The sequence below is a fragment of the Leucoraja erinacea genome, chromosome 29 (genome assembly GCF_028641065.1).
Source record: "Leucoraja erinacea ecotype New England chromosome 29, Leri_hhj_1, whole genome shotgun sequence".
NCBI lineage: Eukaryota > Metazoa > Chordata > Chondrichthyes > Rajiformes > Rajidae > Leucoraja > Leucoraja erinaceus.
The window spans coordinates 9793839-9865927 of NC_073405.1; the positions used below are offsets into that span (position 1 = coordinate 9793839).

General features: G+C 41.5%; 3 protein-coding genes and 1 long non-coding RNA gene across 8 annotated transcripts in view; 3 read left to right on the forward strand and 1 right to left on the reverse strand.

Moving 5' to 3' along the window:
* sf3a2 (splicing factor 3a, subunit 2) overlaps positions 1-8825 on the forward strand; it is an 11991-nt gene extending 3166 nt beyond the window's left edge. The window contains 6 exon segments of the mRNA XM_055658561.1: positions 1139-1248; positions 1709-1758; positions 4342-4482; positions 5245-5313; positions 7937-8299; positions 8301-8825. Coding sequence (XP_055514536.1) covers positions 1139-1248; positions 1709-1758; positions 4342-4482; positions 5245-5313; positions 7937-8299; positions 8301-8702 — 1135 coding nt within the window. The 3' untranslated portion in view covers positions 8703-8825.
* Positions 8826-13301: 4476 nt separating this feature from the next.
* Positions 13302-41421, forward strand: amh (anti-Mullerian hormone). Its single transcript, XM_055658563.1, has 5 exons — positions 13302-15316; positions 22282-22463; positions 26269-26389; positions 37699-37870; positions 38469-41421. The coding sequence occupies exons 1-5, from the start codon at positions 14704-14706 to the stop codon at positions 39424-39426; spliced, it is 2046 nt and encodes a 681-aa protein (XP_055514538.1). The 5' UTR covers positions 13302-14703; the 3' UTR covers positions 39427-41421.
* A 5097-nt stretch (positions 41422-46518) lies between these two features.
* The window catches only part of LOC129711138 (uncharacterized), a 30650-nt gene continuing 5079 nt past the window's right edge, over positions 46519-72089 (reverse strand). For 4 of the 5 annotated variants that reach the window (XM_055658568.1, XM_055658564.1, XM_055658566.1 and 1 more), the window contains exons 2-8: positions 69778-69997; positions 55986-56084; positions 54613-54659; positions 53740-53887; positions 50866-51009; positions 49772-49845; positions 46519-47625 (exon numbers count right to left, since the gene is read on the reverse strand). In XM_055658568.1, coding sequence (XP_055514543.1) covers positions 46936-47625; positions 49772-49845; positions 50866-51009; positions 53740-53887; positions 54613-54642 — 1086 coding nt within the window. In that variant the 5' untranslated portion in view covers positions 54643-54659; positions 55986-56084; positions 69778-69997 and the 3' untranslated portion in view covers positions 46519-46935. Of the gene's footprint in view, positions 47626-49771; positions 49846-50865; positions 51010-53739; positions 53888-54612; positions 54660-55985; positions 56085-63022; positions 63139-69777; positions 69998-72089 lie in introns of all 5 variants that reach the window. The other variant, XM_055658569.1, reaches the window with a different exon arrangement.
* LOC129711140 (uncharacterized) overlaps positions 57465-72089 on the forward strand; it is an 18433-nt gene continuing 3808 nt past the window's right edge. The window contains exons 1-2 of the long non-coding RNA XR_008725785.1: positions 57465-57673; positions 65658-65784. This is a non-coding gene — a long non-coding RNA (uncharacterized LOC129711140). The remainder of the gene's footprint in view (positions 57674-65657; positions 65785-72089) is intronic.

Below are 72089 nucleotides of genomic sequence, written 5' to 3' on the forward strand. Positions count from 1 at the left end.
TTAGCAAGGTACCAAAGCTCTGACTGTGGTAAGGAGAAAACAATAGCAAGATTAGAGTTTTAGGCTTGCGGATGTTCATTCGAGAGAGTGCAGGCATCTTTCATTCTGTTGCTCACAGTTCAGTAGTCGAATGGGCTCACTGCATGGTATCCCCTTTTATCTCTTCCCCAGTAAATAAGCAATTCCTGTGATAATGTGACTAATGTCAGAGTTTTCCACACAAGGAATTGTGAGCACAAGCTGTACCCCATGATGCTAATGCACAGTGCTGTGTTACAGCACATCTCTACTTTTGCTTTATGAGACCATAAAAGACCGCAGTGGCACAGTGCATAGCGGTAGAGTTGCTGCCTTAGAGTGCCAGAGGCCCTGGTTTGATACTGACTAGTGCTGTCTGTATGGAGTTTGTATGTTCTCCCTGTGACCAGTCATGGATTTTCTCCGGGCGCTCAGGTTTCCTCCCGTACTCCAAAGACGTACAGGTTTGTAGGTTAATTGGCTTCGGTAAAATTGTAAATGGTCCCTAGTGTGTAGGATAGTGTTAGTGTACGGGGTGATTACTGGTCGGTGCAGACATGGTGAGCCGAAGGGCCTGTTTCTGTACTGTACCTCTGAAGTATAAAGAACCACATCTTTATGCATTTGAGGTGAAATAGAGACTTTAATGGTACATCTGCTGGGTCTTCTTGATTTATACCAAGAACCAACAGCTCTAAAATGTATCAGCCTGGGTTTAAGCTTGCTTTGTGAAAAGTGTTTATTTCTGCACACTTTAATTTTCTTGATAGACTAACGCAGGAAAGATAACTTTAGCCATACCCGTGACTCTGATTTAAGAGTTAAATAATTTCTGAATATAGAAAAATGGCAATTTTAGAAAACAATTGATATAGGCTACTGCATGTGCTTCCTTCTAGAAATGGGGCACCGATGGTCACTTACTTTCTAATGTGGTTAATGGAAGTGTTGCAGATATGGGGATGAGACATTTAACATAATATACTGCATGCTTATGCAACATTTGGATGAATGGGTATTGTCCCAGGAACTAATTTTTGACAGTTAATATAGAGGTAGAATTTGTATGACAAGTGTGGCTGTTCCATACCAAGGGATCTAATCAATGCTTTGAATACAGGGCACGACGCGCAGCGAAAGAGGCAAAGGAATCACCAGCACAGCCAGCACCTGAGAAGGTTAAAGTGGAGGTGAAGAAATTTGTCAAAATTGGTCGGCCAGGCTACAAAGGTATTTGTGACATTTTGGCAATCGATTGCTATTTTGTTAAAAAAATATGACAACAATTTTAGCCACGCAGTGGCACAGCTGGTTGAGATGCTGCCTCACAGTGCCAGAGTCCCGTTTTCAATCCCGAGCTCAGGACCTGTCTATGTAGGATCTGAGCATTTTCCCTGTGGCCGTATGGATTAATGTTTGATGAAATGTTGGAACCTGTACCGAGCTGTACCGATAACAAATTCCACCAGCCTGGCTGTGTGGTCATTAAAATACAATACAATACAATTACCTCCGGGTGCTCTGGTTTTCTCCCACATCCCAAAGACGTGCAGGTTTGTCGGTTAATTGGCCTCTGTGAATTGCCCTTCGTGCGTAAGGAGTGGATGAGAAAGTGGGATAATATAGAAGTGGTGAGAAAGGGTTTGCCCAATTTATCAAATATATTAAGGGTTAACATTTCTTTTTACAGTGACCAAACAAAGAGATTCAGAAGTGGGACAGCAAAGTCTCCTTTTTCAGGTAAAATCCTTTTGTGCTCCGTGTGCTTTGATTGCGATAGAAACCATTCTTCTTACATTCAGTAAATCCTCTGTTCATTTCTAAAAGAAGTGGATCGTGAATCTAAGAGATTACTATTACCTTGAGTAAATGATCAATTCTCATGTATTGGCTCGGTGTTTGATCAGGCTATCGTATCCATTCCAAATGTTGGTCGTCGGATACTGACATGTACAGTAAAATCCTCTCCCTCGGGCTCTAAACTTAATTGTACAACTGTGCAACAAATATCAGCTAACATAGTGAGATGAACCTGACTTCCATGTCTGTATGACTCATGGGCTGAATAATAAACTTGTTCCTTTTACACCTCTATTATAAAGTGTAGGTGAATTGTTCAACTATTACATTAGGATGGAAATGTCAAAGACTAGAGGGCTTAGTTTTAAGGAGAGAGAGGCAAAGTGTAAAGGAGATGTGCGGGACCTTTTTCTTTTACACATTGGGTGGAGAGTGCCTAGAATGAGCTGCCAGGGTTGGTGGTGGAGGCAAATACGATACAGGTGCACAACCTTTTATCCGAAAGCCTTGGGACCAGACACCTTTCGTAATTCAGAATTTGTCGGTCTTCGGAATGGAAATTTTTTTGCGTAGATTTTAATGGCTGGCTCAGTGGTAGAGTGCTCGGCTCATATCCGCAAGGTCGCGAGTTTGCGCCTTGATCCCGGCAGAAGAAGTTGGAGCTGGGCTGGGCTGCTGCTGGCTGTGGGTCTCTGGGATCTCTGTGCTTGCGGTGGGCCTGGTGGTCGACGTCCAATTGGTCCTGACGTCTCCGGTGACTGCACTGACCTGCAGCCATCGCCGTCGTGAAGACAGTACAAAGCCCCCACGCCGGTGCAATGAGCGGGGAGCTGGAGAGGGGAGGGAAGGGGTCACACACATGGCCGGGAAGCAGAGGGGTGTAGGTGGGGTGAATCTGAAGGGAGCGACAATCTGCTGCTGCCTGCACGCTGAGTTAAAAAGTTCCCACGCAAGACTCACGATACACTGTGTATCGTGTCTACCGTGGGAACTTTTTAACTCAGCGGGCAGGTAGCAGCATATTGTCAATTATTAACCCTCCCGCGCAATATACCCTCACCTTCTCTTTTATGAATGGGGATTTAGTTCCCCTTTCTTCGAGGACCGACCGGAGGTTCCGCTGTCACCTCTGTGGGCCGCCCTCGGTGAACGTCCTGTCTCCCTGTCCCTGGGATAGTAGGGGGCGATCAAACAGCACAATACCCCCCCTCCCCCTCCAACTCCAGAGGAATCCACTCCCCGATGGGCCGCTATGGCGACAAGTGGCAGTTCGCCTACAGCCCGAGCTGCGCGACCCCAAGAACAAGAAGTACCTTCCACACTATCAGCTTCTGCCCAAACACTGCGTGTTCCTCTGAAGTTGGAACGGGGCTGGGCTGGAGTTGCTGATCTGGGATCTCCGTGCTTGCAGTGGGCCTGGGGGTCAGTGTCCCGATGAGGGGGCGCAGCTCGGGCTGTGGGCGAACTGCCACTTGTCGCCGTAGCGGCCCATTGGGGAGCGGCTTCTGGTGGTCCTGACGTCTCCGGCCAGTTTGCAGTTTTCCTCTGGAGTTGGAACGGGGCTGGGCTGCTGCTGGCTGTGGGTCTCTGGGATCTCCGTGCTTGCGGTGGGCCATGGGGTTGGTGTCCCGTTGGTCCTGACGTCTCCGGTGACTGCACTGTGCTGCTAGCATCGCTGACGTGAAGACAGTGCAAAGCCCCCGCGCCGGTGCAATGGGCGGGGAGCTGGAGAGGGAAGGGGTCACACACATGGCCGGGAAGCAGAGGGGTGTAGGTGGGGTGAAACTGAAGGGAGCGACAATTTGCTGCTGCCTGCCCACTGAGTTAAAAAGTTCCCCACGCAAGACTCACGATACACTGTGTATCGTGAGTCTACCGTGGGAACTTTTTAACTCAGCGGGCAGGTAGCAGCATATTGTCAATTATTAACCCTCCCGCGCAATATACCCTCACCTTCTCTTTTATGAATGGGGATTTAGTTCCCCTTTCTTCGAGGACCGACCGGAGGTTCCGCTGTCACCTCTGCGGGCCGCCCTCGGTGAACGTTTTCAAGGACCTTTCTTCAAGGACCGAAAAAATGTCGCTATTCGGAGGTTTTCGTTATTTGGATCGTCGGATAAAAGGTTGTGCACCTGTAGTGGCATTTAAGAGACTTTAAGATAGGCACATGGATATGCTGGGAATGGAGGTATATTGTTCGTGTTTAAGCAGATGAGGTTAGTTTACCATGACATAATGGTTGGCACTGACATGGGCCAAAAGGCCTATTCCTTTTCTGCACCTTTCATGTGGAATAAAACCCCAAATGATACAATGTGGAATTATGCAGTCTGCATCATGCAATGTTGGCCGTATAGTGGATGGAATTGGTGGAGAAAAGTTATCACATTTTGCTTGTGAGGAAACAAATCAACTTTCAAAGCTTTTTCTTTATGTTCTGCTTTTGATTAGTGGTCACATTCTACATGCATATATCTAGGACATGCTGCTTTAATTAAAATACATTTCAATTTTATTGCTTAGATTGATTATCCAGAAATCGCAGAAACTGTAATACCACGCCATCGGTTTATGTCTGCGTACGAACAACGAATTGAACCACCTGACAGACGCTGGCAATACTTGTTGTTTGCAGCTGAGCCATACGAGACCATTTCCTTTAAGGTATTTCACTTTGGGAAATTGATGGGTGATTTCGGGAATGCCACGAGAGACAAAATAAATATTGTTTTCCCACGCACAAGAGTTATACATTACTCCAGATATTTAGTTTGTTTTCCAAGTTTAAAAAAATGAATTGGCCAATAATTTATTTATCTATTTTAAAAAATCTGTGGAAATTTAGACCAAAGGGAATTTAAATAATTTGAATTGTGGGTGAAATTAAGAGGAATAGGTTATAGTCTTATGAACCTATTTGTCATGCGAAACAAAGTTCTGAAACCGGTTTTAAGGTCTTATTCGTTTTCTGTAACGTTTAAGTACCGACGTACTACTTGTGCAATGGGAGTCATTGATTGTGGCAACATTTGAGAAAATTCCTTGGCTAGAAATTACACTTGTTAAATGGGGATGAGACGAGATTTGTTAAATGTGGATCATTTTGCAAAATGGAGCACAGATGAAGCTGTGAAACCAGCAAATAAACAAGTCTGAACAAATGGAGTTGATTTTGGAAAAGTGCTTGGCCATATTTTTCCATTTTATTTTGCGCTCAAATAATAAATTGCCTTAGGTGAATGTTACATTAACAGGTCTGCTTATTTCATCACCTTTTTATTTCAGAGTAAAGCTTAAATTCTATCTTTCCTACCGCAGACATTTTGTTTAGACTATTGAAAGAACTAGTTATAGCACTGAAATATCTATCATTGATAATGATAAGTAACAACCCAATCTTCTCCACACATCTTTTAATGCCCTCAGGTACCGAGTAGAGAAATTGATAAAGTTGAGGGGAAGTTTTGGACACACTGGAACAGAGAAACAAAACAGGTATCTTTGTGTTTGCATTATCATTCCAGATCATTTCTGCATAAACTAAGTTGTCTATATTCTTTGATTATGACTAGCTTCTTTTCAGCCATGCAGCACAGCTTTATTAAGATCTCTAGATAATAGCATTTCTGCAAAAGGTCACACAACAGAATAGCTTTTAAACAGCACTAGAAAAAAGCTAAGATCGGGAAGCCTTTTGCTCGCAGAATGTTCATTTGTAGTATATTGGAACAAACAAACAAATTAGGAGCAAGAATAGGCCACACATAATAATAATAATAATAATTTATTTGTATAGCGCTTTTTAAGGACTCAAAGTCGCTTTAACATCCCCATGAGCTTGCTCTGACGTCCAACACGTTCAAGGCTGATCTGAGCAAAACCTCAGCTCTGCATCGCTGTCTATCCCGTTGCTTATCAAGAATCTGGCCACCCCCGCCTTTAAAGTGGTCAAAGACTTACTCCACCACCCTTTGAGAAAGAAAGTTCCAATGAATCACAATCTCCTGAAGTGAGAATTTCACATCGTCTGTCTTAAACCGACTCCTTATTTTTGAATAACGATTCTTTGTTATAAATCCTTCCACTGGAGGAAAGATCCTTTGCACATTTAACTTGTCCAAATTCCTCAGTGTATTATGTGTTTCACTTTTCTGAAGTCCAATTGATCCAAAGCCAGACTATCCAACCATTGCTCTTAATATGCTCCAACCTGGGCAAAAGACTGTGCACTTAGCATCTGGTAGAATTAACTTGCAAATTAGCTTGCAAATATCTGGTAGAATTAGCGTTGTTGAATTCCTACTCCATTAACTCCATAAGCTGGCATGCTTGAAACTTAACGCAGAGGAAAATGTTTCTTTTGTCTTCCGCAGATATCTTCCGTCAGCGGCAGAATTTTTGCATTTACTCACAATTCACTTACTCTTTCTTATGTCTCTTGGCATACTCTCTCTCCTCTCAATTGCTTTCCTATCTTTGTTTGTGCCATCAACAAATTTGGCTGCAAAACACTCAATTTTATCTTCATGATCATTGATGTAAATAGTTGACACTGCAGCACTGCTCTAACTGTAATTTTGGTTCACTTCTGCTGTTGTCTACTTGGAAAAAGGTAGTGCCCTGAATAAGGAACAATATTTCAACTGAAATGGAACCATTGCTTTTGTTTATTAGTTTGGTTTAATTTCATGTATTTGGCTTGTATACTTTTTAATTGCTTGGGCTGAATTTCCCAATCATCTTCAAAAATATGTAATTTAGTATCCCGGTCTTTCTGTAACTGAACTGCCTTTAAAATTAGGCTCCTTTAGTTAAGTTGTCGCTACTCATTCTTCCACTGAAATACATCATTTTTTTACTTCTATATTAAACTTCATTCACCATGTGCCTGCTCACACGATCAGTTTGTCTTTGTTCATTTAAAGCTTGTTGCTCCCCAACTAATTGCTATTCTGTTTCTGTGTTTTGTAAACATTTTGAAATAATCTTCTGCCATTAATAATTCCACGGACACAATCATTAATATACATCAAAAATAACAGCAGTGCTCTTCAAAGGGTTCAAAGATATTTTATTGTCAAAGGTACAGCTCTTAATACCTGTTCCAAATCTTCAGAGACCTCCTCTATAAATTGGAAAAGCAAACATTAATTATTGGTGCCTTCATGTTTTGTCCTTTAGCTAATCCACACTGCCAGTACCTATTTACTGGGTTTCAATTTTGCTATCATGTTGATCATGTATGTACTTTGTCAGATATAGTTTGTGTATTAAATATATATTTTTAAAGATTACAGCTTCCCATCCACGTCATCTATTTTTAATTCACCATGAGACTTTACAAATTTAAATACAATAGGTTCAGGATTAAAGTTGAGAATCTGGATAAGAGTCAAGAGTGTGTAATTATCATATGTATAGACACGGAATAATGAAATCATTACTTGCAGCATAACAGGCCTGAATATAGAATTAATATGGTTAATGGGAGTGTTTCATCGTTTGACTGCCCATTTCAGAACAGTTCTTTGCAGATTTACATTTTTTTAGAATCCTCTTTCTCTCTGTTATATGCTCAGTTGTTTACTGCTTGATCGAAGGATACGGCGTGGAAACAGGACCTTCAGCGCACCAGGACCATGCTGATCATCGATCACCCTTTCACATTAGTTCTATGTTATTCCACTTTCTCATCCACTTCCTAAACACTAGGGGCAATTTACTGAGGCAAATTAACCTACACACCCGCGCGTCTGGAATATGGGAGGAAAACGGAGCACCCAGAAGAAATCCACGTGGTCATAGGGAGAACGTGCAAACTCCACACAGACAGCACCCGAGGTCAGGATCAAAACCCAGGTCTCTGGCACTGTGAGGCAGTAGCTGTACTGTTTACCATGCGATATCTTCCCATTCTCTATATCTCATCCCACAAAGCTGGTTTAGTTTATATCATTACGTCGTTATCAATACACTACGGAAAGTTAGAGACGTTGCATGGCCATGCTGATGATAATGTGACCAATACCTTGCTCCCTTTCTAACTCTCAGTATTTTTCTATTCATTTAATGTTGTGCTGGAATCAGTTTGACCTCGTGCTTTTTTTTCTCTCCCCAGTTTTTCCTTCAGTTCCACTTCAAGATGGAAAAGCCTTTACAGCCACAATCCTTGCCCATTGGACCCCCTGGACTGAAGACCAGACCACCGCCGCCACCGATCATCAATGGCATGCCACCAAGGGGCCCCATGCCGCCAGGCGCAATGCCAACTCCGCGACCGGCAGGCATGCCCATGCCGCCAATGCCACCTGGTGGCCCGGTGCCACCACAAATGCCACCAGCTCCACAGGGACCACCACCCACTCCCCAGGGACCTCCCCCGACCCCGCAGGGTCCACCCCCGACCCCACAGGGACCACCCCCGACCCCGCAGGGACCGCCCCCGACCCCACACGGAATGCCCCCGACCCCACAAGGACTGCCCCCCACAAGGCATGCCCCCACAAGGCCCACCCCCACAAGGCATGCCCCCACAAGGCCCTCCTCCACAAGGCCCGCCCCCACAAGGTCCTCCTCCACAAGGCCCGCCCCCACAAGGGCCCTCCCCCTCAAGGCCCACCCCACAAGGCCCGCCCCCTGTTCAGATCCTGCCCCCAGCTCCGCAAGGCCCGCCCCCGGCTCCGCAGGGCATGCCTCCAGCTCCAATTTCTGCTCCGATTCCCACTCCGGTCTCTGCTCCAATGCCCATGATCCACGTTCCGGGTCCGTCCCCTGTTCCAGCTCTACCGCCAATGTTAAGGCCTCCGCTCCCCAGTGAGTCTGTACAAATTGTGGCACCTCCTATTCCTCTCCCACCCCCTGGTATGCCCCCTCCTCCTAACTGAACTTTACATCAATATAACTTTTGTAGATTGGCCTTTAATTGTTAATTTGGTAGTATCTATGTGTCTTGCAAATGTACAATACTTTGCGATACTTCACCGACCATTAAATACATTTTACAGCAATTTTTAGTGCCTGCCTTATTGTTCATTTACAAACATTTTTAATAATGTAATTATTCCAATTAGTAAGTATTCACTATTTCAGATCTTTATGGCTCAGTAGGTTTAAAAAGTAATTCATGATTTACAGCATAGAAACAGGTTCTTCAGCCCACAATATCCGTGCCGAACATGATAAGATTTCTAAGGGGTATTTTTATTGAAGCTCTTAAGTCTGATTAATCTAAGTAGGTATGGTTGAATTAGATTGATGTCTTATTATTGTTAATGCTTAGTGTTTTCTGGGTCATTCGTAACTCACTGTATGTCATGTTACTTGTGGGTGGAGCACCAAGGCAAATTCCTTGTATTAGGTATGTTACAATACTTACCTTCAGCGGCGCTGCAATTCTGCCACTGGCCCTGTGCGCGATTTTGGCGCCTTTGAGGGGGGGGGCGGGGTTAAAACACGGGTTTCTCCTACCTTGTCCTGGAACATATTTCGTTGGAGTGCAAGCTTTTGCTGAAGAATCGTTCCGACGGGCGTTCTGTGTATTTTTTTTTTTAATCGCCCGACAAGTTCAGCGCTGGAGTAATTTTAAAATCAGCTTCTAAAGCCGTCAATGCCGACAACAGGGATGGATTTCAGGTACGGAACAGGTAAAAGAAAGCCGTTTATTTTATGTATAAAAGTGCTCCTTAAGATGCCTTTAATTCACATTTTACGTTGTGAAATGGTGATTTATTTCCCCATACGAACCGGCAGTATTTTTCATGCCGATATGGGGATTAAATTCACCGTAACCGCAACGTTCCAAATGATCACGTTCCAGAAAAACCCACTCGCAAGATAATTTAAATGGCCATTAATTTACAGGTATTGAACATTAAATTCCTTCAATTTGGCCTATAAAAATTATGTTATATTGTGAATTCTTGTGTGAATGTTATTTGGACACAGGCTATTTAAAAATGTTAATCTATTCTTAAGAAATTGATAGATGTTTAGATCTAGTAATCTAATTTTGTAATTAGCTACAATTGGGTAACTAACTAATTATATGCTTTAATTTAATCTAAGTAAGATTGTTTCATATTTGTTTCAGAATGCTTCAATCTACAATAACTGAACATTTCTTTCAGTTCTCTTAATTTTTAAGAAAGTTACGGGCTTTTGACTGTCCTCGATCACAGCTTTTGTGTTAAGTCAATGGAAAAGCAATAGGGAACAAGATGCTAATTTCTGAGTATGAAAATGGCCATAACTTTTTTAATACTGAAGATATGAAAGTGAATTAGGTGTCAAATTAAACTTCTTTTTATGCTTTATCTGATGGGATAAATTACACTTGATTTTTTTAATCTCAAAATGTTGTAACATTGCTACTTGTATGTGAATACTTGGCCAATAAACTTACTTACTTATATAACTTTTATGTACAGTTAATAGTTCAATATTTAACTTTTCATTTACAGCTGAGCTGGGAAACATCACTTAGGAAACACCATTGCAGATGTTTACTTGAGTATTTATTAATTATGGACTGGAGTACAGGAACAAGCAACATAACAGCTTATTTTAGTAGGAATGTTGACGGGTGTGTTTTCAACTTCAATTTAAAATTCAAACATTTAATAATTACTGGTTTGCAACCTCAATTGCATATTGCTAGAACTTAAGCTGCAGGTTTGAATGTAATTAATTTTTTTAACAATTGTTTGTAGAAGCAATTGTCGAAGCATGCACTACAAAGACGTCCAGGTTTGTAGGTTAACTAGGTTGGTAAATGTAAAAATTGTCCCGTGTGTAGGATAGTGTTAATATGCAGTAATCGCTGGTAGGCGCAGTCCAGGTGGGCCGAAGGGCCTGTTCCCGCGCTCTATCTCTAAACTAAAATAAACTAAGATGTTAATGTAATCTCTCATCAGCATTGTGTTCTGAACTTGCCCATTAAGCTCGGGGATTTGATAAAGCAACAGCTGCTTCAAACAATCTCCAACAACAACCTGTGGTGCTTGTAACATAATGTCAGATGTCAGAAAAGGCTTTACTTTGAGATGGTAAACAATTGGATCGCAGTAATGGCACTGTGAGATACCCCAGTTTGATTATTTTCTCTTCAGTAGTTTCTGCAGAAAATGATCCAATAATTTTGGATGAAATATTGCAAATGTCTTATTAACAGACTGAAGAAGGGTCTCGACCCAAAACGTCACTCATTCCTTCTCTCCAGAGATGCTGCCTGTCCTGCTGCGTTACTCCAGCATTTTGTGCCTACCTTCTATGAAATCTTTCCTCTCTCACCTTAAACCAGCATTCCTGGTTCTTGATTCCCCTACCCTGGGTTACAGACTCTGTGCGTTCATCCTATCAATTCCCCTATTTTTTTTTATACACCTCTATTTCGAGAGGACTAGAAAATAAAAGCAAGAATGTAAAGCTGAGGATCTATAAGGCGCTGGTCACATTTGCAATATTGTGAGTGGTTTGAGGGCCATATCTGAGGAAGGATGTGCTGGCGTTGGTGAGGATCCAGAGGAGGTTTACAAGAATGATCCTGGAGGTAATTGGGTTGACATATGAGGAGCATTGGACCTCTGGGCCTGTACTCGCTGGACTTTACAAGGCTAGGACCAGAGGGCACAGCCTCAGAATACCTTCAAGATTGGCAGAGGAGCGGGGATTGGCTGAGGAATTTAATTAGCAAATCCATAAATTAGCAAATTAGTCAATTTATCAGCTCTTATCAGAAAGCAGGGAATTATAGACCAGTTAGCCTGACATCGGTGGTGGGGAAGATGCTGGCGTCGATTATCAAAGATGTAATAGCGACACGTTTGGATAGCAGTAACAGGACTGGTCCAAGTCGGCATGGATTTAATAAGGGGAAATCCTGCTTGACTAATCTTCTGGATTTTTTTGAGGATGTGACAAGTAAAATGGATGGAGAGCCAGTAGATATATTGTATCTGGACTATCAGAAAGCCTTTGATAAGGTCCCACACAGGAGATTAGTGGGCAAAATTAGGGCACATGGTATTGGGGATAGGGTATTGACATGGATAGAGAATTGGTTGGAAGACAGGAAACAAAGAGTAGGAATAAACTGTCCCTGTCAGAATGGCAGGCAGTGGCAAGTGGAGTGCCACAAGGCTCGGTGTTGGGGCCATGACTATTTACAATACTAGACTAAGTGGGACCCGTTGGGTCCCAGCATCACACGGGAGGGCTGGTCACCAACGCAATATTCCATCTCCACCAATTCCAATATTGCTCGCCAGTGGGGGGGGGGGGCTTTCTGTTGTGCTAGTGTGGGTGTTGTGGGCCGAAGTTTCCAGAGGGCTAGTATAGACATTGTGGGCCGAATGGATTCTTGGGCTGGCAGCCAACTGTTGCAACAATTTTAAAAGCCAAGCCAAGGCAAACAATTTGGCTGCAGCCACCCGACAACCAAAATTCATTTTGTGAATACAAACTTTTTAAAAAGGCGAGGCAAACAATTAGGCAGCAGCCACTTTACAGCCGCACCGAGGGAACTCACCGTACAGTAGACGTCCGTTCAGTGTTATTCGCAGCTCAGAGGGTCGTGACCCTCTCGCTTCCTGGGTCTGGCAGAGACTGAGTGAGGGACTACACTTCCGGGTTTTATAGTCCCTCCCCCCTGCCGTCAGCGGGGGCAGCAGAGAGAATGGCGAATTTAAAAAAATCATTAACATCTCTCTGATTTTTCATCGGTGGGAAATATCCTCTGGTCCCTGAAGGCGGAGGAGGGTTCCGAGCGAGGTGGCCAAAAATGACGGCCGTAGGTGGCGGCATTCTCTCGGAAATCTCAGCACAGCGGGCCAAAAGCGGTCAAGATCAGACTTTTAGTAATATATAGATATATTAATGATTTGGATGGTACACAAAAATGCTGGAGAAACTCAGCGGGTGCAGCAGCATCTATGGAGCGAAGGAAATAGGTGACGTTTGATTAATGATTTGGATGATGGGATTAAAAGTAACACTAGCAAATTTGCAGATGACACAAAGCTGGGTGGCAGTGTGAACTGCGAAGAGGATGCTAGGAGGTTGCAGGGTGACTTGGACAGGTTGGGTGAGTGGAGAGATGCATGGCAGATGCAGCATAATGTACATAAGTGTGAGGTTATCCACTTTGGCAGCAAGAACAAGGAGGCAGATTATGATCACAATGGTGTCAGATTAGGAAAAAGGGAAGTGCAATGAGACCTGGGTGTCCTTGTACACCAGTCACTGAAAGTAAACATGCAGGTACAGCAGGCAGTGAAGAAAGCTAATGGCATGTTGGTCTTCATAACGAGAGGATTTGAGTATAGGAGTAAAGAGGTCCTTCTGCAGTTGTACAGGGCCCTGGTGAAGCCACAACTGGATTATTGTGTGCAGTTTTGGTCTCCTAATTTGAGGAAGGACATCCTTGCTATTGAGGCAGTGCAGCAAAGGTTCACGGGGTTACCCTCCGGGATGGCGGGACTGTCATATGAGGAAAGATTGGACTGGGCTTGTATTCACTGGAATTTAGAAGGATGAGAGGGGATCTTATAGAAACATATAATGTTATAAAAAGAATGGACAAGCTAGATGCAGGAAAAATGCTCCCAATGTTGGGAGAGTCCAGAACCAGGGGCCACAGTCTAAGAATTAAAGGGAAGCCATTTAAAACTGAGCTGAGAATAAACTTTTTTCACCCAGAGAGTTGTGAATTTGTGGAATTCTCTGCCACAGAAGGCAGTAGAGGCCAATTCACTGGATGAATTTAAAAGAGATTTAGATAGAGCTCTAGGGGCTAGCGGAATCAAGGCAGGCACAGGTTACTGATCGTGGATGATCAGCCATGATCACAATGAATGGCCAAATGGCCTCCTCCTGCACCTATTTTCTATGTAATAAAATGATGTACCTGTGGAAAGGAGATGAGGAATTTCTTTACCCAGAGGGTGGTGAATCCGTGGAATTCATTGACACAGACGGCTGTCAAGGTTGTTTTTTGGGTAAATTCGGGTATTTTCAAAGCAGAGATTGATAGGTTCTTGATTAGTAAGGGCATCAAATGTTATGGGGAGAAGGCAGGAGAATGGGATTGAGAGGAAAAATATAGTTTTCATGATTGTAGACTCGATGGAGCGAATGGCCTAATTCTGGTCTTATATCTTTAGGAAATTATGAAAATGACCACAAACTATATAATTATAAATTATATAGAATTATATCTATAAATTGGTGATATTTATATTCATGTCTTCAGATCAATAGTCAAGGACTCTTCTCATTGGTTCTGTAATTTATTCTGCTACAGTGTCCCCTATTTGTGTATTAAAATAACATTATGATAAGTCTGAATAAGGGTCCCAACCTGAAATGGGGCCTATCCAAGTCCTGCAGAGATACTGCCTGACCTGCTGAGTTACTCCAGCATTTTTGTGTCTCATTCTGATAACATGGTTCTGATCATTATGTGTGGGGAAAAAATAAATCAAAAACTTGTTTGACTTGTTCAATACATGTGTATTTTTTATTAGGATGTTTATAGTAAAGTCTTGGCATAATGTTATTGAGTCTTAAGTTTGCTCCTTAGATAACAATTAAAATAAATACAAATCTCATCACCAGTTTCCTTCTTCATCCCACCATTTCAAGGTAACAGGATTTTGATGCAGCTAAACTTGTAGCACAAAAAAGAATGTTGATCCAGAGCTTTTTGGCACATTTGCCATTGTATGATATCCATGAAAGAAAATACAAGGTCTGCTTTTGTTCTATAAATATCTACGAAACACTCCTTCACCAGCTTTAATGTAACACAATCAACAAGGCTTATCTTTACAAAGACAAAGCCAACACTTGCATTGCATTCCTTCAGTCCTCGACAAAGCCAGATCAATCATGGAAGCTGTCTCAACTTTTTTTGTCTCTCCTTTTCTCTTTTTGTTAATTTGCGCGCTTCCAGTGGAGCAGAACATCGGGGAAGTGGATGAAAATGTGGTAGAATCGGCCACCATCCAGTCAAATGGTTTTTCTAACTTGCATTTGGCTGAAGCACAAGAAAACTGCTCTGCTGATAGCATGTCAACGTGTGACACGGACTCTCTCTCTGCACCAGGAGCAGGAGCAAGATTGTTACAACCATCAAGCGAGGACAGTAAAATTACCCAGAGCAAGCTCTCTTCTGACGGAGAACCAGCAAACGCAAACCTACGTGAAGAGTGGGATACGAGGTCTCCGCCAAGAAGTCCGAGTGCTTTTAAAGAGCCAGTGTGCAGGCTGCAAAGTGATGAGCAAAGCATGAATTACCTGGAAGTGATCGGTGCCACGACTGGATATGAACGCCGTTTCATTGAAGATGTGGCTTTGTACAATGACAGCCATGCGGCCACGTTTGGGATCTGTTCTGGTGCAAAGCAAAGGCACAGTGCTCTCCTCCTTCTGAGAAATTTGGCATTTCATTTAAAATCTGCTGCAGAAATGGTGAGGCTGATGGTTCTGCATCTTTCTGAAGGTAAGAAAAAAAAAAACTTATTCCACTGAAAATAAAAATTGTCTTCCAATATTTTTTTTTTAACAATTAATAATGATACTAATTAACGGACAATAAGTTCTGAGTTTACTCTAGGATATATAGTCCAAACTCATAATAATGCTTTTCATTAACACAAAAAGTAAAATAAAATTAGAAGGGAACAAAATAATGAGTTTTATGCTGTATTGAATTTGAACTAGATCAAATGCGGTTGTAAGCACCTTCAATCTATATTACAGTGCTGCAAGATTCAGTTGGAACGCATATTAGGCGTTGTTAAAGATAGGTGGCACAGTGGCATCTCACGGTTCCAGCAGCTTGGGATCAATCCTGACCATCAACATTCTTTGGGTGGAGTTTGCATATTCTTCCTGTAACTGTGTGGGTTTTCTCGGGGAGCTCTAGCCTCCTCCAACATCCGGAAGAAATGTTGGTTGGTAGGTTAACTGGCCTCCGCAAATTACACCCTAATGTAGACAGCAGGTGGGGAGAATCAGGTTAGAGTCCATGAGCCTGTGAGAGAAAATGTTCTGGTTCCTTCCCACATCCCAAAGGGGTATAGTTTGTAAGGCCACTGCACGATGTCCCTAGTATGTAGATGAATGATAGAATCTGGGGGAAATAATATGGGATTGAGTGTAAATGGGTGCTTGATGGTCAGTGAAGAACCGTGGGCCAAATACCATGTTACCATGTATGACTTTATGACTGGTGTGATCCTATGAAGAGAAAATCGCCTCATGTTACCAAATGCAATGTGATTTAATTATTGTATTACTTCCTATCTGATTCCCACTCAGTGTTTAAATTAAATCTTTCCCAGTCCAGTGGGTAGTGCAAGGGATTTCTACATTAAAAAAAATGTAAGCTTTGAGTACTTGAATATTTCTACTCTGCTCTATCGTGTTTTAGTTTGATTACTTTAACTGAAGGATGACATGAATGGACTCAGGACTATATGATGAGTGAATGACATGGGAAGAGAATGGGTTATAGAAATAAACTGGGTGAATCACTTGAGATCTTTCAGAGTTTTATTTATTGGAACAAAAACTCTTAACTTTTATCCAGTTTCATTTTACACTTTCCTATCTCATTTGTTGAAAAAATGTGAACTTTGCTGAAAGGTCTAATTTACTTCAAGACCCTAGCTAAAGGTTGCTACACTTCGGGACAAATGACAATGAACTAAACTCAAACTAAACCAATTTGATGTTGTGTAAAGCACAAATTGCTGGTGGAATTCAGCGGCTCAGGCAGCATCAGTGGAGGGAATGGACAGGCGATGTTTCGGGTTGGGACCATTCTTCATGCGGTCCATCTTCGTTGCATTGTAAAGCTCAGAGGTGAATACTTCACTCATCCAGATCTTAACAAAGGGTGGATTTAGAAGCGTAACCAGTTATTACATCCATGTTCAGCAGACAGTTGTTGTGGCCTTTATGGGTCCGTCAGACAGGAGGTGAAAGGGCAATTCAGTAATGAAGCAACAACAAGACTTGCACCAGCAGCTAGCTCTGGTTCACTCTCAGAGCTCCAGCTGAGTTATTACACAGAACTATTAGCCGTCCACCAGTCTTATAGAGGGTCACCATTTCTCTGCCTAAAGACTGGACAACCATTCACGAGATCCAATTCTTTGCGTGCATTTTGTGACTGTCGAGGAACTTTTTTTCAGATAATGTTTTAGTTGTGCAGCTGTAGTAGTATTGGCTACGTTCAAGGCATGTCTAACAGCTATATTTGTCCTCGGCTTATTTTGAATTTCATATCTATTGTTTATCCACATAATGCTAAAACTCTCTTGTATTTAGGAAGAGATGTGATTCTAGGAAGATATGTGAATTGACATCATTTTAGTTTAGAGATTTTTAGTTTCGTTTAATTTGGAGATACGGCATCAAAATAGGCCCTTCGGCCCACCAGGTCCATGCTGACCATCAATCACACATTCACACTAGTTCACACACTTTCTCATACATTCCTTACACACTAGGGGCAATTTATAGAGGCCATTTAACCTATAAACCCGCATGTCTTTGGGATGTGGGTGGAAACCAGAGTACCCAGAGGAAACCCACACGGTCACAGGGAGAACGTGCAAATTCCACACAGACAGCAAGGCATTTGATAAGGTTCCGTAAGGTAGGCTGCTCTGCAATGTTAGATCATGTGGGGTTCAGAGAGAGATGGCCGGTTAGATAGAAAATTGGCTTCATGGCAGGATAGGAGGGTGAGGGTGGAAGGTCGTTTTTTCGGTCTGGAGGCCTGTGACTAATGGTGTGCCTCAGGGATCAGTGCTGGGCCCATTGCAGCTTGTCATCTATATCAATGTTTTGGATGAGAAAGTGTAAGGCATGATTAGTAAGTTTGCAGGCGACATTAAAGTAGGTGGTATACAATCAGATGGAATGAAGATAGGAATGAAGATAGTTATCACAAATTATAACCGGGTCTTGATCAGTTAGGCAAGTGGGTTGAGGAATGGTTAATGGAATTTAATGCAGATAAGTGCGAGATGTTGCATCTTGAGGAGTCAAACCAGGACAGGACCTTCACAGTGAATGGCAGGGCTCTGGGGTGTGATGTAGAGCAGAGGGATCTAGGTTTGCGGGTGCATGGTTCCTTGAAATTGTCATCACAGGTAGATAGGGTGGTCAAGAAGGCTTTTAGTACATTGGCCTTCATCAGTCAGGGTATTGAGTGTAGAAGTTGGGATGTTATGTTACATTGTACAAGGCATTGGTGAAACCACATTTGGAGTATTTTGTTCAGTTTTGGTCACCCTGTTATGGGAAAGATGTCATTAAGCTGGAAAGAGTCCAGAGAAGATTTATGAGGATGTTGCCAGGACTTGAGGACCTGAGCTATCGGGAGAGGATAGGCAGACAGACAAGGCGTGTATTACTTGGAGCACGGGAGGATGAGGGGTGATAAGTGTATGAGGTCATTAGGTAGGTGCACAGAGTCTTTTACCCAGACTTGGGGAATCAAGAACCAGAGGCCATAGCCTTAAGGTGTGAGGGGAAAGATTTTATAGAACCTGAGGGGCAACTTTTTCCACACAGAAAGTGATTGGTATATCGAAACAGAGGCAATTGAGGCAGGTACTATAACAACATTTAAAAGACATTTGGACAGGTACACGGATAGGAAAGGTTTATAGGGATACAAGACAAATGCGGGCAGGTGAGAGTAGTGTAGATGGTCTTCCTTGTCGAAATGGCCAAGTTGGACAGAACGGCCAGTTTCCATGCTGTGTGACTCTGACAGCACCTGATGTTAGGATCGAACCACGGTCTTTAGCACTGTGAGGCAGCAGCTCTACCACCTATGCCACTGTGCCACCCTTTCTATACTCGGTTTTGTCAACTATGCGTTACAGAAATGTTAACGCATCCTTCGTTAAGTTTTGCTCTAAGACTGGTAGACTTGATCAGTTGGAGAAACTCAGCGGCTGAGGCCGCATCTATGGAGAGAAGGAATAGGCGACGTTTCAGGTCGAGACCCTTCCTTCTCTATTCCTATTCCTTCTCTCCAAAGACGCTGCCTCACCCGCTGAGTTTCTCCAGCATTTTTTGTCTACCTTCGATTGTTCCAGCATCTGCAGTTCTTTCTTAAACAGACTTGATCAGTTGTTGACTAGTTATTTGCCTTCAACATGTTTACCTAGTGGCACCGACAAGTACTAACTACCGACAAGAGTACTAACTAGTGTACTGCTCTCAAGTACACACTACACTTGGGATGTTTGATTGTGCTTTCTATAGGTACCACAAACTGCAAGTGACAAAGCTTAAATCTTGAAATGAGATGTTACTTCTGTAAGGAACAGTTTCTCAACAGGTCTGATTAATGTGCATAACAAAAGACTTTGTGCATATTTGTTATTGGCCAGCAAATAATAATGCAAGTGACCATTGAAGCAGTGGGGAATCACAATCTTGAAATAGAGATCCTATCACTGCTCCTGGAGGTACCGAGGTCTAAGCGGACAGAGGGGATAGAGCCTTCTCTGTTGCTGCTCAACAGGTCTGCTGTTGCACATCAACAGGCAGCACTGTCAAAGTAAAACCAAAAAACACTTTGTGCAAATGGCTTTTGACCCTGCTTGAGATTTGTAACTTTTAGTGCTTTTATAATAATTGTTTAATATTATGAAAACTGACATTTTAAGCGGTGGGTCGTGTAATATACCATGAAAAACAGCACTCAACAGTGGTGCAAAGTGCTCTACCAATAAAGTGTTATTATTATTATTATTAGCCATCCGATAAGACTAAACACCCTGAAGAAGGGTTTCGGCAGAGCAGATTAGTTTAACGGCATCATGTTCTGCATGGATACTGTGGGCCGAAGGGCCTTTTCTTGTGCTGTACTGTTCCATGTGCTATTGCTGCTGTGGCCTCAGGAGCAGATCAAAGGCTGGATATGTGTTGATTGGTGAATTGCCCCTTGAATGCCCAAAGTCCGTCAACCAACTATAAGGTATAGGGGTGTGATGGAACACTCTCTACTTGCCCGGATGACAACGGTCAAGAGTCTCAACAACCCAGGATAAAACAATCTGCTTGCCTGCTGTTCCATCCACCAGCATAAACATTCGCTTCCTCTACCGCAAGCACTGTGATGACAGTATCTACTGTTCATAAGATACAAAGCAGCACCTCCATACCTATCAACCTTGAAAAAGGACAAGTATAGCTAGTGCATTGAAATTCCATCACCAGAATTTTATTTTTCAAAAGTACCCTCTTTAAAATATGTCCTTCATCTTCACTGGGCTGTAACCCTCGGATGCAAAACGATTCCAAGAAGCTGCTCACCAGCGCCTTCTTCAGGGCAGTTGGGAAATGACAATTACTGCCGACCTTATTAGCAATCGTGTGCAGCAATAATATGACATCTGACCTGACGTCTTTGAAGTGTAATTGCGGCCCACACAAATCTTCTCTTAGTACTGCTGCTATATCTTTGACAAATAAATATATTTTGGGATGAGAACTGAATGGTCTTCATCTTAATTCACAGCTCAAACATTTTGCATTTACTCAGAGCAGAAGTGGGATGTTATTTTATTTGTCTGTTTATTTTATTTATTATCTATTATTTTATTTATTTGTATAGTTTATTTAAAAAAATATAAAGTATCATTCTGATAAATCATTTGTATTAAATCATATATTAACAAGTTGCTAATTGGCTGTTAATTATACCAAAAGATAGACATTTATTACATTTCTCATTTAAATATAGAATCTGAGGCTTCTTAAGTGCTGTGGCTTCCAAAGGCAAATTAAAGGGAAGGAGGGAGAGAGAGAGAGAGAGGGGGGGGGGGGGGGGGGGGAGGAGAAGACGGAGAGGGAGAGGGGAAGGGGGAGAGCGCCTTCATTGTAGGCAGAAAAGATTCAATACCAGTACGTATTAATATGTATCAAAAGGTATATCGCGTAGTATACTCAATTCTCTAAGGTATGCCTATATACACGACAAACAAAGGTGCCAAATTCATGGCAATATACCTACTGTACACTGAAAGGTGTAGTGCAATGTAAGATGTAATGTCAAATACTAGAGGGCATAGCTTTAAGGTGAGAGGGGCAAAGATTAAAGGAGATGTTTGAGACAAGCCATTATATAGAGAGAGTGTTGGGTGCCTGGAACGTGCTGCCAAGGATATTGGTGGAGGCAGATGCAATAGATATATTTAAGAGGCTTTTAGGTAGGGACATGAATATGCAGGGAGTCACTTGCAAGCAGAGGAGATTAGTTTATCTTGGCATCATGTTTGACATAGACACAGTGGGTTGACGGGCCTGTTCCTATATTGCACAGTTCTATGTTGCTAAAGGTGATTAATTTTTTTAACCACAATTTTAGGTTAAGGTTTTGTCTGTTATTATTATCACGTTTACTTAGGTACAGTGTTTTTCATGCTTTCCAAACAGATCAGATAATACTATACATAGAAATAACCGAGTCACATTTAAATAAATTGGATAGAACAAAGGGGAAGAGACAGAGTGCGGAATATCCTTTTCATCATTTTAACTCTGTGTTCACACTAGCTCTATGTTGTCACCCTTTCTCGCATGTTAGGGACAATTTTGCAGAGGTCAATTAACCTTTAAACCTGCACGTTTTTGGGAAGTGGGAGGAATGGGGAACGCTTGGGCAGCCACGGTGGCGCTGCGGTATAGTTGCTGCGTAACAGTGCTTGCAGCGCCGGAGACCCGGGTTCGATCCCGACTACAGGTGCTGCCTGTACGGAGTTTGTTTGTTCTCCCCGTGACTGCGTGGGTTTTCTCCGAGATCTTCGGTTTCTTCCCACACTCCAAAGACGTGCGAGTATGTAGGTTAATTGGCTTGATCTGGTATTTTGTTGGTTGACATGCTTGAGCAATGGTGTTTTATCATTAATGTTTTATTATTATTAATGTTTAGTGTTTTCTGAATCATTCATAACTGTCAATGTATGCCATGTTGTTACGTGGGCGGAGCACCAAGGCAAATTCCTTGTATGTGAATACTTGGCCAATAAACTTACTTACTTACTTACTTACTTGGTGTATGTGTAAATTGTCACTAGTGTATGTAGGGTATTGTTAATGTACAGGGATCGCTGGTTGGTGCGGACTCGGTGGGCCGAAGGGCCTGTTTCCGGGTTGTATCTATAAAACTAAAAAACAAAACATTTGGAGGAAACCCACGCGGTTATGGAGAGGAGGTGCGAACCTTATACACGCAGACAGCACCCGGGGTCAGGATCAAAGCCAGTTCTCTGGTGCTGTGAGGCAGTAGTTGTACCAGCTGTACCACTGTGCCAACATGAACCTTTGCCGTATCTCTGATAAATACCGCACTTGCGGGCTGAAGGGCCTGTTTCCACGCTGCATCTCTAGGCTAAACTAAAACTCTTAACCCCTCTTTCCTTTTCCAAACAGTAAACTGGAAAGGATACAACCTGCAGCTCCAATTTAAGATGGCATCAGAAAGGAACCTTCTTCGGCTGATAGAGGAATCAGAGATGTCTCTGCTGGTGTTTTATATTGGACCAAGCCAAGGAGATATCTTTGAAAATGAAAATGTATTCCGATTCCATGAAGTCCATTTGGAGAAACATCAGGTGATTGTCTTTTTATTATTGTACCTAAATTAAATAATTGAAAATACAAAATACATAAAATAGTACTAAAAGCTTGCAATCAAAAAATGATGCCAAAAAAGATAACTCGGCTGGAGTAACTCAGTGAATCAGACTGTATCTCTGGAGAACATGGACAGGCGACGTTTCAGGTCGGGACCCTTCTTCAGACTGATTGGATAGGGAGGCAGAATGCTGGAGGAGAGTTCGGGGTGGGACAAAATCTGACAAGTGATAGGTGGATAGACAATAGACAATAGGTGCAGGAGTAGGCCATTCGGCCCTTCGAGCCAGCACCGCCATTCAATGTGATCATGGCTAATCATTCCCAATCAGTACCCCGCTCCTGCCTTCTCCCCATATCCCCTGACTCTGCTATTTTTAAGAGACAGGCGAGATGGATGGACAAGGGTCAGAGATGAAAAGATATAAGGATGTGAGATGAGGAGAGAAGAGGTTTGAAAGGATGTAGGTGGAAGGGGATGGGGAGGGGCAAAGCATTGTTGGTTGGCTAACTAAAATTGGAGCATTCAATGCTCATACCATTGGGTTGAAAGCTACCCAAGTGGAATATGAATTGCTGTTCCTCCAGTTTGCATGTTGCCTCACTCTGACAATGGAGGAGGCACAGTTGGTATTGAGAAGAAGAGTTAAAATGGTTGCTAATTCTTAATGGTTGCTTAATGGTTGATAATTAAAATGGTGGCTAAACCAGGATGCTAATTCTTTTCATGGTGTAGCTTCCGAATTGCAATATGTTTGTTTTTCCATCAAAATTAGTTTTAGCGCAGTTTATTCCGGGGCCTCTTCCCTAAATAAAGGTAAAAATGAACAGATTATTACTGACCTTCTTTGAATTTTGAAGACGCAAGATGCTGGTATATTGCATAGAATAGATCGCTGGTGCAACACAGTTGTTCAGGCAGTATCTTCATAGTCTGAAGAAAGGCGGCACAGTGGCGCAGCTGATAGAGCTGCTGCCTGACAGCGCCAAAGACCCAGGTTCGATCCTTCACCTGTCTGCGTGGAGTTTGCACGTTCTCCCTGTGATGGTGTGGGTTTCTTCCAAGTGCTCTGACTTCCTCCCAAGGCGTGCGGGCCTGTCGGTTTAATTGGCCTCTGTAATTTGCCCCATGGGTAGGGATTGATGTGAAAGTAGGATAACATAGAACCAGTGTGAATGGATGGTCAGCATGGACTTGGTGGGCTGAAGGGCCCACTTCCATGCTGTATCTTTAGGAGAGCTCCCCCTCCCCCCACTCACCATCAACAACACCACAATCACATCTGTGGAGTCATTTAAGTTTCATAGAACCATCATCTCCAGGGACCTTAAATGGGAGGCCACCATCAACAGTGAAAAAGGCACAACAGAGGATGTACTTCCTGCGGCAGCTGAAGAAACTCAATCTGCCACAGGCAATTATACTGCCATCATAGAGTCTGTCCTCACCTTCTCCATCATGGTCTGGTTTGGCTCAGCCACCAAGCACGACATCCGGAGGCTGCAGCGCATCATTCGATCAGCCAAGAAGGTTGTTGGCTGCAACCTTCCCCCCCCCCCATTGACGAACTGTACACTGCAAGGGCCAGGAAGCGAGTGTGTAAGATCATCTCTGACCCCTCTCACCCTGGCCACAAACTCTTCGAATCACTTCCCTCTGAAAGGCAACTCCGGACTGTCAAAGCTGCCACAGCCCGACATAAAAACAGCTTTTTTTCCCCCACGAGCAGTAGCTCTACTCAACAGCCAAAAGTCTGTAGCCTCGTGCCCTGGTATTTCATTTCATTCTTCACATGTTTGAATTATAATGTTTTATTTTTAATTGTCTACTGTATATCATGTTGTTACTTGCGAGCAAAGCATCAAGGCAAATTCCTTGTATGTACTGTATACATATTTGGCTAATAAAATGTATTCAACTCAAATCAATTCAATCTCTAAACTAAAACGAAAGGGTCCCGAACCAAAACGCTACCTATCCATGTCCTCTAGAAATGCTGCCTGACCCACTGAGTTACCCCTGCACTTTGTGTGTGTTTTTTTAATCTTTATTTTCTCAGGCACTCAATCTTCTTTTGAGATATTTATATCTATTGCTCCCGGTATCTTTTCCCAAGCCGCTTACGTTAGGGAGCAGCTGCTGTAGATTTATTTATAGCTCCCATCCAGGCTACCATGCAGCCTGCATTCGGAATGTAGTCCACACTCGAGATATTATTTTTAAATCTCATTTAATTCACTTGCATTCAATCCAGATTTGAATTGCCTTTCACTATAGGGGGAATAAGGTCACAAATCCCATCAGGTTTCTAATACTAAGCCACAAAGCTGTAACTTCAAACAGAAATAAACCTTGCGTCTCAAATGTCTTTTAGTTACCAACGGGGAGAGAAAGTCGCACATTTTGATATTACTGTCATCTCACTGCCGTCTTTATTTTCTTATTAACGCCTTGTGGACAACGATATAATTTGTCCCCTGTACAGATGTTAGAATGGCCTGGCGAGTGATGGGTGGATACAGGTGAGGAGGGTTTGACTATCAGTTTGGTGGAGTAAGTGACAAAGGCTTGAAATGAAAAGAAGACAAAAGGGTATCGGGTAAGGAGAGCAGAGGAGTGAGATGCAAAGCCAGAGGGATGAGGAGGGAGATGGGGTTAGGAGGGAGAGATAGATCAGCCATGATTGAATGGTGGAGTCAACTTGATGGGCCGAATGGCCTAATTCTGCTCCTATCACATGACCTTATGACCGAAAATGGAGGTGGAAGGGGGCACGGGTCAGTGAACTGAAAATATAATGTACGAGTGGGTGGCACAGCTGGGCAGTAGTAGAGTTGCTCCCTCTCACTGCCAGAGACCTGTCTATGCTTGCCCTACCTGCCTGCTTTTGGCCCATATCCATCTAAACTTTTCCTCTCCATGTACCTGTCCAAATATCTTTTAAATGCTGTTGTAGTACCCGCCTCAACTATCCCATCTGGCACCTTGTTCCATATACCCACAAAATGTGAACAAAATTGCCTCTTGGGTTCCTATTGAATCTATGCCCTCTGGGGAAAAGACTCTGTGCATTCACCCTATATATTCCCCTTATGATTTTATGTACCTCGATAAGATTACTCCTCAACCTCCTACGCTCTAAGGGATAAAGTCTGACCCTGTAGCTCAGGCCCTCAAGTCCTTTCAACCCTGTAATAAATCCTGTAATTAACTTCATTCCAAATAACTTCATTCCAAAAAATAGGCATCATTTGCTTTGTACATGAACAATTACAGAGCAGTGATGAAGATTAGAAGATAGCTTTTAGTTTAGTTTGAATATGCAGGCCCTTTGGCCCACCGAGTCCATCCATTCCCCCATTCTGTGTTATCCCACTTTTGTTGGAACTCCCTACACACTGGGGTCATTTTACAGAGGCCAATTAATCTGAAAACGCGCATGTCTTTTGGAAGTGGGAGGTAAACAGAGCAAACGTAAGCTGTCAGAGAGAGAACGTGAAAACTCCACATAGACAACGCCTGAGGTCGGGATCGAACCCGGGTTTCTGGCGCTATGAGGCAGCAGCACTACCAGCTGCGCAACTGTGCCGCTCTTAATTCTTGTCTCTTGATTTTTCGGACTTTTTTTCCTGCTTTATATTAATTCTTTGCTGTCAATATTGCCTATGTCTTAACAATGGCTTTACAGAACCAATTAAATTATATGATGTTATGACATTTGGGGTGAATATTGGGAAGAATGTACTCTAGCTGAGCCATAACATTGAATTTGCCTGTTTCAGTCTGTTTGCTTTAATGAAGAGACAAAATACGTCATTCTGAGCATTCGAGGAGTGGCTGGCAAATGTGAAGAAGGGCTGCTGTGTATTGATGTATCTCTAAACATCAGACGTCACTCAAATGGTGAGTTATTTGTTTCTGCCAACCCATTGTTATGCTCCAATAATTTGAACGTTTTTTCACGGCTGTTATCAGGCAACATAACCATCCTCTCACCAACTAGATAGCGGTCCTGACCTACCAGCTACCTCACTGGAGACCTTCAAACTATCTGTAATCAGTTACTGGACTCCATCTTGCACGAAACGTTATTCCCTTTATCCTGTAATCTGTACATCTGTGGATGGCTTGATTGTAATCATGTATAGTCTTCCTGCCAACTGGATAGCACGCATCGAAATAGCTTTTCACTGTACCTCCATACACGTGATAATAAGCTAAATTAACATTAGTTGAATAAAACTAATGCCCAAAAATTCTTGCATGACATAATGTAACAAAAAAAACTATAAAATTAAATAAAGCAATAAAAGAGAATATTTAAAAAAAACTCATTCAGAGGGTGGTGGAGTATATGGTGGTGGAGTAGTTGAGGCAGGTACTATAAAGGACACTTGGACAGGTACGTAGGTAGGAAAGGTTATGGGCCAAATGCAGGGAGTTGGTCATTGTGGGTAAGTTGGGCTGAAGGACCTGTTTTTTGAGTGTGTGACTATGACTAGACCCTCTGTCTAGACCCTCTGTCTACATCTTGATCAGATCTGCGTTGATTTCTTTATTAACTACAGCTTCAATTTCAGATCTGGCATAATGTTATAATTGCTTTCCTAAGAAACTTTGTGTTATAGAAAATCATTTTAGAAAAACACCTGTGGTCATTAAGGAAAAGGGGGTTAGTGGTAAGACACACACCACCAGATTCATGGACAGTTTCTTCCCAGCTGTTATCAGGCAACTGTATCCATCCTACCACAACCAGAGAGCAGTGCCGAACTACTAATTACCTCTGATGTCCCTTGGACTATCCTTGCTGGCTTAACCTTGCACTAAACGTTATTCCCTTATCATGTATCTATACCCTGTAAACGGATCGATGGTGATCATGTATTGTCTTTCTGCTGACTGGTTAGCACGCAACAACAAGCTTTTCACTGTACCTCGGTACACGTGACAATAAAATAAACTGAACTGAGTATTTCGGACTTGCAATAACGGTTTTCCTTGCAAGACTTTCAGAAATTAAGGTCTTTTTAATAACTGTAATGTTAGGTTTGTTACGGCAAGCTAAAAGGACAGAGGTTATATGTTACATTATTTAGTAGAGTGGCATAATAGGCGATCAGCCTTGAGGTGAGATTGATAAAGTTTAAAGGAGATCAGTGGGGCAAGTTCTTTGCACAGAGGGTGATGGGTGCCTGGAATGGGCTGTCAGGGGTAGTGGTGGAGGCAGATACGATGGTGGTGTTTAAGAGGTTTAGATAGGAGCATGGAAATGCAGAGAATGGAGGGATATGGATTATGTGCCGGCTGAGGAGATCAGTGTAACTTAGCATCACATTTGATATTGGATGTTGTGGGCCAAATGTCCCTATGCTGCACTGTTCTATGTTCTGTTAAGTGTCAATAGAAGCAATTGCAAGGGGCACCCATGCAGAAAGTGGCAGCTGCGTTCTTCAGAGGCTGAATACTGCAGGGATGCAACATGGAAGCAGTTTTTTCTTGAACAGCTATTTTTCTGCCTGTCAATTTCCAAAGTTCTCTAGTTTCAGATTGAAAATGCGTTATAACCAATTAGTAATGTAACTAGTGTTCCCCAATTCATCGAGTGCATCATATCTAATTGTGCATCAGTTCCCTCTGCCCTCCATTTTATCCAATAATCTCTTCTCTATACCCTCTATATAGTGGTGCAGAGGTAGAATTGCTGCCTTACAGCGCCAGAGACCCAGGTTCGATCCTGACTAAGAGTGCTGTCTGTATGGAGTTTGTACGTTCTCCCTGTGACTGCATGGATTTACTCCCGGTGTTCCGGTTTCCTGCCACATTCCAAAGACGTACAGATCTGTAGGTTAATTGGCCTCTGCAAATTGCCCTGAGTGTGTAGAATAGACTAGTGTACAGGTGATCATGATCTATGCAGACTTGGTTAGCCGAAGGGTCTGTTTTCACAGTAACTCTAATCTAAACTCTCTCCCAATCTAACGGCCATTCGCATCCACCTGTCCAACCAAAATGGTTCCTCATCGCCTCTGCACTTAATTAAAATACTCGTCTTGCTGTTTAACGTCCATTGCACCATTCCCTTCTCGAATGTGTGAGATCCCTCGCTTTGTTCTGGCCAGAACGCCTACAGACGTTTCAGATTTAGTTCCACAGCGGTGTCTGGTGTTATCAGCAGCTGTGGAAAGTGCCTGAACAGTTTATTCTGGGTATTAATAGAAAACAAACCCAAAGTAACATTGTTCTTTGATATATTTTGAACGCAATCCATTTGGCATACAGTTATCTTTGAAAAATGATGTGACACTTATCGCTGTTTGTGCTCAGTTGTGTGAAAGCCCCGTGTACCAAACTTTGAAATGACTTTTCCCAGACAAAACAACAGATGTGCAATGAGATCTCTTATAGTGGTTTGCCAGGGCCACGTATGACATGGGACTGCAAGTCAAAGGTATCTATAGGAGGTGCTACCTCAAAAAGGCAGCCAGAATCATCAAAGACCCAGACCACCTTGGCTACAGTCCTTATTTCACTCCTACCATCGGGAAGAAGGGACAGGAGTCTGCAAACTCTGACCACCAGCTTCAAGGATAGCTTCATTAATTTAGTTTATTATCACGTGTGCCGAGGTACAGTGAAAATATTTTTTTGTTGAATGCTATCCAGTCAGCAGAAAGATTATACATGATTAGGATTAAGCCGTCCACAGTGTACAGATACTGGATAAAGGGAATAGAGGTTTAAATGAGTGGAGCGAGTGTAATGAATGATTGCAAATCTACTTCTGGGACTAGCATGCAGAGAGTCGCCTGACTGGGGTGACTTCTTCCCAACCACCATCAGGTTCTTGAACACCACACAACACTAACCTCAACAATACACTTCTATGGGCTATCTTTGGTTGCACAAAGGACTGGGGGCATTTTATTTTGTTGCAAGTTTCATGGTTATTATTTTATTACAAGTTTGTTTATTATATATTACCACTTACAGTACCAAGGTCTTGTCTTTCTGGTTGCGTTTAGCACTCATGTCTTTCCTTGAACATTTTTTTTCTTTTAACTGTGCGCAGAATATTTACAGAATTTAGGGGAATCAAGAACCAGAGGACATACTGTAGGTTTAAGGTGAGGGGGGAAAGATTTAATTGGAACTTGAGGGGCAACTTTTGTGGTGGGTGTATGGAACGAGCAGCCGGTGAAAAAGCTACTTATCTTAACTACTAAACCAGGTTCGCTTCTTAATAAACAGACACCACACAAACTGTTTGGTAGACCAGTTCAAAACTTTACTTAACATCGGCCGATGGAAGGGAGCGAGAATTCCAGCTAAGTGACCAATGTAGACACTCAACTGTCCTCGGTCCTCTTCTCTTAACAACAGAATTACATTGCATTAAATAGGGTTTTTTTGTCCCCTTAGCACATTCCACATACATTAGTCATGGTCAGAGGTACAGGAAAAGGTTTCCACAGAATGCATCACATCAAACCTTTTGTTTACATGGTACAAGATATACTAAAAACATTGTATATCTTCTTTGTCACTTGGTCCCTCATAAACATAGGCCATCTGCTTTATTGCCTCTTGCTTCAAAGATGTGACCAACTATGTCTCTCTTCCTCTATCGCCTCCTCCCCCATAAACATTGGTCATTTGCTTTATGGCATCTCACTTCAAAGATTTGACTAGCTCCTTCTCTTTTCCTGTCACTTGGGAGACAATGTTATAGGATTTATTATCTCACACACCCGCAACCTAAGGCAAGCCTAATTTGAGACTAAATATAAGCTGTAAGCTAGCCCAGAAGCCAATTTAATATCTTCTTATATTTTTAACTAAAATTCGGCTTCATCACCGGTGGAGGTAGTTGAGGCAGGTACTATCGCAACATTTAAAAAAACATTTAGACAGGTACATGGATAAGATAGGTTTGGAGTGATATGGGCCAATTGCAGGCAGGTGGGACTAGTGTCAATGAGGCATGTTAGTCGTCATGAACAAGTTGGTCTGCAGGGCCTGTTTTCACGCTGCATGACTCGATGATTCTTCTGACATGGTCAAGTTGGGCTGTGGGGCCTGTTTCCACAATGTATAACTCTATGCCTCTATGGTTTTGTGTGTTGACTGAGTCTATGTGCTGTTGAATAATATTTTCATCGTATCTGTACCTCACTGCATTTGAGCGCTTGCACTTGCCACAGAAGGTAGTTGAGGCCAGTTCATTGGCTATATTTAAGAGGGAGTTAGATGTGGCCCTTGTGGCTAAAGGGATCAGGGGGTATGGAGAGAAGGCAGGTACGGGATACTGAGTTGGATGATCAGCCATGATCATATTGAATGGCAGTGCAGGCTCGAAGTGCCTACTCCTGCACCTATTTTCTATGTGCACTTGCGCTTAAATCTCACCCACCCCCCCTCACCTTTAACCTATGACCTCTGGTTCTTGATTCCCCCAAATTCCCAGTACTTGTGCATATGACCATAACCTTGACTTGAACAGGAGTCACGAAAACTGGCAGAAAACTGTCAGGAAAGTGTCCAGGTCTCTTCCCGGACTGGGTACAAATCTGCAAATGCATCCGATCAATGTTGTTTTACCTTTAGCGATTCCTGTAATAAATTGCATGGGTCATGACATGGTGAAAATGGTGTGATGTGATGCATCCTACATAGTCCATATTAATGAATTTTCCAATTTAAGTAACAGCCCCCCTGTTTCCCCACCCCCCCCCCCCCCCCCCCCCCCCCCCCCACCCCCTCCCCTCCTTCTGTGCCCCTCCCCCAACCCACCCCAGGCAATCCAAATTGTTCCATACAAATTAGAGACTAAAGCCAAAATAATCCCAGTCCTTGGATACAGAAGGTGGATTTATCCATCCAAACATTTGGAGCTCATTCTTCATTTCCTCTTGAAATATTCAATATTTACAGCGCTTGGTGGCAGTCTCACGCAAAAGCTGACAAACAGCATGCGTCTGTTTTAAGCGAACCTTGTCATTAGTGCTTTGCTGGAAGTGCATTCACACGATATGATCATATACCATTGATTTTAATCATTTATCATGCAAAAAAAAAATGCTTGTTGTTCCCTCGATATTAACATCTCGCACAGAAAAAGGGGTCAAGCTGTGGCTAAGAAGGAAAGTTCAGAATATTATCAGATGAAAGCTGAGGCTTGCGATGTTGAAACTAGGAACTGCAGATGCTGGCTTACAAAAAAAGGAGCTGGAGTAAATCAGGTCGGGCAACTTCTCTGGAGAAGATGAAGAGTTGACATTGTCAGCATTGAGGATTGGAATATAGCCAAGGATTGCAAGAAATTGATGGGAATGGAGAAAGATAGATGTGAGAGTAATATATTAGTTACAAAACAGCTTATAAATGTTGCAGGTAGACACAAAATGCTGGAGGAACTCAGAGCAACAGGCAGCATCTCTGGAGAGAAGGAATGGGTGATGAAGATTGAAGAAGGTTCCCGCATTCCTTCTCCCCAGAGCTGCTGCCTGTCCTGCTGAGTTACTCCAGCATTTTGTGTCTCCCTTAGATTTAAACCAGCATCTGCAGTTCTTTCCTACACATCATAAATGTTGTAGCCTGGATAGATTGTGGACACGTTGATTTTGATCTACCAGGATTTAAGGCTATTCGCTATGAGGAGAGGCTGGACAAAGTTGGATTGCTTTTTCTGCAACATTGGAGGCTGAAGGGAGGACTGATAGAAGTATATAAAATTAGTAGACCCATAGATAGGATAGACAATCAGAACCTTGTTTCCCAGGGTGGAAGAGTCAAAAGCAAGAGGGTTTAGCTTGAAGGTGGGAGGTTTTTAGGTGAGAAATCTAAAGTTTAGAGGCAATGTGCAGGGCAAGTGTTTTACACAGAGGGTGGAGGGTGCCTGGAACATGCTGCCAGGGATAATGAATAGTGACATCTCAGATGCTTTTAGATGGGTGTGTGGATTCTACAGGGAATGGAGTGATGTGCATCAGAGGAGAGGAGATTTAATTAACTTGGCATCGTGTTTAGTACGGACATTGTGGGCCGATGGATCTGTCCCTGTGCTGTACGGTTCTATGTCCTATGTAATATTAACAGTGAAACAGCACGGAAACAGGCCATCTCGACCCTTCTAGTCCGTGCCGAACACATAATCTCCCCTAGATATACCTGCGCTTAGACCATAACCCTCCATTCCCTTCCCATCCATATAACTATCCAATTTATTTTTAAATGATAAAAACGAACCTGCCTCCACCCTTCACTGGAAGCTCTTCTTACCACTCTCTGAGTAAAGAAGTTCCCCCCTCATGTTACCCCTAAACTTCAGTCCCTTAATTCTCAAGTACAGGCACCTCCCGTTCTATTCAAGGGTTCTGTCCTTGAAAAGCAGTGCTTAATTCAAATACGTGTAAATTAAACATATACTCGACTTCTTCTCTTCTTGTGTATGGCATGCACAGCCTAAAGTTGTAAGGCAGCTTGTTCTGTTTGATCTTCTGTTTGTGCACGCCAGGTTAATTCCATTTGTCGAAACAGGGTGGACCATGTGAAGGTTGCAATCTTCCACCCCATATACTCGACTAAGCTGCCAGGTGTAAATCTGAGCACATTATTTAAAAAATAAGAGCGCGTGAATCAGTCTTTAGTATTAAATGAACAGGTGCGTTATTTCAAAAACACAAACTTCATAAATCAAACTGTAGAGGGCATAAAATATATTTTACCCGAAGGGCCTGTTAACAGGCTGTACTCTTCTACGTAATGATTCTACTCCTAATTACTTAAGCCCCTGTCCCACTGTCCGAGGTAATTCAAGAGTTTTCCCGAGTTTTCCCCTGATCTGAACTCGGAGAATGTCCGTAGCGGGTCCATAGGAGTTCGTGGATGTCTCGTAGCGGCTCGTAATGCCAACGGTAGGTACTCGGGATATCCGGTAAACTCGTGACATTTTTTCATCCCTGCAAAAATTGTCCACGAGTAAAAAAATACTTGTGATGAAGAAAAGTGGTGCTTTTTACTTGTACGAGCCGCTACGAGACATCCACAAATCTTTTGTTGCGTGCTATCCAGTCAGCGGACAGACGACACGTGATTTCATTCGAGCCATAATTTACAGTGTATAGATACACGATAAGGGAATAACGTTTAGTGCAAAGTAAACCCAGCAAATCACCGACTCTTTCCTTTCCTCCACATTTGCTGCCTAAATTGCTGAATGTTTTCTTTATTTTTTTGATGGTTACCATAAAATGTTCTGTTAGCAGATGCTAACCAGTGGAGTGCAGCAAAGATCAGTGCTTGGGGCCTCAGCTGTTTACAATAGCTTATGGGGAGGACACCAAGGATAATGTTTCCTTTGCTAAAGAATGTCAAATGAGTTGGGAAGAAAATGCAAAGAGGCTGCGCAGGCCGTGAGTTGGCAAGGATGTGAGAAGCGGAAAATAGCACAAATTATAATCTGGAGACACAACGAACTGCAAATCGAAGGGCCGAATGGCCTCCTCCTGCACCTATTTTCTATGTTGTAATCGTGAGCGAAACACAAAGTGCTGGAGGAACTCAACAGGACGGGCAACATCTGTGGAGGGAACAGACAGGTGACGTTATGGGACATGGTGATTGCCAGATGGGCGGAGTAAGTGGAAAGTAGACAAAAGAGTCAAGAGTGTTTTATTGTCATATGTCCCAGATAGAACATTGGAATTCTTACTTGCTGCAGCACAACACAATATGTAAACATAGTACACTGTGAACAATATGATAAATGAGAGGGGGGGAAAAGTTCAGTGTGTATATATACACACGTATACTCATAAGCACACACACATATATATTTATCCTGTATTGTATTATATATATATATATATATATATATATATATATATATATATATATATATATATATATATATATATATATATATATACATACTCAAAAAACAAACAATAATAATAGTCCATTGTAGTTCAGAGCTTATATGAGGTTGTAGTGTTTAATAGCCATACGGCTGCAGGGAAGAAGTCAGATAAGGAGAGGAGAGGTGTCAAAGCCCTGCCAGTCTACTCTATCTATGCCTCTCTCGGGTCACTCCACAACGTCCATCCAGAGAAAACAATCCAATGTTGTCCAGCCTCTCCTTGTAGCTAATACCTTCTAATCCAGGCAGCAGTCTGGTAAATCTCTTCCGAACCCTCTCCAAAGCCTCTGCAACTCTTCCAATCTAGGGTCCTGCATTCAACGCTCACAATGCGGCTTTCTCTATGTTGGAGAAAACAAATGCAGATTGATGTCCGCTTTGTGGGGCATAGCCACTCCGTCAACAACAACGACTCTGAGCTTCTGATTGCCTTCTCCATTCTATTCCCATTCCCACTATCTGTCCACAACCTCCAATCCAGTTACAATAAAGGGCAACATAAACTTGAGAACAACACCTCAATAGTGAAAGGCCTGGATAGAGTGGATGTGGGGAAGATGTTTCCACTACTGGGAGAGTCCAGGACCACAGGTCAGAGCCTGCGAAGAAAAGTAACGTACCTTTGTAAAGCAATTGAGGAGGAATTTCTTTAGTCAGAGGGTGGTGAATCTGTGGAATTCATTGCAGGCTGTGGAGGCCAAGTCAATGGATATTATAAAGGCAGAGGTAGATAGATTCTTGATTAGTATGGGTGTCGGGGGTTATGGGGAGAAGGCAGGAGAATGGAGATGAGAGGAAAATATAGACCAGCCATGATTGAATGGCGCAGTATGTGACAGGAACAGAATAAGGCCATTCAGCCCATCAAGTCGGCTGCGGCAGCCGACTTGATGGGCCGAATGGCCTTATTCTGTTCCTATCACATATTAACTTACGATCCTTGTCTTCTGGGTACATTGTGGCCATTGGAACTTAATACTGAACCAAACAACTGTTGGCAATTGAAGTTTCTCTGCCGAGTTTTCCCAAAGTGGGAATGTCAAAGAATAGAGTGCATAGCTCTAAGGTGAGGGGAAGAAAATTTTAAAGAGATGTGCGGAGCATGTATTTTCACACAGTGTGGTGGGTGCCAAGGGTGGTAGAGAAGGCAGATACGATAGTGGCGTTTAAGACTGTTTAGATTGGCACATGGATATGCCAGGAATGGAGCGATATGGATCACGTGCAGGCAGAGAGATGAGTTTAACTTGATACTATGGTTCTGCACAGACATTGTGGACCTAAGGACCAGTTCCTGTGTTGTACAACAGTACAACACAGGAACTGGTCCTTAGGTCCACAATGTTCTGTGAATTCCTCCAGCACTTTTGTTCAGGCAACATGCTTCCTCTCTCTGACTCAGAACTGGCCATTTCTGCTGTAACTAATCCATCTGTGATACTTTTCTCTCTCCTTTAGCACAGTCTGACGTGCTGGCCATTTCCCACATCTCCACCCTTACCACGGGTTCCTCCGCCTGTGCTTTCCCACAGCCCTTTGTTAATTTATTTTAAGCAGATGGCTTCACCAAAGGCCCGTTACCACGGCAACCATGGGCCACACCTCAAAGACATAAATTTTTAAAAATATTCCCTTTGTCTCATCCAACCCTCCCCACCCCCTCTGCAACTTAAAACGTACTTGTTTGTCTCACTTATCCGGTTCCAATAGAAGTTGTTGCAAGATCACGTCAAGGTGATCTGTTTGCCAATGCATGCAGCCACAGAGTGGAAACTTGCCGAATATGTTCTTACATGGAGATCTGAGTTCTTTGTGAATATGTGAGATGTCCTAGCCAGCCTTTAACTTAAGGTTTAGGTTTTTTGTTATCACTTGGACCGAGAAGCAGTGAAAATCTTTTGTTTGCATGTTATCCCATCAAAGACAAGGGCCCTGATCTTAAAGAAAGGCCAAGTTAAGTCACTTTTATTTCTATAGCACATTTAAAAAACAACTCTCGTTGACCAAAGTGCTTTACATTGGTGGAGGTACAAACGTTATACAACAGTGGTTCGTAGATTAAGTACATACATAAATACATACATATAGCCCTCCCTCAGAGGACGTCAAGAAAGGCTTGAGAGTAAAGATTAAAGATGAGTTTTAAGTCACGACTTAAAAGAGTCGATGCAGAGGCCAGTTCTGATGGGAAGAGGGATGCTGTTCCACTGTCTCGGAGCTACAACAACAAAGGCGACTTTGATGGTATGAGACGGGAATTGGCTAGGATAGACTGGCATATTGTACTTAAAGGGTTGACGGTGGATATGCAATGGCAGAGATTTAAAGATCCCTTGGATGAATTACAACAATTGTTCATCACTATCTGGCGTAAAAATAAAACGGGGAAGGAGGCTCAACCGGCTAACGAGGGAAATTAGGGATAGTGTTAAATCCAAGGAAGATGCAGATAAATTGGCCAGAGGAAGCAGCAAACTGGAGGACTGGGAGAAATTTAGAATTCAACAGAGGAGGACAAAGGGGTTATTTACGAGAGGGAAAATAGAGCATGAAAGATAGCTTGCGGGGAATTTACAAAACTGACTGTAAAAGCTTCTTTAGATATGTGAAGAGGAAAAGATTAGTGAAGGCAAATGTAGGTCCCTTACAGTCAGAAACAGGTGACCAATTAAACAACTTCTTTGGTTCTGTCTTCACTGAGGAAGACACAAACAATCTCCCAGAAATACTAGGGGACTGAGGATCTAGCGTGAGGGAGGAACTGAAGGAAATTCACATAAGTCAGGAATGGTGCAAGGTAAACTGTAGGGACTGAAGACAGATAAATCCCCAGGGCCTGATGGTTTGCATCCCAAAGTACTCAAGGAGGTGGTCCAATAAATCGTGGATGCATTGGTGATCATTTTCCAATCTTCTATGGACTCTGGATCAGTTCCTGTGGGTTTCTGGTTTCCTCCCACACTCCAAAGACGTACAGGTTTGTAGGTTAATTGACTAGGTATAAATGTAAATTGTCCCTACTATGTGTAGGATAGTGTTAGTGTGCGGGGATCGTTGGTCGTCGCGGACTTGGGGGGCCGAAGGGCCTGTTTCCGACTGTATCTCGAAACTAAGTTAACTTAGACTGAGGTCAGGCAGTCAAGAAGTTTAGAAGCCAGTTGTAGATGTAGACTCCAAGGCCCAGATCCACAGATTTATAGATGTGCTCATTCAGTGTTATTGTTCATTAGTAAATAATTATTCATGCTGCTGATAATGAAGTGAATTTGCTCCCATTTAATGAGTTACGCAGGTGCTCTAATGAGGAGAGATGAGCTCCAGTCGTTGCTGTTTGGCTTTGATGAGAAACGCTTCACAAGGATGACTCCAGCCTTGTTTTTTCTGATCAAAGAGTTGAAGAACAAACTGATGGAGCCAAGCTGCACCTCAGTCCAGGAAGCAGAGCCACATCCAGCCATCACCGAGTAAGTATCAAAGTGCTGGAGTAACTCAGCAGGGTCAGGCAGCATCTCTGGAAAACATGGATAGGAGAGTTTGAAAAAGGGTCCCACCCTGAAATTTCAGTTATCCATGTTCTCCGCAGATGCTGCCTGACCCGCTGAGTTTTCAAGCTTCCATTTTTGCTGCCCGACAGGAGTGGGGAGAAGGAGGAATGACTGGGGTGGGACATGTTTTTGATTTATTTGACTGCTTTTCTGAGGCAGTGTGAAGTGTAGATGGAGTCAATGCTGGGCAGTCTGGGCTGTGTGATGGATTGTGTTGTTGGCATGAGTTAAAACAGACTTTCTTATGGGGCTTGAGACAAAATGGAGAATATTAAATGGAGTTGTGGGCTGATGCTCACATGCAGACAATAAGAGGCAAATGTCTGAGGCAGTCAAGATTTGAGTATGGGAGTCAAACAGAAATAGTTGCAGTGATGTATACAATACAATATCAATACCATTTATTGATGATTTGAACCTCACACTTTGTGTGTGACCAATGAAATTCATATCAAGTGGTATATATAGAGACACTTTTTGAATATATGAAGCCTAATGCAGTCAATTGTGCTTCTAGTGAAATCTCCAAGGTGGTTAAAAGATCGGAGAGTGATTATTTGGAAACGTTGGATGTTCCAATTCATTCAACATCTTCAAGCCATGGGTCCCCACGCGCATTCTTGCAACAACTCAACAGATTTCTGAATGTAGTATTAGATTACTCCACCGACCAAAATTCCCGATCTGTGCTTCACCTGGACAAAGAAACCATCGAAAGCCTTCCCCATCACTCGCTGAATATTTCAAACGCCTACGTCCTGGAGCTGTTGGTTCAGTCAGAAGAACCTCTGGTATTTCTGTTGCCGGAGAATGCGGAGAACTTTCTCCAGCAGATCATAGAACACGGAAACGTCGGGGAAACCGAGGAAAAGATACAGCAGCTTTTCCTCACCAAACTGAAAAACACCGTCAGAAAAGTGTTGGAAATACCCATTTTCCAGAATGAGAAGGTCCTGAAAAAGCTGATTCATCTTCTGAACGAGTGCAACTATCCCTTTCCACTTCCCGAGTTCCCCCAAGTCAGCATTTTGCCACAAGATGACCAAAAGAAGGGAAATAGCAGGCAAAAGACCTACTATACCTTCTTGTTGCTGAAGACTTTGCAAACAGTGAAGACCTTTTGGGAGAAGAGGCAGAAACTTTTTCGGCAAAATAGGAGTGCGACCAACCGATCCATCTGCAAATTGGAGGAACTCAGCATTGACTTTGAGCGTCTGTCATACGACTGGATCTTGGTCCCGAAGTTGTACAATATACATAATTGTGTTGGCTCTTGCAGGATTCCCTTAACAGGGAATGTATCTAATCATGTTGTCTTACTCATTAAAATGCAGGAACAAGGGCTTCCAACAAAACGGGAACCATGTTGCGTTCCGGTGGAGTATTCTGAACTTCTGCTGGCCGTGGTCAATGATCAAAGTAGCATGATCACTGTGTATAAGAACATGGTGGCAGAGGAATGTAAGTGTAGATGACCCAGGCGTGCAGCCATCTCAGGAGTCAAATATCGTCAGGAAGGACCAACATATAACTTAGAACAAAGAACAGTGCAGCGCAGGAACAGGCCCTTCAGCGCACAATGTCCATGCCCAACATGATGCCAAGTTAAACTAATCTCCCATGCCTGCACGTGATCCTTTTCCTTATATTGCCTGCCATATCCATGCGCCTACTTAAAAACATTACTCTGACATAGAAGGTTCTCGACACAAAACGTCACCTATGAACGTCACAGTATGTTCTCCAGAGATGTTTGCTGCCTGACCTGCTGAGTTACTCCAGGACTCTGTGTCCTTCTGCCTACTTAAAAGTCTCTTAAATGCCACAATCATATATGCCTCCACCACCACCCCTGGCAGAATGTTCCAGGCACGTACCACTCTCTGTGCAAAAATTCTTGGCCCACACATATCCTTTAAATTTTCCCCTTCCACCTAACAGCTATGCTAGTCGTGATATTTCCACCCTGGGGGAAAAGGTTCTGACTACCCTATCTATGCCCCTCATAATTTTAGATACTTCTATCAGGTCTCCCTCTATCAGGTCTCCCCTCAGCGTCCGTCGCTCCAGACTAAACAATGGAGTTTGTCGAACCTCTCCTTATAGTTAATACTCTCTAATCCATGAATATTTGTGGTTACACATTTCGTAGCAAAATCATGTGTCAGCATGAACAGATTCTGTAACCGATTCGATTTACTTCATCTGTTTTCAAATGACCCAGAAATGCAAAATTCAAATATGTCATAAATCCCCAATGAAAATTGTTGGAGTAAGCGAATCTGTCTCTCATTTGGTTTAGTTATTTTTTTAAACAAAATACTTATATATTCTCTTTGGAAAGTAAGCTGCAACAATCTGTTACATACAACATGCTAATGAGAAGTTTTTAATTACTACTTGAGCCATAATCAAACCAATACAATGATGATCAGAATTCTCAAAACCAATGAGAATCAAATCAATTTATTTCCATTTGCTGAAAAGTACATGACTAGTCTGAAGAAAGGTCCCAACCAGGAACTCCACCTATTCATGTCCTCCAGAGATGATGCTTGCCCCGCTGAGTTACTCGAGTACTTTGTGTTTTACTCAAGGGTGCATGACTAGTTGCAGGCAAGAACGTTTCAATTCCTAAGAAAATTTGCAGGAGGTAGGTGTGTGTGAGTGTGTGCATGCGTGCATGTGTATGTGTTTGTCTAATTCACATACAATAAGGCTCAACTGAATACTTTAATAAATGGCTTGTTGAAACCTACAAAAATCAAAGGAGAATTTTGCTTGATTAGAATAATATCCTTAATGTTGGATTGAACCTGACTGCCTGAGTGGAAAGTTGATAGCAGTTGGTGTCACCTTGCATGCAATCCATTAAGAAGTAGCTCAGAGCAAAGGATTTGAACATATGACGATATTTTAACTGAAAATACACATTAGCAATCAGTTATGGGCTAAATGTATTTTATGTACTTGTATATCATGTAATCGCTCTGCAATTTCATGGCGTATTTATTGGCGTATGAATTGCGGAACAATTTATTTTAAATTAAGTATTCATATTAATCAGCTTTCTTTTCTGAACTAGCCCGTGGATTCTCTTCCAATAAGGTGTAATTTAAGAGAACACCATTGAATCTATGAGATGCTATTCAATAATATCCTTGAAATAGAATGAAGGTGGAAAACTATAATACGAGTTTGTGATCTTGTCACTCCCTTCATGAGAAGGCAACTTAATGAGATGCCTTCTGCCAGGAGAGAAAGTGTTGCTCTTTGCTGCTCTCCAGTGATCATCTCAGGATGAGTAATTACAGACATCACTCAAGAAAGGAAGAGAACAATAGTTTAAGTTGGGAAAAGTTTCTTAAATATTCTACAGAAGACAATATGACCTTCTGCTAATGATACCAGACACTCTCTTATTCTCTGTTGTTATATTTGCCTTGTATTTTACATTATCATCCAATAATTAATAATAAAACTTTACTTGTATAAATCTCACTGCCTCCTGGAGTTTTTGTATGGTCACACTAAACATACTGCAAATAGATTAACGTGCGAACATTTAAAATGAACAAATGTTGCATAATAATATACTTAATCTTAAAAGGTTGGGGGGAGTCCAGAACCAGGGGTCACAGTTTAAGAATAAGGGGTAAGACATTTAGAACGGAGATGAGGAAAAACCTTTTCACACAGAGGGTTGTGAATCTGTGGAATTCTCTGCATCAGAGGGCAGTGGAGGCCAATTCTTTGGATGCTTTCAAGAGAGAGTTAGATAGAGCTCTTAAAGAAAGCTGAGTCAGGGGATATGGGGAGAAGGCAGGAACAGGGTACTGATTCTGGATGATCAGCCATGATCACAGTGCATGGCGGTGCTGGCTCGAGGGGCCAAATGGCCTAATCCTGCACCTATTGTCTATCGTAAGCAAAGCTAAAAACAGAAAATATCTATGATTCTATGACTTACATGCCCTTATTTGCTCTTCTGATTTCCATTTGATAATGGTTGAAACATTCAGCAGGTCAGGCAGCATGTGTGGAATATGAAACAGTGTTTATGTTTCAGATTGAAGACACTTATGGATCTGCAGAATATTTCCAGCATTATCTGACTTTATTTCAGACTCCCAGATTTTGCATCATTTTAATATTCATTAAACCTTTAAAACGATTCTTTTAAACTTTTAGCAAGATAAATTCATAGCTTTGTCCTTCATTAATACATCGCTTGTCATAGTGTCACCATAGCACGTTGCTCATCATTCAGTGACACGGTACTGGGACGGCACAGTGGCGCAGCTGGTAGAGCTGCTGCCTCACAGCCCTGTGCTTGATCCTGTCCTCGGGTGTTGTCTGTATGGAGTTTGCACATTCTCCCTGTGACCATGTGGGTTTCCTCCGGGTGCTCTGGTTATCCCCCACATGCCACTGACTGTGGTTTTGTAGGTTTAAGGAAGAACTGCAGATGCTGGCAAAATCAAAGGTAGACAAAAATGCTGGAGAAACTCAGCGGGTGAGGCAGCATCTATGGAGCGAAGGAATAGGTGACGTTTTGGGTCAAGACCCTGCTTCAGACTGGTTTTGTAGGTTAATTGGCCTATATAAATTACCTCTAGTGTATAGGGTGTGGATGTGAAAGTGAGATAACATAGAACTAGTGTGAATGAGTGATCGATGCTCAGCATGGACTCGCCGAAGGGCCCGTTTCTATGCTATATCTCTAAACTGGAGTATTCACAGAAAATTATGATAGTAATCTGGTTGCCATGATTAAAAAACGTTGATGCCTTGACATTAAAGTACGTAGTGATAATCTTCATAAACTAGAGTATTTACAGAAAACCTTTCCCTTTGAGAATAGGGATAAACAAGAGGACATGACTTCAATCTGGTTATGAGGGGGAACTTCTTTATGATTAAAAAATGTTGATGTCTTGACATTAAAAATAAATTGTGATATGGATGAGAAGGGAATGGAGGGTAGACGAGTGCAGGCAGGGGGGGAAAAAATTTGTTCGGCATATTTAACCTGAATATGGTTACATGGGCAGGAAATCTAATAATAAGACTGACAAATGGCCCTTTTCAATTCACCCACTGACCCAATATTTGAAAAGTTGTAAGGTACACAAAATTGCTGGAGAAACTCAGCGGGTGCAGCAGCATCTATGGAGTGAAAGAAATGGGCGACGTTTCGGGCCGAAACCCTTTTTCAGACTGATCAGTTGAAAAGTTGTGACTAGTATTGAATCAATTTGGAATTGATGCAAATGTACATTGCTTTCGCCTGTATAGAAATTTACCACTCAGATCATTAGGGTTCAGGTGATTGTTGGGTGAGAGAGAAGCAGGTCCCCGAAGTCCAGCAGTGGACATCTTTATTAGGGAGGGCCAGATTGACAATCCCATCTAGAAGCCCCACGCAAGCTTGAAAAACAGCACATTGTCTCCCAAATGCTTCCTTCTGAACTCAAGTTTGAATGTTACAACTTCAGGTGAATTGGTTTCTTGGTCTGTATCATTTCCAAAGTTATGGAAATCAGTGTTCAGTGCAGAAAGCTGCAAGCAGAAGGTGAAACAAAGAACTGCAGATTCTGGTTAATACTCAAAAGGATACAAAGTGCTGAAGGAGGTCAAGCAGCATTTCTGGAGAACATGGATAAGTGACATTTCAGGCCAAGTCCCTTCTTCAGACTGGCGAAAGCTGCAATGTTCTCAGTGCAGGTGAGCTGCTATTTCATAAGTTTGAATTGGGGCTTCATTGTAACAGTGCTGGAGGTCACCGACTGATAGATCAGAGTTGGAGTGGGATGGAGAATGGGGCATCAAAAGGACACCTGTGGTCAGATCCACAAAGTGTTTACCCAATCTGCATTTGGTTTCTCCAGTGTGGGCACACACCAGATTGGAAGAAATGTAATTGGAAGAATCACTACTTCCCCTTGGGACTCTGGATTATGGGAAGAGAAGAGGTAAAAGGACAACAGTTGCTGGGGGAAAGTGGGGTGGTTGGAGGGAACCGAACTGTGGACTGCAGAGTTGTGATGACAACACGAATGCTGAGAGGGGAAGATGTATCTGGTGATGGAATCGCTTTGAAGATGGCAGAAATTGTGGAATAGGATCTTTTGAATGAGGAAGCAGGTGAGAACCAAGCAACGTTTTTTAACTTTGTTAGTTAACAATAGATTGGTGGTTATTTCTCATTGGACTATACTGAATATCTGCTACTGCATTCCAATCACCTGTTCCCTTAACCATAACCCTCTAGGTTCAGGATCAGCTTCTTCCCAACAACCATCAGGCTCTTGGAGACTACAAACTCCAACTAAACTACAAACCATGCATGTTCTTGGTTGCACATCTGACTTAAGGCTTTTGTTAATTTATTGAACTTTCTATTGTGTTATCTAGGAGTACAGGTACTGTATTTACTGACCTGTTTTGCTGCTGTTTCTGCTTTTGGTACACATGGCAAACACTCTTCACTTTCTTGATTTTAACCCAATTTTCCCGTTCACATAAGCCACCTGTTTTCAGGCTCTTGTCAGTGTCCTTATTTAGCTTTCTCTCCTTTATATTTAATGTAAAATCCAATCATCTTATGACTGCTACCACTAAGGAGTATCTTCATGTTGAGATCATTAATTAAAACACTATTTCCATACAATACTAGGTCTAATATAGCCTGCCCTGTATCAGGATCAGCTGTTCTAAGAAACTATTCTGGGAACACTCTATAGACTCTTAATCTAGATTTATTTGTCTAACAATTAATCTGATATTTTTAGTCCATACATACACTAAAATCTTCATGATTATTAAATTAAATATCTTTTTTTTAAACTCTGTGATGGTTTCTGTTAGGGGTCCCATATTTTACCCCAAAGTGCCTTTATTACTCCCCATCTCATAGTCGTAGAATCATAGAGAAGATACAGTTTGGCAAGAGGTCCTTTGATTCCTACGCCAGCCCTTTTTATTGTTCCCGTATTCCCATCGCCTCCCCAAGATTCCATCACTCACCCACCCTCTTGAGGAAATTCACCTACTCAGAATATTTATGTTGAAAAGTACGACACAGGGGTGGACCCTTCGGCCCACGATGTTCAGTTAAACTAATCTCCTCCTCCTACATACGTAGCAAGTCAACGTAGCAAGATTAAGATGACTCATGTCAGCTCAAGACTTAGAAAAACTTGTACATGCCTTTATTACTAGTAGGCTAGATTATTGTAACGGTCTCCTTGCAGGTCTTCCGAAAAAAAACTGTCAGGCAGCTACAGCTTGTTCAGAACGCTGTTGCTAGAGTTCTAATAAAGACCAAAAAATGTGAACACATTACACCAATTCTTAAATCCTTACATTGGCTCCCTGTATGTCAGAGAATTGATTTCAAAATCCTGCTGCTCACCTATAAATCACTACATGGTTTAGGACCAAAGTATATCACTGACATGCTTCCACTATACAAGCCTTCTAGACCACTAAGATCTTCTGAAACCAATCTGTTAGTGATTCCCAGAGTAAATACAAAACATGGGAAAGCAGGATTTAGTTACTATGCAACAAATAGCTGGAATAAACGTCCTGAAGATTTAAGACTTGCCTCAACTTTGACCACTTTTAAAACAAGACTGAAAACTTTTATGTTTACTTTAGCTTTCAGCTAAATCTTAACTACATTGCACTTTTAACTTTTGCACTTTTTATAATGCATTTTTAATTTTGCTTTTTCTTTTAATTCTTCTATTTTATTTCATTTTATTATTTCATTTTATTATATGACATGTTTTTATGTGAAGCACTTTGAGTCTGCCTCGTGTATGAAATGTGCTATATAAATAAAGTTGCCTTGCCTTGCCTACATGCGATCCATATCTCTCCATATCCATATGGCTATCTAAAAGCCTCTTAAACACCGCCATTATATCTGCCTCCACTATCGCCCCTGGCAGCACCTTCCAGGCACCCACCCTGTGTAAAACAACTTGTCCCATTCTTTTCTTTTAAACGTTCTCCCTCTCAAATTAAATCTATGACCTCTAGTCTTTGATATTCCCACCCTGGAAAAAACTCAGCAGAGACCCTCTTATCTTAAAGCTATGGCCGCTAGTCTTTGATATTTCTACTCTGGGGAAAAATGTTCAAACTGTCCACCCTATCTATGCCACTCTCATATATATTATCCCCACCTTTTCCCCTGGTGTAAAACAGTTGCCAGAGACACACAGCATTGACAGACATAAAGTGCTGGAGTAACTCAGCAGGTCAGGCAGCATCTTTGGGGAACTTGGATAGGTGAAGTTGTGGGTCGAGGCCTTTCTTCACACCTGACCCAAAACGTCACTTATTCATGTTCTCCATAGAAGCTGCCTGTCCTGCTGAGCTACTCCAACACTTTATGTCTGTTGGTGTATAAAGCAGCATCTGCATTTCCTTGTTCTACACACAGCACAGAGTTTTTGCTACCCATTCTGATTTTGCAGTGCACCAAATACTATGCCACCCTGCGAACTTATTCTATGAGACCCAGTCTGAGTGTAAAAGAAATAGGGCATTACTCAGAATATTTACTTTGTTTAATCCACCAAAGAAAATACGAGAACACAAAATCTATTATACTATAGTTTGGTAAACAGGGATTCAATCATTTCCTTGCGATCTTTCTTCATTCCTTGTTCCACGTCGGAGATTCCAAAGGTAGGTAATGCTTTCCATCCCCGTCTAACTTATTTTCCAAATGACTTAAAAACACCTTTGTGGCAGCATTTTATTAAAAACAGTTTCATCTCATATTCCAGCAAATCAATTTTTTTTCTTACAAGGAGATTCTAATTTAGTGCAACAATAACTACTTTTATTTAGAAATGTTACACTTCACTGATATAAATAAGCATTACTGCTTGGAAGGTTTACTGGAAATACTTCTAGACATCGCGGGGTCGTAATGACTGCGTTTAATTTGACCTTGAACCTAATTATTCGTGTTTTCGACTCTCTTTGAATTTATTTTTACCAAAGTGTTTTCCCATCCCACTCTTTTTAAAGATGTTTTCGATTCCATAGTGTTTACCACGCTTGCCCACTCTGTACTTGGAATATTCTTTATGAACTTTGTAATCGTGCTTTTTGTTGTCGTTTTGCTTGAAGTAATGCTTGTGCTTTTCAAAGTCTTTGTACCGGCCTTGGTGTTTGCTGTGTGTTTCTTGTTTAACATTTTTATCTGGTCGTCTTGGAAAATGGTGCTGATTAAATTTACTCCCCTTATCGCATCCCTCTTCTTTGCCCTTGGACAACTTCTTGCTGTCTCCTCCTTTGAAGTGCTGCTCAAGGTGGCCCCTGTGTTTATCCTCCTTTTTGAAGTGCTTATCATCTTTCTTTTCAACTTCGATCTTGTGGTCTTTCCTGTCCTTGCCCGATCTGGGTTCTGAGTCTTTATCTCTTGGCTTATAGCTACTTTTAATGCTTTTGATCTCTTTAATGTGAGGAGAGATCTGCTTTTTGTTGGCCACCTCAGCTTTGCAGCCTCCTGTCTTTCCCTTCAGAGTAATACATGGCTTTTTCAATTCAGTCCTGGCAGGAGTCCCAATAACAAACTTCTCAAGTTCACTGATGGCTTCCTCGGCATCTGAAGTCAGATCTGGATTCTCGACCATTGTTCTTTCTGCCTAATGAAAGTAAATATATGCCAACGTTATTTTGCTATGATCTGGAGAGTTTGTATTTATTATTAAAAGTCTCTTAAGCAGGTTATTGCTGTTTGTGAAAGCTTGCTGTTCAAAACCTGATTGCCACGTTTCATGTAGTCAAAAAACAGAGAAACAGGCCTTTCACCCCCAACTCATCAATGCCGACCAAGATACTGCATAAGGGGGTCCCATTTGCCCACATCTGGCCCATATCCCTCTGAACCTTTCCTCCTCATCTACCTGTGACACCATGCCACACATTTAGCGCAGTGCCGGGAAGGCAGCAAATTTTCTCGTGGAGTTTTATCCTGTTGTGTCCTGCTAGGGTTCAACAAACAAGCAAGCTTCATCACTATCTCCTTTCTTCCTATTTGACAGCAGAGATTCCCATCTCCAACAGCAGGGATGGGAATCATGCCGCTTCCTATTTGACAGCAGAGGAACGATGGGGTTGAAACCCTAATCTTATCCCCTTCATTGTTCCCTTCAAATTAATTCCTCTATCTATTCTTACTTTACTTTCCAGTTATTGATCTCAACCTTGCACTGATGTCTTGTCTTTTTTAACAGTCTACTTCATTTCAGGAATTTTACATGTAATTTGTTTTGTGTGTTTATCTGCATCTGTGCCTGTGATGCTGCTGCAAGTAAGGTTTCCACGGCACCTGTCCTTATGACAATAACCTTGACCTGACTTAACCATTAGCCACCAGTTTTAGTAAGCAAAAAAAAACTCTGTTTCCTCCTTGACCAGCTGCAAACATGACCCTCCACCATTTTAAAACTTATTTCATATGGTTTTTACCAATGTCGCTCGAAAAATCTCTGCTTTTGCCCCTGCCAGTCTGTGCCTTATCGCCATGAGATACCCATCTCTCTCATATCAACTCTCCTTGTTCTCTGTCCATTTTAACACAGAGAGTGGTGAATCTCTGGAACTCTCTGCCACAGAGGATAGTTGTGGCCAGTTCAATGGCTATATTTAAGAGGGAGTTAGATGTGGCCCTTGTGACTAAAGGGATGAGAGGGTATAAGAGAAGGCAGGTACGGGATACTGCGTTGGATGATCAGCCATGATCATATTGCATGGCGGTGCAGGCTCGAAGGGCCGAATGGCCTACTCCTGCACCCTAATTATGTTTCTATGTTTAATGTTATAGTTTACCAGCCACTCAAAAGATAATTGTCAACCGATCTACTCCATCTGTACTTCACGCTATCTCAGGAGATCAACCAACATGATCAAGGACACTTATACCCCAGTTATTATCTTTTCTTCCTTCACCTGTCTGGCTGAAGATACAAAAACGTGTATGCTAAGGATGAATTCTTAATCTTCCAATCTACCTCGTGCACTTTCTCTGTAGCCGTAACACTATATTCTATACTCTGTTCCTTTTCCCTTTTGTACTACCTGATGTACTCATGTGTGAGAAAACCTGTCTGGATTAATGCAAACCAAGATTTTGTTTGTTCTTAATCAGCAAGAAAATTGAATTTGAAAAATAATTAAAATTTTGAATCAGCAAATATACTTTTTGTTTAATTAATGTGTTGATGATTCAACAGATGCTAAAATTATTATTTTTTTAAGCTATTGACAGTGCTAAGATATCATTTAATTCTAATTAATAGCATGGCATTGTTGGTTATTACAATTTAATTTCAAAGTTCAAAGATATTTACTAAGAAATCTCATTGAAAAAGCAGCATCTTTTTCTCATATTGAAGATTTTCTATTAAAAATACAGCCAATATGTCAATCAATTAAAATCTTACATCTCATGGCTGATATGTGTTAATGAGTTTAAAACCACAAGCTGGAATATGGAGCAAAAACACAAACTGCCTGAGGAAGTCAGTCGGTTAGGTAGCATCTGTGGAGGGGAAAGGACAGTCAGTGTTTTAGATAAATTTCCATTCCAGATGAAGGGTCCTGACCTGAAACTTGGACTATCCATTTCCCTCCACAGATGGCGCCCAACCTACTGAGTTCCTCCAATAGTTTATTTTGTTCTGCTTAAAAATCCAAGCTTTCATTCATTTACGAACACTGTGGAATGTTGCAGAATCTTGGACAATTATCCAAAAACTATCCAGCATTATATTGCATGAGCCTTCCTACCAATTTCAAATCTTCATCATCGAGCAGCATGTCAGAATACGCCAACACTGATGAATCATCCACATCAAAAATACCTGTGAACATATAATTTGTGTGAGTCAACACGTCTGGGACAAACAGTGTAAATAGTGATTGTGTAATAATTATGTAAGATTTAGCCTGCAGAATAGTCGTTTGGACTATTATTTGATCTTTAGAAGTTCTCCTCTTGAAATTATTATTTATGTTTTGTTAAAGGAAGCTTTATGACAAAGCTGATTAGATCATTCAAATGACTAGAGGGTATAGCTCTAAGGTGATAGGGGTCAAGTTTAAAGGAGATTTTTTTTAACACCATGTGGTGGATGCTTGGAGCAAACTGCCAGGTGTGGTGATGGAGGCAAATAATTGAGGGTACTTTGGAAGCTTTTAGATGGGTATGGATATGCAGGTAATGGAGAGATATGGATTATGTGCAGACAGAGAAGATTACTTGGCATGTTCTGCAGAACCATTGTGGGCCAAAGGCCTGCACTGTTCTAATATGGAAATTATTTTGCGGGCATTATTTATGATATCCTTTTCCTGCATCTACTTCCATGTAAGTCTTCCAAAGATTGGATAGACTCGGTTTGTACTCGCTAGAATTTAGAAGATTGAGGGGGGATCTTATAGAAACTTACAAAATTCTTAAGGGGTTGGACAGGCTAGATGCAGGAAGATTGTTCCCGATGTTGGGGAAGTCCAGAACAAGGGGTCACAGTTTAAGAATAAGGGGGAAATCTTTTAGGACCGAGATGAGGAAAACATTTTGCACAGTGGTGAATCTGTGGAATTCTCTGCCACAGAAGGTAGTTGAGGCCAGTTCATTGGCTATATTTAAGAGGGAGTGGCCCTGTGGCCCTTGTGGCTAAAGGGATCAGGGGGTATGGAGAGAAAAGCAGGTACAGGATACTGAGTTGGATGATCAGCCATGATCATATTGAATGGCGGTGCAGGATCGAAGGGCCGAATGACCTACTCCTGCACCTATTTTCTATGTTTCTATGTAACAATTTGTTCAAAGGGAAGGGAGCTTCAAAATTCTGAAAGTCTCAGTGCGTGATCGTGCTTACCCACAATCAGCTGGACACCCATGCTGAGAACCACTATAACAGCAGCAGCAATGATGCACCTATTCAAAGTGATGTACACCCAAGGATCCTCATCACCGGTGTGCTTCGCCTGAATTCTTTCAACGGGCACTTTTTGCAATTTCACTAATAAAGGAAATGTGAAAAAAAAAACATGATTTCCCCCATTCATTTCTTTATGGAACCACTATATTTTTGTTATTACTGTCTTTCATTGGGATAGTTATAGAGTCATACAATATAAAACCAGACCCTTCAATCCACTGAGTCCATGCTGATCGTTATGTGCTTGTTTGCAATGACTCTACACTGATCCCAGATTCCAGCACTCACCTGCACCAGCGGGGCATTTTACAGTGGCCAATAAAGCTATCAACCTCTTTGGGTAGTACCTGGAGGAAACCCACAAGGTCACAGGGAGAACGTGCAAACTCCACACAGACAGGTCAGGATTGAACTCTGATCGCTGGAGCTGTGAGGTAGCACCTCTACCAGCTGTGCTCCACGTCAGATAGTACCGGCGGCCACAAAATTACTTCCTGAAGTTAATGAGAGAAATAAATTAATCTGTTCTCAACACAAAGTACAAATGAGGTAAGGAACAGTTTGGAGATCATCAATGGAGCAGGCAGCACCTGTGAAAGGATAAACAGAGGTAACGTTTGCAGTCACTCCTCTGTTAAATAGTTGTTTCAAATACATAGAATAATTTGTTTATACATAACAGAAAATTATAACAAGAGTTCAGTGCTCTTGTAACACTACAAAATTAAATCCTTCCCTCCGTTATATCCAAATATTATCTAGTTGGAAATGGCGGCGTGTAATTTGTAACATTTGATAAGAACTCGTTTTGTGACCCGTTCGTTTTTCTGGCTGTTTTGTATTGCCATGGGAAGCACTGATTATTCTGTAGCTAATTATTATGTTAAAATTAGTTGAGAATGGAATTTCCCATGTGGTACAAACTCAATCATCTATCTATTCAGATGTAATGGATGCCTTGGGCAGGAAGAGTGTGCTTTGTTTATGTCATTGATGGCAGAATCACATGGTCCGAACCTGAAACGTAGTTTGTTCATTCCCTCCCTGGATGATGCCTGACCCACTGAGTTCCTCCAGCACTTTTTGTTTTGCTGAAGTATCTAGCATTTGCAGTTTCTTGTATGTCCACATGTTCAGTCTCTTTGCTCGGGTAATTTCTTTCACTGGGGTAATGAAACTGAACACAATATGCTTAAATTACAATCTAATACCATCTCAGACATTGAGGCCAAAATCAAGGGTTCAGGTCTTTGGGATTTGTTGACCCTGATCATCACAGAATAATTTGTTTAGAGAGGAACCAGACCTATCGAGTTTCATTTAGGATATTGGAGTCACTGGCAAGACCAGTATTTATTGCCCAACCATAACTGAGAAGGTTATGGTGAGCTTCAGCTTCTATGGTGATGGTGTTCTCACAGTGATGGTGGAGAGGGAGTTCCAGGATTTAATTTTATTTGGCCATTAACCGTCTGAATGTTGACTTGGTCTTTTTGCACGAATATGTGGAATGGTTTATTTGCTGATGAGATTTGAGTGGAATTGATAATTGTGCAATCATCAGCAAACATCCCTACTTCTGATCTGGTGATAGGTGAAAAATCATTGACCATACAGCTGAGATGGTTGTGCCCAGGAATTTGTCCCACAAAGACCTTCTAAAGCGGTGTTCTGAGGTTGGGGTGATTAATCTCCATCCACTCCAATCGCCTTCCTCTGTCAGGGCATGACTATACACTGGAGTATTTTCTTCCTCTGATGTTCATTGCATTCAACTTTCGCAGGTTTCCTTGATGTCAACCTTAAGTCAAGTGCTGCCTTGACGTCAAGGGAAGTCACTATCATTGCACATCTGTAAATCAGCAGCATGGTTCTGATTAGATCTGGATCCGAGTTGTTCTGATGAAATCCAAACTGGACATTGGTGAGCGGGCTGTTGGTGAGGAAGTACTGCTTGAAGGCACTGTTGACAGCACCTTCCATCACTTTGCATGTGAGTGAGGCTGTTTTTATTTCTCCTGTTTTATATGGGCAGGACATTAATGGGCAAGCTTCCATATTGCTTGGAGAATGTCAATGTATTGGACTGGGACTAGTTGAATGTTTGTGGATGGGACATTCACCACTCATCATCAAATGAAGCAGTCCTTGCCAGCATGCTGCAAGTCCTAGACAACATTCAGGCATGGTCACTGGAGCACAACACTTCCGTACTATAGCCAGGATGTTGTCCACTTTCATAGCTAATACCTACACCCTTTTTTTGACATGACATGGAGTGAAAGGAATTGGCTGGAGACTGGCTCTGCGATGGCAGGGTTCTCAGGCGTTAATTGTGGTGCTTAGGTTAAGGTTTATTATTGTTGCATGTACCGAGGTACAGTGAAAAGCTTTGTTTTGCATGCTATCCAATGAGATAATACTATCCAATTAGATCAGATAATACTATACATAAATACAATTAAGTCAAACTCAAGTATAATAGATAGAGCAAAATGCAAGATGCAGAGTGCAGAATATAGTGCTAAGCATTGTGGTGCATCAGTTCCATGGATAGAGATTGCTCACTCAAAACCTCTGGCCATGCAAGGTTGCAACGTCTATATGCACCCTTCTGTTTAGCATCCTGTCCTCAATGAGGCTAGGACGTTTTCTGGAGCTTTTTGCTCCTATTAGGTTTCAAAATTGATATTAACTGGCATAATTTGGGACGCTTCAAACCTGTTCAATTTGCACTTTACCATGCAACAATTTTTATGTAGCCATTTTACACTTCTGTTTTTAACTGTCAAAATCCTTCTTTACAATTACCTTCCTCAGTCTTCTTGCTGCTGAGTGTTTTCTCCTTTGGCGCTTCAGTACTTGATTTCTGACATGTCTTTGGTTTGTCCCTTGCGCCTTTGGATGTATCTGCCGTTATCTCCTCGATTTGTAATTCATCTTGCTCCTTCTCTGTGTCCTGCACAATACACTAAAATGAATCATACCGTCTCAACAGCACTTCTTATTACATGTAGCACAATAAACTGTCCCTGTTGGAATCTTGAGCAAAACACAAGAGTGCTGGAGGAACCCAGTTGGTCAGGCAACATCCGTGGAGGGAATGAACAGGCAGTTTTGGTCAGTTTGAAGAAGGGACTGACCCATAACGATGTCCGTCCATTTTCTCCCTAGATACTGACGGACCCGCTGAGTTCCACCGGCATTTTTTGTTTCGTTCATGATTCTGGCATCTGGAATTTGTGTCTTAGTAGGTTTTATAGTTTTTTGGAGGGTAGATATAACAGGGGATGAGGAGAGGGAAAGTGATATAGGGAAAGAAAAGAGAGAGTGATGAGTGGAGGAGAGATGAAAGATTGAGGGAGACATTTGGGTAGATTGTAGGTTTTGGTTACAGTGGGAAGACAGTAGACAGAGAAGATGGTAGAAACAGGTTTTGGGGGAGTTGGAAGGAGGTTGGTGTTAGGGACCAGGGTTAAATTGTCAGTCACTGATAGGGGATTGGTGGGAGTTATGGATGGTTATGGGTGTGGGGGGGGGGGGAGGCATCAGGAGAAAACCAGATATGCTGTGGTGATCTTACGGGTCAGATTCATGTATCATCACATTGCTACATCCATTTTTCCCTGTGGTATAATTTTGTGCGCCCAACTACATTCTTGAATATAAAGAACGATCACTTACATCTAATTTTTCACTGATCTTTTTACTCATCTTCAAACAAGGAACATCTGCAATGAAAGAGTGAACTGTTAAATAATTCAGGAAGCTGTGTGCCGAACTGTTCCAATGTGAAGCTAGCCTTCATTATAATCATTACCCTTGTCCATTTGTACTATGATAAACTGCAACTGTGTGTTGGAGAGGAAAATGGGAACAAAACAAAATTATAACAAAATGTGATATGATAGCAAAAATTAAGAGGCGTTTAGACAAGCATGGGCAAAGATGGAGGGATATAAACCACATACAGGAACATGGGGTTAATTTGAATTGACATCATGCTTGATACAGAAAATGTGGGCCAAAGAGCCTGATCATGTGCTGTGCTGTTCTATGATCTTATATTGTGAAAAAATATATAAAGACTGGGCAATTTCATGGGCAGAACCAGATAAAGGATCTAAAATGTATCACAATTATACAATGCACATTATAAATTTCCAATATAAATTCTTATGCACCTACTTATAATTTAAACCACCTATGTAAATAATAATTTACATCACAATAAATACTAAACTCTTGTGTCAGTGCTATAGGGCTTGGTTTCAAACTTCCTTAACCATCATAAGTTCATAAGACAGGAACAGAATCAGGCCATTTGCCCCATCGAGTTCAATCACAGCTGATCGATTTTTCCCTCCATCCCATTCTCTTGCCTTCTCTCTGTCATCTCTGACACCCTTACTGACCTATATTGAGCTGGACTATAAAGAAGAGGGATAAAAAACAATAGTGAAGTATTCTAATGCACTTCTTCTTCTTGCCTACAGCGTGCACAGCCTAAAGTTGTAGGTCAACTTGTTCTATTTGATCTTGTTTGTGCACGTCGGGTTGATTGCATTAGTCGAAACAGGGCGGACCACGTGAAGGTTGCAATCTCCCACCCCTCTAATGCACTGATAAATGTAAGAGCACATGTCCAATTACTCATTTCAACCAAATAAACTTGTAGGATGTGGAGTGAAGGTGTGTACAAGAATGGAGGCAATCATCAGTGGGCGAGTTACTTGTCGCACCAGCATCACACTTTTCAATAGATTTAGGTTTATTATTGTCACGTGTACTGAGGTGCAGTGAAAAGATTTGTTTTGTATGTGATCCAAACACCTTTGATTATGTTGGCTATAGTGTAAGTATAGTGCAAATGTATGTTTGGGCTCTGAGATTGTACCATCATTACTTAAACAACTGAAACCAAGTCAATATTTTCTCTTCCTATCATCGTTACAGTCAAACAAGTATAAATGTCTAATGTTCCAAAAATACTTCCAGAGGAAGAGAGCCTTGTAAGCTGTAGCTACCACATGTAATACACTTTGACTTTTATACACCTGAATTTAGCAGAGTTTCATCTTGTGGCTGTTATCTCCTGTATTGCCTCGGCAAGGTCTTCCTCAACTGATGCAGAGATGTCTTGTTCCATGTCAGGTCTTTGAAAAGATAAAGCAAAATTTTTTTAGCTCCATTCCTAACTTGAATTCAAACAAATTTACTGCTAAGTCTCATCACATTAGGCTTCACGTTTAATGGTGAACATATCACACTGGTGAGGATTATTTGTTAAGAGTTTTATGATAAAATACATATCAAGAAACAGCATGATCACCAGAGGAACCCAAATCTTTATTTATTTTGTTTTAAACTGATTAATTTAACGTTTAGGTAGACAAAAATGCTGGAGAAACTCAGCGGGTGAGGCAGCATCTTATAGAGCGAAGGAATAGGTGACGTTTCGGGTCGAGACCCTTCTGCTAAATTTAATGTTTAGAATCTGCATCCTTCAGCTGCTTGAATCCATGGAGTACGATTGTGAATTTGGAGAGCCTTTATAATGAATACAGCTGAATTGATATGCTGACCAAAAGATTGAAGGAATAACAAACTGTTTTTAAAAAAAAAAGTATTATCTTTCATAGAAAAAAGTTGGTTGAAAGAAGATGAATAAAAGATTTCTGAATCTTCTGTTGAGCTGAACATTGCTATCTTCCGTACCTTTGCTGTCTTTATGTTCCTGATTCTGCTGCTTCTCCTCTTGCTCTGCCTCACTATACTGCTTTTTTCCCCTCATTCTCTCCCCTCATCTTATGGTTTTGGTTCTTCCTGTGCTCTTTTCTATTTATCCTGTTGGTGGAGGCTGCTGTGTAGTACAACATAGTATAGTGAGGAAAGAAGCAATTAAGGGGTATATGCGATTCAATCAAATTATATGGCCTTAAACAAAACAGCGGCACAGCTGATAGAGCTGCTGCCTCACATTCACAGAACCGGAGTCTTGGGTTCGATCCTGATCAACCTTTCCGCCTGTTGCTTTGGCTTCCTCCCGCATCCCAAAAATGTGCGGATGTGTAGGATAATTGGCCTCTGTAAATTGCCCGCAGTGTGTAGAGATTGGAGGCAAAAGTGTAATAACATAGAACTAGAATGAACTAGATCCACGGCATGGACTCGGTGGGCTGCAGAACCTGTTTCCATGCCATATCTTTCAATCAATCAAAATTTACAACCTTAAGTACTGTAGTTGACACCACATGATATTTATAATTTCTAAAATATTGATCAATGTCATCTACATTACTAAATAATTAACTTTGCACACCTTGGTTCCCTAACAATCTTGAATATTTAGTTACCAATTATTTTTATCTCTTCCTCCTAGTGCGCTCTCTTTGGTTGTATTTTCTTCAGCAACATTAACTGAAATAACTTGCTGTTAATTTGCATCTGTCTCATTTGCAATTTGGTGACCTGTTCCGACCTCCTACTGTTCCCACCCCCAATTCTTCATACCTGCCCAACATCCCTCCCTTATCTGGTTCCAATCATCACCTTCTTATCCGATTCCACAATCTACAGCCCTGTGTTCCTCCAGCAGCTTACTTTGTTTGCTCTGGGAATTAAGAGCACATCGAGACAATTGATTACAATTTCTGAAGTTCAAAATCTGCACAGGAGAGTGAAAGCTTTGGAAACAGGCTCTTCAGCCCACCGAATCCAAGCCGACTATCAATCACAGCACAAGGTCAGGATTGAACCTGGAGCTCTGGCTCTACCTACTGCGCCACTTTATGCCTCTATGTCTAGAAAATATATTTCTATAAAGTATTTAAGGCACTATATTGTGCCTTAAATACTTTAGGTCGTGAAAGATAGGCTTTATATACTTTTAATAGCAGGGGGTTAAACAATGGAAATACAAATATTATTACACTATTAATGCAGAGTGTAGACACGAAAGTTCTTTAATTCCCAATATCCCAAAGCAAGTGTGTCCTAAATTTCAAAAAATGGGTTTTCCTTAATGGGAATTGCAGAGAATCAGGTATAAAACCACAAAGGAAGAGGCCTACATCATAATTGCCAAGGTGATTCTAAATTAATCTAAGTTCTAAGTGTTGTACTGATGATGCAGTTCCAACCAGTTAACTAGATTCTCATCCAAAGAAGTTTTACAAGAAATAAGGACTGGGTTGAAGAAGGGTTTTGGCCCAAAACGTTGCCCATTTCCTTCGCTCCATAGATACTGCTGCACCCGCTGAATTTCTCCAGCACTTTTGTTGACCCTGGGTTCCATTTACGCTTGACATGTTGTTTTGCAGGTAGCTTAGATTTAATTATAGGTTTGTTATTATCATGTGTACCAAGATACAGCGAAAACTTATGTTTGAGTGCTATCCAATTAAGTCAGGTGATTATACATGAATACAATCAGGCAGTATACAAGTACATCTGGTAGAGTGACGAGAAAAATACCAGAGTACAGAATATGGACGGTAGACAAAAATGGTGGAAAAACTCAGCGGGTGAGGCAGCATCTATGGAGCGAAGGAAATAGACAACGTTTCGGGTCGAGACCCTTCTTCAGACTGATGTGAGGGTGGGGAGGGGGCGGGAAGAAGAAAGGAAAAGGCGGAGACAGTGGGCTGAGGGAGAGCTGAGAAGGGGAGGAGAAAGCAGGTACTACCTGAAATTAGAGAAGTCAATGTTTATACCGCTGGGGTGTAAACTGTCCAAGCGAAATAGGAGGTGCTGCTCCTCATATTTCGTACAGAATACAGGATATAGTTTCTTAGCATTGCAGCATAACAATTCCAGAGAAAATGTCTAATGTCCACAATGAGGTAGGCTGGAAAATCAGGCAGTATCCTGGTTTATGGAAGGACTGTTCAGAAGAAGTACAATCGAGAGTAAGCCTTTCATTAGTTTTCCTTTAAAAGGTTTCCCGCAGCATATGAAGCCTTGGACACTCGATCCAGGAGCTTATTTCTAAATGTGCATACACATGAATTGTTCCGCGTATTTGCTTTGGTGACAAGAGAAACCCATTTTTATGAGATACAAAGAGCTTAGGATGGAATTATTAGCAAATAGGTGAAGCAGCAAAGAGTAATTAAAATGTCATCCTTCTCAGGAAAGCATGAATATGGTGATATTTTCAGAATAACTTTATATTTGGACAGCATCTAACATTTCATTGTGCTCAGCAGTCAATCCATTCACACATTCAGGACAGATTTACACAGTAGGGTTTTCCAGGTGAAAGAGTTTGTGGATACGGAATAATTAAATTTTATCAGCAATTTAATCACCGTTTTAAAGTGAAAATCCAAAAACTGCAGATGGTTGAAGACACTTTCTCAGAGGTATAATGTCTTTCACCAAAAACAGTTAATTGTTTCACTAATGCTGCTTGACCTGCTGAATTTCAAGAGTTAAGAGTGTCTTATTGTCATGTCCTGAAACCGAACAATGACATTCTCTTTTTATTCCCATTTTAAAGTTGCATCTCCTGGACTTTAAATAACTTCTTAATTTGATACCATTATTTAGTTTCAAAATATTCAGTCAAAGTAACAAACAGAAAAGTTATGCTGGCTGGAATTCAGACAGGATGAATTGGTTTACTAATTCAAGGGGAAAATAACTCCCTGGAGAATTGCCGATTCCAGTGGGAAGAGATCAGTGACAAAATGCTGGAGTAGCTCAGTGGGACAGGCAGCATCTCTGAATAGAAGGAATGGATGACGTTTCGGGTCGAGATCCTTCTTCAGACTGAGAGTCAGGGGAGAGGGAGACACAGAGATACGGAAGGGTAAGGTTTGAAATCGAGACATCAAATAGGACGACGTTCAAGGAAAATGTTGAATAGATGATCTGTTAGCTGGGAGAAGGTGACGACGATGTATACAAATATACCATTTAATCAAGGGGACAGTCAGACTGGTTGGAGAACTAGGATGGGGTAGGGATGGAGAGAGAGGGGGAAAGCAAGGGTTACTTGAAGTTAGAGAAGTCAATATTCATACAGTTGTGTTGTAAGCTGCCCAAGCAAAATATGAGGAAGAGATCAGATCTCTCTTGGTAAATTGGAATCAATGATTGGCATCGTGGTTGGCACAGACAGCATGGGGTCAAGGGCCTGTTAGTGTGCTCTAGATTTAAAGAGCTTATTCCAATGTAGGAAAAAAGGACACGGCATGGTAAAATTAGAATCAAAGCCTGGTAGGTAAAACTGTGGAACAATGGAAAGCCTTTTTGGAAATGTTTCAACTGAGGTCTACGTACATTAATAAGAGGAAGGGTAGAGTAATTGAAGTCGTGACTAAAACAGAGGAATAAGAGCAGTTGCCAGAGCAAGGGGAGCAGTTGCCAGGCTCTTAGTAAGAGTGAAAATTAGGTTGGTTATAAAAACTTCAGAAAGGAAGATGAAAAGGAAATAAACGAGGCAATGAAAGGTCAGAAAAAAATATCATCAGCAAACATAAAAATGAATCTACAAATACTCAACAGACATGCGAGTGGAGAAAAGAGAATGGTCCATTCAGAGACCAGAAGGAAATCTCCTCTGACACCAAGAACTAGCTCAGCAGAAATGTTCTCCAACTAACTGCTGAGAAGCAGCATTTATCTTTGGTCTCCATCACAAACACCAATCCCCACCTGAAATCTTGCTAATTGTTTTGAAAATGATCAGAATCTTCACAAATATTCGAGTGACATATTTGCAGCCTTTTTCTAAGGCAGCCTATATACATCGCCTAACTCCACCCAGACCTCATCCATGTCTTCCCTCTAATTCCATCCCATCCCAGTCAATACCTCTCAGATTCTACAATGTCTCAATATAATTACATCTTCTAAACTCCAGCAAATACAGGCCATTTTAAATTATTCCTTGATGTTCATTCAAGTAGCACTTCTGAGGATTTTTTCATGCAATTAAACAATGTGTTCAATTTATCTGGTAGGCGGCGCGGCTCTGGCCAGCAGCGGCCTCTGCAGCCTGTCCGCGTTTTTATTATTTTTTTGTCTGTGTTTTTATGTAGTTTTTGTTATTTTATGTTGGGGGGTGTGTGTGTGGGGGGGTGGGGGGGGGGGGGGGGGGGGAGTGGGAGGGGCGGGGGAACTTTTGAATCTCTCCCTGCACTGGAGACCCGACCTTTTCTCGTCGGGTCTCAGCTGTCGTTGGGGCCGCAACGAGGAGCGGCCTCCAACAGGAAGAAGCCGGGGACTCAGGTGCCGACTCACCTCACCGTCGCGGAGCTGGCCGAGACCGGAGCGGGTGGAGCGGTGGAGGAGCGTTGCCGCTGCCGCTGCTGCTGCTGAGTCGGAGGCTGCTGCTGCGGGTCTGCGGGCGGCGGCACCGGGAGCCCGCGGCTCCCTGGAGGGAGACCGCTTTTCGGGGCTCCTGCAACGGCGACTTCTCCCGCCCGTGTTGCGGGGTCGAAGAGCTCCTGGAGCGGGGCTTAGCACCACTGCCCCGCGCGGCTTGGAATGCGGGACTTTGCGAGCGCACACCGGGGGCTCCAACATCAAGACCCGGTGTGCGACCTCGCACCACCCGGCGTGGCTTTAATGGCCGCGGGACAATCGCCATCGCCAGCCGGGGGCTTTGACTTTGACTCTGACATCGGGGGGGAGAGAGTGCAGTGGAGAGATAAGTTTATTTGGCCTTCCATCACAGCTATGTGATGGATGTTTATGTAAAATGTAATTATGTTGTGTCTGGGGTCTATTTGTGTGTAATGTATGGCTGCAGAAATGGCATTTCATTTGGACCTCCGGGGGTCCAAATGACAATTAAATATACTCTTGAGCATGATTAAGATATTGGCTGTGTGATGCAGTTGTAAAATGGCGACAGCTTCAAATCAGTTGCTCATCCTTTTCTGAGATCGGCTGTTCCTCACAAAGATCCTAGAGCACTCCAGGATCTTTGGTTCCTCCTAGGCCTTACTTACAAGAATTTGTCGTGAGGCATTTAACAGTGATTGGTGCACAGCCAAATCCTTGCTAGGCTTAATCCCACTAGTCTTGCACTTCTCAGGAGTGTGCAAGTGCAACTCAAGTTAACTGACCCGAAAGTGGATTCTGAAGGTTATCTGTGGGGCTTGACAGAATGTGGAGAATCTTCTCTGAGGAACATTAATTTATGAATATTATGTAGACAAAAGTGCTGGAGGAACTCAGCGGGTACAGCAGCATCTATGGAGCAAAGGAAATAGGCAACGATTTGGCCCGAAATGTTGCCCATTTCCTTCGCTCCATAGATGCTGCTGCATCCTCTGAGTTCCTCCAGCACTTTTGTCTACCTTCAGTTTTCCAGCATCTGCAGTTCCTTCTTAAACCCTATGAGTATTATGTTCTGGTTTCAATTACCTTGAGAATGCAAACATTCACAAAAGGCAGATAAGCAATTCCAAACTTAGAAACGGCATAATGCTAAAGGCAGATAGTAACTGAAGTGTTATAATGTGGATAATGATTGGTATTTTCTCATGCTAGATATTATGACATATTTTGCTCCTTATAAATTCATAATTTTATTCAAGCATGCATGGGTTTTCAAAAATCCTAATTCCAACAAATTATCTGAATTTTAAGTAGTTTGGCAAAACTGTTTGTGTAGGAACTGCAGATGCTGGTTTAAACCGAAGATAGACACAACAAGCTTGAGTAACTCAGCAGATCAGACTACACCCAAGGAGAAAAGGAATAGGTGATGTTTCGGGTCGAGACCCTTCTTCAGACCCTGAAAAAGTTTCTCGACCCGAAACGTCACCTATCCCCTCCAGATTCTGTCTGACCAGTTCAGTTTAATTCAGTTTAATTTGTCACTAGACCAAGTGCAGACCCATTTGCGGGGTGGTGGGGGGGGGCTCATATGTAGGTTAACACAGGATCAATGGTACAATGAAATGTGTTTGACAAGACAATGGGTCACCTCAGCAATGATATTACAGAGTTACTCCAGCTTTTTGTGTCTGTCAAAACAGTTTATTGGACTTGATCCTGTTTATTTTTCTTGAAGGTGTCCTGTTTCTCAACATTATTTTCCCACCAATGATTGTGTTAAAAAAAAGGCTCTCACCATTAGGGAATTGTTCCTCCCTTGCTTGAAGTCAGAAAGCAACTGCCACCAGTCATTCCGGTTAGGTTAGATTGTAAAGAAAGTAACTTTTGTTTACGTAGCATCTGATCTTATCTCTGGGAAACAGTTCAAAGCATGACTTACTTGCCTGAAATACAATCACCTTTTTTCCAAAGAAGCCCCAATTACATAGCAGTGAGATAAATTACACGCTAATCTATTTTTGAATTAGTTAAGAGCTAAAAATGCAATGGATAACACTATTTTTGAAATGTCATATTTTAATATCTACTTAAACAGTAGTATAGATATCATTTAACATCTCATTCAAATTAGTACTACACTGCAGGTCCACGATACTGCATCACCCCAATAAATTATGCAGTCGAATACTGGAGAGGTGTAATTGAGAAACTTGAAATATAATCTTCTCCGTTTTAAACACAACTCCAACCAACATTGTTAGTGCCTCACTTAGGGATTTTTTTCCCCTCTTTTATTGCAGCCAATTGTTCCTGGTGTTTAAAAGGGAACATTCAAACATTAAGTTGTGAGAGGCACGGATAGGGTAGACAGTCAGAACACGTCTCCTAGCGTCAAGGACTAGAGGGCATAACTTCAAGGTGAGAGGGACAATATCGCACAATAAACTGGAGGGTCAAGTGATACTGGGATCTAGAATAACAAATAATCTGCTGTAGAATATCAGTGGGTTGAGCGGCATCTGTGGAGGCAAATGGACATTCGTCTCCCCATTTTTCTCTGCTCGACCACCAATTTCCTCCAGCAGATTGTTTGTTACAGTAAAATGTAGTTACTTTTAAATTCTAACAACTTTAAAATAAGATTAACATGTAATCCCACCACTGCTATTTTCTATCTCCTCTATCCTCATCCATCTTTTGACTCTGAAGAAACTACAATTCATAGTAAATGTATCTGTGGAATTTTTGAGATCACAAATTTTTTTTTTTGTAGCAGAATCTACATAAGATGCTCAAATGTTCATGATGCTCAAGAACTTCATGCTCTTTCTCAGCAAATCTAAACTTCCTTGTTTTACATTGTGCCAAAGCTTATCAGATACCAGTCTTCAGAGAGCTTGTATATCTGCACATAGCAACACTTTTCACAAACCTTGCGATAACATAGAAACATAGAAATTAGGTGCAGGAGTAGGCCATTCGGCCCTTCGAGCCTGCACCGCCATTCAATATGATCATGGCTGATCATCCAACTAAGTATCCCGTACCTGCCTTCTCTCCATACCCCCTGATCCCCTTAGCCACAAGGGCCACATCTAACTCCCTCTTAAATATAGCCAATGAACTGGCCTCAAATAACAAAAATATTATTTTACGTAGAACTACATGGAATGTACGAACCATTTCTCCCAACCCACCCATGTCAGTGTTAATATTCCATTTGATCATCTTCTTTTCTGGAATAATTTGGTGAGCTTTGCTCTCACTGAATGACACCCATCCTGTTCACCTGAACATCAACATCTTAAGTGTCTGAGAAGATTCAGCACATCCCCAAGGATGCCCTTGGATTTTTACAGATGTGTTGTAAATAGATAGACAGGATGCATCTCAATCTGATATATGAACTGCACGGCTCTTGATGCCTTAACCTGCAAAGAGTGGTGAGCACAGCACTGATCATTACTGTGGTCACTTCTTTCCATCCAGCCCATCTTCAAGACATGTAGCATCAGCAAGGAAGTGTCACTAAGATGCCCAACACCTTGGACAATCTCTATGGTTTTTTTTGTTCTACTTCAGATTGCACTATTCTGCCGTTTTGTATTCATCAGTATATTCATTATTATATCTATCAGTACGATGTAGACTGCTACTCTGTGATCTCTGTGCAAACGGGAAATTTAATTGCACCCTGGTGTATATAACAATAAACTATCTAAACTTAAATTTGAATCGCTTCCTGTGCTAGCAAAGTTCCACCTCACCTCGTCTCAATAAAGTAATTTCTGCTTAATTCCGTATTTGAATTCTTGGTGTCTATCTTATTTTGATGGCCTTTAATTTTTCTCTTTCCCTGTGTAAAAATACATGCAACTACTATGTCAACTCCTCTGATCATTTTTAAACACCTCTATTAGATTATCCTATTCATACTTTTTTGTTTGGTAAGTTGTAAGATTTCTGCTATTATCCTCTTTACTGTCCTTTCATTAATGTGGTAAAATTGTACATGGTGTTCTATCAAACCGAAGTCCAATTCCAGTTTGTGAAATTGACACAGATTTGGCAGTCATATCGTTGGCAATAGTCTCAGAGTTCACCATAAAATGCTGCAATTGTCACGGAAACGTCAAGTGGACAGATGCTTAGTGAAACATGGAGATTGTAGTTGACATTTCTCACTTTGTTACATATACTGTTTCTCAGCCTCTCTAATACAAACTTCAGAAATCAATGAATTTATGAAAACTTGTGGTGCTAACTATTTTCACGCTAAACTTTACTGGATGCAATGTCTGCATTGAAAAAATATATATACACAGTATTTCTAAAATTATAGCTTCCATCTTGATCACATTTGTACATTTTAATCTTTACTTTGGTCTCCATAAGATGTTTAAAATAATAATCTTGCAATTTACTTCCAGGTATGTTGACAATGCGAATCATTTGCTCAATTATATTGATGGATGGTTAATGATGCTGTATGTCCCAGAACATAAGCCCATGATGTTGAAAAAAGGGACACCACATTAACAAGATGTCTGTATTTTTGTGAGTAGCTTTCTATGGGGTCAGCTGTGATCACCCCTATGCTTTCTTATGCTTATGTCGATTGGTTCTATCATCAATCTGTGCAGAAAGACACTTTCCACTTTCTGCCACCCTTAAGTTTCAACTCTTCACCACTACTCCCTGTTTTCTCTCTTGAAACCAGCCAGTTAGTTTTTCTACTGGGTCTGTATTCATTGATCATATTTATTAATCTATTATGTAATACCTCAAAGAAAAGGTGTTCTAAATATCTAGATATTACATCCACTGCATTACCTGCGTCTACTCTCTATGTTGCCTCTTCACAAAGAATTCAATGAGATTCGTTAAGAAAGACTTACCCTACTGAAATCCATGATAGTTTTGATTTGTAGCTTTTTTTTGTTTATAACCATTTTGCTCGAGTATTAACTCAATAGTTTATCTCCTGCTAATATTAAGCTGATAGTTCATTAGTTCCCTGCAATGTTCTAACTCTCCTTTGTATTGTTATTATGTTAGTTGCCCACCAGTCTTCTGAAACTACATTTCTTGCTAATAATTATTATACAGTACATGTATAACACTGCCTCTAGTATCTCTTTTAAAATGTAGATATGTAATCTTTAACATGTATTATTCTTTTACATTTGCATGTGATTATACAATTTGTAGTTTAATCTTCTGATGACACATCCATCTAATTGGTCTCCATGATAAAAAACCAAAACAAAATGATTATCTAATGGCGTGACCATTTTAGTATCACTTTAATACATTACAACACCAAGCAGTTATAAAACAGTTCATTGGAGGTCAAATGCCTTGGATTTCCAGAGGGGGACATGCAAATGTCACAGTAGTCTCTCTAACAATTAGTCATCCTTTAGTCTGCCGGTAGGATATTTTTTTACAATCTTGCCTTAGGTTTCTTGGGTATTGTTTACCTTACTTTTTTTTCCTTGTTTCTTTTAATTCTTCGTTATGTCCTGTTGCAAGTCCTTCCCTACTGTATATCTCTCTGCTCAGTGAATTCCTCTTTCCTTATCCCCAATGTTTGCCTTACATTGATAGTCAGATGTTGCTATAATTGTACAGCACAAATGTTGTCTATTCCCAAGCTCATTCCTCAGAACATCAGAATCATTTTTTTCTCCATTTCAATACCCAGATCTTCACAATACTTATTCTTGTCCTGAAAAATGAATGTTTTATATTATGGTTGTTATTGCCTAAATGTTCCTCTTTCTGACCTCTCCACCATCGAAGGGATCTACAGGAAGTGCTGCCTCATGAAGGTTGCTAATATCATCAAAGACATCACTCTGGCCAAGCATTCTTCTTGCTGCCACTGTCAGTAAGCCTGAGAACTGTTACCTCCAGATTAAAGAACAGCTTCTTCCCAACAGCCTGAATCACCCTGCACAACGCTAACCACATCCCTACCTCAACCATTCTGAACCTCTATAGACATTTTATTACTAGAGTTGCTCTACGTACCTGTACTTTGATTTTTGCACTATCATGGGCTAGCTTATTTAGAATAACATAATCTTTTGTACACGTATCGTTGTTCTTGTATCTAATATTCCTATAGAGCTGCAAAATTTCATTGTTCTGGTTCATGTTAGGTGCATAATACAATTAAACACCCTTAAGGCAGGTACCATGACAACACCTAGAAGACATTGAACAGGTACATGGAAAGAGAGATGTGGGCTAAATGCGGGCAAATGGGAGTATCTCATTTGGGAGTAGATGGGGCATCTTGGTTGGCATGGACGAGTTGGGCCTAAGGGCCTGTGTCCAATCTGTATGACTCTGTGACTCTTCACATACTTGATTCTTGACTATCTTTACATTGTTTATCTGTTAGTTCTGTCTGGTCAGCTTTTTGTGTAGTGACAAAGAAAGGAATCCTAAATGTCTTGCATTCCACTCCATTCCACTGTCCTCTATACCTATCTCTATAATATGTCTGAAAGTCTAAGAAAGCATTGTAGCTAATGTGTCTAAAGTCGAAATTGAGAAAGTCATAAATGTCAGTAAATAACTTTGAAAGAGGTCTACCAAGGGCCAGAGTGTAAAGGAAGTGGTGATGAAAAGAAGATAGAATTGTAATAGATTCTTGGTTCTCTGTGCTTGAGATGATGGATTTAGACCGAGATGGTGAACATGTGGCCATGACTATTAGAGGGAAAATAATGAGAGAACAAGTAGAAAGTTGGTGAACAGTGAGAAAGGTTATTTGAAGTAGAGGATAAAATCAAAAGGAATAAGATGTTGCTTGGCAGAAAGTCAGAGAAGAACATTAGGGCATTCAGTGAGAAACTTAACATAGGACATGGTAGAGATGAATATTTTAAAGGTGTTGGAATAGAGATAGGAGAAAGCTAGCTGCTTAAAGAATAAAGCAAGGAGGGATAGTGGCGGCACAGTGGCACAGCAGTAGAGTTGCTGCCAGTGACCTGGGATTGATCCTAACTACGGGTGCTATCTGTGCGGAGTTTATACATTCACCATGTGATCACGTGGGTTTTCTCCAGGTGTTCAGATTTCCTCCCACATCCCAAAGACGCTGGTTAATTAGCTACTGTAAAAATTGTTCCTAGTGTGTAGAACAGAAGTAGAGTATGTATGGGTGATCGCTGGTCGACGTGGACTCGATGGGCTAAATTAAACTAAAACTAAAGTAATTAAGTCTCGCCACCATCACTGTATTGGTTGGAGAGGGCGAGTAGATAAAAGAAGACCAGCTGAGGAGGCTTCAGTCAGATCCTTGCTACCCATACTAAGATGGGTTTCAAATAATCCCATTCTAGTTTGAGTTATGAGAAGGAACAATGAATCATTAGGATGCAGGGTCGGTAGTAGGTGGGATGAATGAAGATTGACAAAATCCAGCAGAAAGGTGGGTTTGGAAATTGGCAGAAGCGAAGCCGCTGATGAGTTCTGAAGGGAAATATAGTGAGAGGCACAGCAGGAAGTGAGTGAAGCCAGAAGCTGCAGCAGAATAGAGAGGTTGAAGAATAGTGATTAGGTGTGAATTTGTATTTTAAGAAAAAACAGACATGAACGAGTATCTGGAAGGAATGGACAAGGGATTGCAGAGCCTGAAGGAAGGGAAGAAATTAGGACAAAGAGAGTTAGAAATATTAGTGTCAGAACCAGTCAGCAGCCAAAATGTTTGCATCAGGGAGGAATTGCAGGGAACATTTTGTTACACTGACATCACAACAATAGGTAGGTAGATAGTAGATACATTCTGGGGGCAAGCATAAAATAAAGAGTAAATAACAGTTATGACGGAAGGTCTTTGACCTGAAACAAACCCTGTTTCTCTGTCCACAGATGCTGCCTGACCTATTGAATATTCCAATCATTTTCTTTTATTTTATATTAGCGAATAACGAGATAGCTACTGTAACGTGATCAGTTTGGGTTAAAAGCAGACCATTGCTAACTTTGACCTATATAATGTATACATTCTCTGTATTAAGATCCTCATTAATGCACCTTCTACTGACTTGACATCTTGAGCTAACTGATTTTGATCTCAATCACAAAACCGGCTGGCCATCTGGTTTATTGTACAGTTGGAGATGACATTCAAGTATTCATGATAAAAATATTTAGAACCAAAGTCATTGAGTTTATAGAGACACTGAAACAGTCACAATTTAAATTTAGTAAGATAATCATACAGCTCTTACCAAAGGGCAAATTACCTACAGCTACCGCACACTCCACAAACAAAAAGATACTCTAGTATCAATTGGAAGAAAAACCTACACGAAACATAAATCAGACATTTACTTGACTCTAATTGCTTCGTTCCTTTTGTCAAAATTCTGTTAAGTCAGCAATAATATGCCGGATCTTCAGACTCATATCGTAACACTTCCAGAAATAGGAATAGACTCCAGGGGCAATAAAAATTAATGACTAATAAGCCCAATAGCAGTTGAATTATTAAATCAAAACCAGATACAGCATCGAAAAAGGCTTACTTACTGTCTGTAGTAAGGCTGCGTTGTAGGAAAGTCCTGACTTTATGCAGTGCTGAGGTCTCCGGCTGCCCCTCGCGTCTTCTCTGCCTCAGTCCGGGATTGATGGGATACAACAGGTGCCCGCTCCAGTAGTCAAAATATCAACCAATCATGCGTGGTAACGATCGACAGCACAGCCACTAACGAAAGCAACACTGGGATTGAACAGTAGGACTCGAACTGGCCTGGAATTAAAGTATGTATTATTGGCAGCAAGATCTCCAATTCCATCCTCACTTGAAACTGTTCACAATAACGATGACTGTGTTATAAATAGATATTAGTCACTTCAGTTCCAGGTTTTTCCCCCCCTCTACTGCGATAAATTTATCCCTAGACTGAAGCAAAATATTATAGAATTCTTTCAGGGATTTCAGCAGCTCCTGTAGTGATTGAAGATATTACGATTATGGAAGGAATTGTAAGACACGGTTGTATTTTAAGATGGCTGCATCATAAGTTTCCATTTAAGATTCCCCCAAAATGGAAAGCAGGCTGCAAACTTTGGATCATGTCTTCGGGATATGTCTCTAACGGAATCAATTTAACGTTAAAGATTTTCACTGAATGCTAAACACCCGTCTGATTTCATTTTTTAAGGAAGAAAAGTAGATAAAATTATCAATTATTTTCCCTTCAGTTTTCCCTTAAATGTAAAAAGATGGGAGACTTTGCCCCTTAACAAAGCAGGAATTGGCCATTTCATTGAAATCGCCTATCCAGATTACTTGGAATAATCTTGGGTTATTTGAAGCATTGCGTGTAGTCTGCTCGCCCTACATAGGAAGGGTGTGGAGGCTATGGAAAGGGTGCAGAGGAGGTTTACTAGAATTATGACTGGATTTGGGGGTATTCGGTACAGGGAGAGGTTGAACAGACCTGGATGGTTTTCGCTGGAATGTCGGAGGTTGCGGGGAGATCTTTTAAAGGTACACATAAATTATGAGAGGCATAGATATGGTAGACAATCAGAACCTTTTTTTCTCCAGGATGGAAAAATCAAATACTAGAGGGCATAGCTTGAAGGTGAGAGGAGCAAAGTTTAAAGGAGGTGTGTGGCGTAAGTTTTTTTTTTTACACAGATGCTGATGAGTTCCTGGAACATGCTGCTTGAACATGATGGTTGAGGAAGATACAATAGTGGGATCTAAGCGATCATTGGACAGGCACATGAACTTGCAGGGATGGGAGGAAAACAGATTATATGCAGGCAGATAAGATTTGATCTTGGCATCATTCTCGGCACACACATTGTGGTCAAGTGGCCTGTTATTGGGCTGTACTGTTCTACGTTCTATTACACCCTGTGATTAAAAAAAAAAAAAGAAAATAGATATTGAACTGAAAGGGATGCCATGTGCCCAGACAGAAGGTGAAATTGCTGTGCTCAACCTCTTGTATGTTAAAGATGTATTCCATATCCACCAAATTACATTGTTTTGGTTCTTGTACTTTTTTGTAGCTGTAACACTATATTCTACAGAATGTTTCCTTCCTCTTTTTGCTTTATCTGCTATTCCCATGTATGGTATAATTGCATCCGTGAACGGGTTCATCTGCCTGGATAGCACGCAAAACAGTTTTTCACTGTATCATGCAGCACGTGAGAATAATGAACCAATACAAAGCTTACATTGTGCCTCATTGGAACAGTGTGGAAAGTCAAATATAGAGGTCAAAGGTAGAGTGAGAAGGAGATTTAAAGTGATGGATAAGGGGTTACTCATGGTCACTCTTGCAAAGTGATTGGGGCTATTCTGCAAAGCGGTCACTATGCTGTATGTTTCTCATGCAGTAGAGATCACATGGTGAGAACATCTTTCCTGTAATGTATGTATTTTCCTGTAATGTGACCACAACTATGTGCAGTGCTCAAGCTGTGGTCTAACTACTGTTGTGTGCATCCCAGCAAATCTCCGTTATGCTCCCATTTCACCTCTCAATATCCTTCAAGTTATTGTGTATTCCCTTGCCTTATTGCATCTTTCTAAATGCATTACCTCACTCTCCTCTGAATTAAATTACATTTGTACCATCTGCTCCAGCTGATAACACCTCCTGCAAATGTGTCCGTCTAAGACATGGGAAATATCCTGCCCTGCCACACTCCACAGATCTGACCCAACTTGCCACGTCACTATTTATTGGATCAACTCCCTTCGCAGAAATGAATGGAAGTTAAAAAGGCATTCACTAGCAATTAATTAACTAGCACCTTCCCTTGTAATTAACTAACTCAATTAGCCAATCACTTCCTGTGATAAAAGACAAAATGCC

What these genes read in the sequence shown, in the direction of transcription:
- amh (XM_055658563.1), top strand. Translation starts at nt 14,704, where the DNA reads ATGGAAGCTGTCTCAACTTTTTTTGTCTCTCCTTTTCTCTTTTTGTTA. An exon ending in GGTTCTGCATCTTTCTGAAG is followed by an intron (nt 15,317 to 22,281) that starts GTAAGAAAAAAA and finishes TTTTCCAAACAG; the next exon opens with TAAACTGGAAAGGATACAAC. An exon ending in CATCAGACGTCACTCAAATG is followed by an intron (nt 26,390 to 37,698) that starts GTGAGTTATTTG and finishes TGAGTTACGCAG; the next exon opens with GTGCTCTAATGAGGAGAGAT.